The sequence below is a fragment of the Arachis ipaensis genome, chromosome B10 (genome assembly GCF_059453495.1).
Source record: "Arachis ipaensis isolate K30076 ecotype BB chromosome B10, ASM5945349v1, whole genome shotgun sequence".
In the NCBI taxonomy this organism is placed as follows: domain Eukaryota; kingdom Viridiplantae; phylum Streptophyta; class Magnoliopsida; order Fabales; family Fabaceae; genus Arachis; species Arachis ipaensis.
In genome coordinates, this window is record NC_142435.1 from 108789427 (window position 1) to 108861515 (window position 72089).

The following is a 72089-nucleotide window of genomic DNA, read 5'->3' on the forward strand; positions in this document are numbered from 1 at the left end:
CTTGGGAGGATGAACCCCCATTGCTCATCAAAGAACTGGATGACTTGACTAGGCAAAGATTACCTCTAAAGAGACAAGATCATGGAAAGTTCTCAATACCTTGTACCATAGGCACCATGACCTTTGAAAAGGCTCTGTGTGACCTAGGATCAATCATAAACCTCATGCCTCTCTCTGTAATGGAGAAACTAGGAATTTTTGAGGTTCAAGCTGCAAGAATCTCATTAGAGATGGCAGACAATTCAAGGAAACAAGCTTATGGACTTGTAGAGGATGTCTTGGTAAAGGTTGAAGACCATTAAATCCCTGCTGATTTCATAATCCTAGAGACTGGGAAGTGTATGGATGAATCCATCATTCTTGGCAGACCCTTCCTAGCCACAACAAAAGCTGTGATTGATGTTGACAGAGGAGAATTGGTCCTTCAAGTGAATGAGGACTCCCTTGTGTTTATAGCTCAAGGATCTCCCTTTGTAATCATGGAAAAGAAGCATGAAAAGTTTCTCTCAATGTAGAGTCAAACAGAGCCCCCACATTCAAACTCTAAGTTTGGTGTTGGGAGGCCATGCTCTGAGTATCTGTGAGGCTCCATGAGAGCCCACTGTCAAGCTATTGACATTAAAGAAACGCTTGTTGGGAGGCAACCCAATTTTTACTTATCTATGTTAAATTTCTATTTTCTATTGTTCTTTTATGTTTTCTGTAGGTTGATGATCATGTGAAGTCACAAAAACAACTGAAAAAGCAAAAACAGAATGAAAAATAGTATTAAAAACAGAACACCCTGGAGGAGAAACTTACTGGCGTTTAAACGCTAGTAAGGGTAGCAGAATGGGCGTTAAACGCCCAGTCTGGCACCATTCTGGGCGTTTAACGCCAGAAAGGGGCACAGAGCTGGCGTTTAACGCCAGAAAAGGGCAAGAAGCTGGCGTTAAACACCAGAAATGGGCAGCAACCTGGCGTTTAACGCCAGGATTGGCAGAGAAGGGCGTTCTGTATGCCACTTGGTGCAGGGATGAAAAATCCTTGACACCTCAGGATCTATGGACCCCACAGGATCCCCACCAACCTCAACTCACTCTCTCTCTTCTTCACACCTTTTCATAATACCTCTTCCCCAAAAACCCCTCACCTATCAAATCCTACCCTCTTCTCCATAAACCCTTTACCAATCCACATCCATCCATCAAAAACCCTACCTACCTCACCTTTCAAATTCAAACCACTATCCCTCCCAAACCCACCCTATATGGCCGAACCCTAACCCTCTCTCCACCCCTATATAAACCCATCTTCACTCCTTCATTTTCACACAACATAAACACTAATTCTCCCCCTTGGCCGAAACACCAACCCACCTCCATCTCCTCTATTTCTTCATCTTCTACTCTCTTCTTTCTTCTTTTGCTCGAGGACGAGCAACTCTTCTAAGTTTGGTGTGGTCAAAAAGCGTTGCTTTTTGTTTTTCCATAACCATTTATGGCACCTAAGGCCGGAGAAACCTCTAGAAAGAGGAAAGGAAAGGCAAAAGCTTCCACCTCCGAGTCATGGGAGATGGAGAGATTCATCTCAAAGGTGCATCAAGACCACTTCTATGAAGTCGTGGCCAAGAAGAAAGTGATCCCCGAGGTCCCTTTCAAGCTCAAAAAGGGTGAATATCCAGAGATCCGACATGAGATTCGAAGAAGAGGTTGGGAAGTTCTCACCAACCCCATTCAACAAGTCGGAATATTAAAGGTTCAAGAGTTCTATGCCAATGCATGGATCACCAAGAACCATGATCAAAATGTGAACCCGGATCCAAAGAATTGGCTTACAATGGTTTGGGGAAAATACTTAGATTTCAGTCCGGAAAATGTAAGGTTGGCATTCAACTTGCCAATGATGCAAGGAGATGCACACCCCTACATGGTATGCGAAATTGTGATCCCTGGTTGTAAAATTTGTTGTTCGTTCTCTCCCTGGAAATGACGCCAACAAACTGGTGCACAATACCATGGTCCAAACATAACTTCACAACTTCGCACAACTAACCAGCAAGTGCACTGGGTCGTCCAAGTAATAAAACCTTACGTGAGTAAGGGTCGATCCCACGGAGATTGTTGGTATGAAGCAAGCTATGGTGATCCTGTAAATCTCAGTCAGGCGGATATCAAATGGTTATGGAGTTTTTGAATATAATAATAAATAAACAGAAAATAAAGATAAAGATACTTATGTATATCATTGGTGAGAATTTCAGATAAGCGTATAGAGATGCTTTTGTTCCTCTGATCTCTGCTTTCCTGCTGTCTTCATCCAATCAGTCTTACTCCTTTCCATGGCAAGCTTTCTGTAAGGGCATCACCGTTGTCAATGGCTACATCCCATCCTCTCTGTAAAAAAGGTCTAAATGCTCTGTCACGGCATGGCTAATCATATGGAGGTTCTCAATCATACTGGAATAGGATTCACCCTCCTTTTGCGTCTGTCACTACGCCCAACACTCACGAGTTTGAAGTTCGTCACAGCCATCCCTTCCCAGATCCTACTCAGAATACCACAGACAAGGTTTAGACTTTCCGGATCTCAGGAATGGCCATCCATGGGTTCTAACTTATACCACGAGGATTCTAATATCTCGGACTCGGTCCCCTGTATTAGATATCCAAGAGATATTCATTCTAGCTTGTTTGAATGTAAAACGGAAATGTTTGTCAGGCACGCGTTCATAAGTGAGAATGATGATGAGCATCACATAATTATCACATTCATCATGTTCTTGGGAATGAATGGATATCTTAGAAGCGGAATAAGTTGAATTGAATAGAAAAACAGTAGTACTTTGCATTAAATCATGAGGAACAGCAGAGCTCCACACCTTAATCTATGGTGTGTAGAAACTCTACCGTTGAAAATACATAAGTGATGAAGGTTCAGGCATGGCCGAATGGCAAGCCCCCAAACGTGATCAATATGATCCAAAGTTGAACTAAAAATCATAAGATGTCTAATACAATAGTAAAAAGTCCTATTTATACTAAACTTGCTACTAGGATTTACAAAAGTAAGTAATTGATGGATAAATCCACTTCCGGGGCCCACTTGGTGTGTGCTTGGGCTGAGCTTGAAGTTACACGTGCAGAGGCTTCTTTTGGAGTTGAACGCCAAGTTGTAACGTATTTTTGGCGTTCAACTCTGGTTCGTGACGTGTTTCTGGCGTTTAACTCCAGACTGCAGCATAGAACTGGTGTTCAATGCCCTTTTGCATCGTCTAAACTCGGCCAAAGTATAGACTATTATATATTTCTGGAAAGCCCAGGATGTCTACTTTCCAATGCAATTGGAAGCGCACCATTTTGAGTTCTGTAGCTCCAGAAAATCTACTTTGAGTGCAGGGAGGTCAGAATCCAACAGCATCAGCAGTCCTTCTTCAACCTCTGAATCTGATTTTTGCTCAAGTCCCTCAATTTCAGCCAGAAAATACCTGAAATCACAGAAAAATACACAAACTCATAGTAAAGTCCAGAAATGTGAATTTAACATAAAAACTAATAAAAACATCTCTAAAAGTAACTAGATCCTACTAAAAACATACTAAAAACAATGTCAAAAAGCGTATAAATTATCCGCTCATCACAACACCAAACATAAATTGTTGCTTGTCCCCAAGCAATTGAAAATCAAATAGGATAAAAAGAAGAGAATATACTATAAATTCCAAACTATCAATGAAACATAGCTCCAATCAGATGAGCAGGACTTGTAGCTTTTTGCCTCTTGAATAGTTTTGGCATCTCACTTTATCCATTGAAGTTCAGAATGATTGGCATCTATAGGAACTCAGAGTTCAGATAGTGTTAGTGATTTTCCTAGTTCAGTATGTTGATTCTTGAACACAGCTACTTTATGAGTCTTGGTCGTGGCCCTAAGCACTTTGTTTTCCAGTATTACCACCGGATACATAAATGCCACAGACACATAATTAAGTGAACCTTTTCAGATTGTGACTCAGCTTTGCTAAAGTCCCCAATTAGAGGTGTCCAGGGTTCTTAAGCACACTCTTTTTTTTTTTGCTTCGGACCTTGACTTTAACCGCTCAGTCTCAAGTTTTCACTTGACACCTTCACGCCACAAGCACATGGTTAGGGACAGCTTGGTTTAGCCGCTTAGGCCAGGATTTTATTCCTTTAGGCCCTCCTATCCACTGATGCTCAAAGCCTTGGGATCCTTTTTATTTACCATTGCCTTTTGGTTTTAAGGGTTATTGGCTTTTTGCTCTTGCCTTTTGGTTTTAAGAGCTTTTGGCTTTTTCTACTTGCTTTTTTCTTTTTCTTTCTATATTTTTTTTTTTGCCATTTTTCTTCTCTTTTTTTTTCAGCAAGCTTTTTGTATTCACTGCTTTTTCTTGCTTCAAGAATCATTTTTATGATTTTTTAGATTATCAAATAACATGTCTCCTTGTCATCATTCTTTCAAGAGCCAACATATTTAACATTCTAAAACACCAACTTCAAAAAGACATATGCACTGTTCAAGCATTCATTCAGAAAACAAAAAGTATTGTCACCACAACAATATAATTAAACTAAGTTCAAGGATAAATTCGAAACTCATGTACTTCTTGTTTTTTTGAATTAAAAACATTTTTCATTTAAGAGAGGTGATGGATTCATAGGACATTCATAACTTTAAGACAAAGTTACTAAATACTAATGATCATGTAATAAGACACTAACATAGATAAGCACTTAACATAAAGAAAACGAAAAACAGAAAATTTGAGAACAAGGAATGAGTCCACCTTAGTGATGGTGGTGTTTCCTTCTTGAGGAACCAATGATGTCCTTGAGCTCTTCTATGTCTCTTCCTTGTCTTTGTTGCTCCTCCCTCATTGCTCTTTGATCTTCTCTAATTTCATGAAGGATGATGGAGTGCTCTTGATGTTCCACCCTTAGTTGTCCTATGTTGGAACTCAGTTCTCCTAGGGAGGTATTGATTTGCTCCCAAAAGTTCTGTGGAGGAAAGTGCATCCCTTGAGGCATCTCAGGGATTTCTTGGTGATGAGCTTCTTCATGCATCTCTTGAGATCCATGAATAGGCTCTCTTGTTTGCTCTATCCTTTTCTTAGTGATGGGCTTGTCCTCATCAATGAGGATATCTCCTTCTATGTCAATCCCAGCCGAGTTGCATAGATGGTAAATGAGGTGAGGAAAAGCTAACCTTGCCATAGTGAAGGACTTGTCAGCCACCTTGTAGAGTTCTTGAGGTATAATCTCATGAACCTCTACCTCTTCTCCAATCATGATGCTATGGATCATGATGGCCCGGTCTTAGTAACTTCAGACCGGTTGCTAGTGGGAATGATTGAGCGTTGAATGAACTCCAACCATCTTCTAGCTACAGGCTTAAGGTCCCATCTTCTCAGTTGAACCGGTTTGCCTTTTGAGTCAATCTTCCATTGAGCTCCTTCCACACATATGTCCATGAGGACTTGGTCCAACCTTTGATCAAAGTTGACTCTCCTTGTGTAGGGGCGTGCGTTCTCTTCCATTATTGGCAAGTTGAACGCCAACCTCACATTTTCAGGACTAAAATCTAAGTAATTCCCCCGAACCATGGTGAGATAATTCTTTGGGTTCGGGTTCTTACTTTGATCATGGTTCCTAGTGATCCATGCATTAGCATAGAACTCTTGAACCATTAGAATTCCGACTTGTTGGATGGGGTTTGTTAGAACTTCCCAACCTCTTCTATGGATCTCATGTCGGATCTCCGGATACTCATTTCTCTTGAGTTTGAAAGGGACCTCGGGGATCACCTTCTTCTTGGCCACAACATCATAGAAGTGGTCTTGATGGGCTTTGGAGATGAATCTTTCCATCTCCCATGTCTCGGAAGTGGAAGCTTTTGTCTTCCCTTTCCATTTTCTAGAGGATTCTCCGGTCTTAGGTGCCATCAATGGTAATGGAAAAATAAAAAGCTTTATGCTTTTACCACACCAAACTTAGAATATTGCTCACCCTCGAGCAAGAGAAGAAAGAAAACAAGAAGAAGAAGAAGAAATGGAGGAGAGGGAGAGAGGTTTCTGTTTCGGCCAAGAAGAGGAAGAGAGGGTTGTGTTGTGTGAAAATGAAGAAGAATGTAGGGGTTTATATAGTGGAGGGAGAGGGCTTAGGTTCGGCCATTTAGGATGGGTTTGGGTGGGAAAGTGATTTTGAATTTTGAAGGTAGGTGGGGTGTATGAAGTAGGTTTATGGGGAAGAGTAGATGGATGTAAGTGGTGAAGGGGTAGTAGGGAAGAGAGCTTGATGTGATTGGTGAAGGATTTTGGGGAAGGGTGTTTATTAGGAAGAGAGGATGAACATTGAGAAGAGGGAAGAGTATGAGTGGAGGTAGGTGGGGATCCTGTGGGGTCCACAGATGCTGAGATGATCCTGTGGGATCCACAGATCCTGAAGTGTCAAGGATTTACATCCCTGCACCATTGAGGCATGTAAAATGCCTTTGCATGCAATTCTGGCGTTTAAACGCCGAATTGATGCTTGTTCTGGGCGTTCAGCGCCCAGATGCAGCATGTTTCTGGCGTTGAACGCCAGTTTTATGCTTGTTTCTGGCGTTCAGCGCCAGCTTTTCTCAGTGTGCATTCCTGGCGTCTGAACGCCAGGATGCTGCTTGTTTTGGGCGTTCAACGCCAGATCCATGCTCTGTTCTGGCGTTGAACGCCAGCCAGATGCTCCTTACTGGCGTTTAAACGCCAGTAAGCCCTTTCTCCAGGGTGTGATTTTTCTTCTACTGTTTTTTATTTTTCTATTTATTTTGTGACTCTACATGATCATGAACCTAATAAAACATGAAATAACAATAAAATAAAAATAAAATTAGATAAATAAAAATTGGGTTGCCTCCCAACAAGCGCTTCTTTAATGTCAATAGCTTGACAGTGGGCTCTCATGGAGCCACACAGGTGATCAGGTCAATTTTATAGACTCCCAACACCAAACTTAGAGTTTGGGTATGGGAGTTTAACACCAAACTTAGAGTTTGGCTTAGGCCTCTCAACACCAAACTTAGAGTTTGATTCTGGGGGCTTTAGTTGACTCTGTTTTGAGAGAAGCTTACTGTGCCTCTTTTCCATGTTTACAGAAGGATGTCCTTGAGTTTTAAACACAAAGGAGTCCTCATTCAATTGAAGGACTAGTTCACCTCTGTCAACATCAATCACAGCTCTTGCTGTGGCTGGGAAGGGTCTTCCAAGAATGATGGATTCATCCTCATCCTTTCCAGTATCCAGGATTATGAAATCAGCAGGGATGTAAAGGCCTTCAACCTTTACTAATATGTCCTCTACTTGTCCATAAGCCTATTTTCTGGAATTGTCTGCCATCTCTAATGAGTTTCTAGCAGCTTGCACCTCAAAGATTCCCAGTTTCTCCATTACAGAGAGTGGCATGAGGTTTATTCCTGACCCAAGGTCACATATAGCCTTCTCAAAGATCATGGTGCCTATGGTACAAGGTATTAGGAACTTTCCAGGATTCTGTTTCTTCTGAGGCAATCTCAGTTGATCCAATGCATTTAGTTCATTGGTGAACAGGGGAGGTTCATCTCCCCAAGTCTCTTTACCAAATAAATTGGCATTCAGCTTCATGATTGCACCAAGGAACTTGGCAACTTGCTCTTCAGTAACATCCTCATTCTCTTCAGAAGAGGAATACTCATCAGAGCTCATGAATGGCATAAGGAGGTTCAATGGAATCTCTATGGTCTCTAGATGAGTCTCAGATTCCTTTGGGTCCTCAGAGGGAAACTCCTTATTGATCACTGGATGTCCCAAGAGGTCTTCCTCCTTGGGATTCACGTCCTCCCCTTCCTCCTTGGATTCGGCCATGATGGTTATATCAATGGCCTTGCACTATCCTTTTGGATTTTCTTTTGTATTGCTTGGGAGAGCACTAGGAGGGGTTTCAGTGATTTTCTTACTTAGCTGGCCCACTTGTGCCTCCAAATTTCTAATAGAGGACCTTGTTTCATTCATGAAACTCACAGTGGCCTTTGATAGATCAGAGACTAAGTTTGCTAAATTAGAGGTATTTTGTTCAGAGTTCTCTGTCTGTTGCTGAGTGGATGATGGAAAAGGCTTGCTATTGCTAAACCTGTTTCTTCCACCATTATTAAAGCCTTGTTGAGACTTTTGTTGATCCTTCCATGAGAAATTTGGGTGATTTTTCCATGAGGGATTATAGGTGTTTCCATATGGTTCACCCATGTAATTCACCTCTGCTATTGTAGGGTTCTCAGGATCATAAGCTTCTTCTTAAGAAGATGCCTCTTGAGTACTGTTGGATGCAGCTTGCATTCCATTCAGACTCTGAGAAATCATATTGACTTGCTGAGTCAATATTTTATTCTGAGCCAATATGGCATTCAGAGTATCAATTTCAAGAACTCCCTTCTTCTGAGGCGTCCCATTACTCACAGGATTCCTCTCAGAAGTGTACATAAACTGGTTATTATCAACCATGTCAATGAGTTCTTGAGCTTCTGTAGGCATTTTCTTTAGGTGAATGGATCCACCTGCAGAAGTATCCGATGACATCTTAGCTAATTCAGACAGACCATCATAGAATATATCCAGGATGCTCCATTCTGAAAGCATGTCAGAAGGACACTTTTTGGTCAGTTCTTTGTATCTCTCCCAAGCTTCATAGAGGGATTCACCTTCTTTTTGTTTGAAGGTTTGAACATCCACTCTAAGCTTACTCAGCTTTTGAGGAGGAAAGAACTTGGCTAAGAAAGCCTTGACCAGCTTATCCCAAGAGTTCAGGCTATCCTTAGGTTGAGAGTCCAACCATATTCTAGCTCTGTCTCTTACAACAAACGGGAAAAGCATTAGCCTGTAGACTTCAGGGTCTACTCCATTAGTCTTTATAGTATCACAGATCTGCAAGAATTCAGTTAAGAACTGAAAAGGATCTTCAGATGGAAGTCTATGAAACTTGCAGTTCTGTTGCATCAGAGAAACTAGTTGAGGTTTAAGCTCAAAATTGTTTGCTCCAATGGCAGGGATTGAGATGCTTCTTCCATGTAAATTGGAATTAGGTGCAGTAAAGTCACCAAGCATCCTCCTTGCATTATTATTATTTTCGGCTGCCATCTCCTCTTCCTGTTCAAAAATTCCTGTAAGGTTATCTCTGGATTGTTGTATTTTAGCTTCTCGTAGTTTCCTTTTCAGAGTCTTTTCAGGTTCAGGATCTGCTTCAACAAGAATGTTCTTGTCCTTGCTCCTGCTCATATGACAAGGAAGGGAATAACAACGAAAATATGGAATCCTCTATGTCACAGTATAGAGATTCCTTTGTGTGAGTAGAAGAAGAAAAGAATGTAATGTAAAGAAAGAGAAGGGAGGAGAATCCAAACACAAGGGTGAGGGGAGCAGAGATATGAGATGAGGAGAAGTGTTAGTAAATAAATAAATAAATAAAAGAAGATGAGGGAGAGGGAATTTCAAAAATTAATTTTGAAAAAGTGTTAATGATTTTCGAAAATTAAGATAAAATTAAAATTAAAATTAAAAATTGAAACAATTAATTAATTAAAAAGAATTTTTGAAAAAGAGGGAGGTATTTTCGAAAATTAGAGAGGGATAGTTAGTTAGGTAGTTTTGAAAGAGATAAGAAACAAACAAAAAGTTAATTAGTTAGTTGAAACAAATTTTGAAAATCAATTTTTAAAAGATAAGAAGATAAGAAGTTAGAAAAGATATTTGAAAAAGATAAGATAAAAAGATATTTTTGAAAAGATATGATTGAAATTAGTTTTGAAAAAGATTTGATTTTTAAAATCACAATTAATGACTTGATTCACAAGAAATCACAAGATATGATTCTAGAACTTAAAGTTTGAATCTTCCTTAACAAGTAAGTAACAAACTTGAAATTTTTGAACCAAAACATTAATTGTTGATGATATTTTCGAAAATTATGAAATAAAATTAAGAAAAAGATTTTTGAAAAATATTTTTTAAAATTTTCAAAAATAAATAAGAGAAATGAAAAATATTTGATTTTTGAAAAAGATTTTGAAAAAGATAAGATTTTTAAATTGAAAATTTGATTTGACTCATAAAAACAACTAGATTTTAAAAATTTTTGAAAAAGTCAATCCAAATTTTCGAAATTTATGAGTGAAAAAGGGAAAGATATTTTTTTGAATTTAGAATTTTTAATGATGAAAGCGAAAAACATGAAAATGATGCAATGCATGAAAATTTTGGATCTAAACATGTGATGCATGCAAGAACACCATGAATGTCAAGATGAACACCAAGAACACTTTGAATGTCAAGATGAACATCAAGAACTTATTTTTGAAAAAATTTTCAAGAAAAGAAAACATGCAAGACACCAAACTTAGAAATTTTTCATGTATAGACACTATGAATGCAAGAATGCATATGAAAAACAAGAAAAGACACAAAACAAGAAAATATGAAGATCAAACAAGAAGACTGGCCAAGAACAACTTGAAGATCATGAAGAACACTATGAATGCATGAATTTTCGAAAAAAAAAATGCGTAAAGAATTTTTAGAAAAAATGCAATTGACACCAAACTTAAAAATTGACTCAAGACTCAAACAAGAAACACAAAATATTTTTTATTTTTATGATTTTATAAAATTTTTTTTATTTTTTTTCGAAAATTAATGTGAAAAAGAAAAATAAAGATTCCAAAATTTTTAATATGAATTCCAGGAATCTTGCACTCTTAGTCTAAAGCTCCAATCTGAGGGTTAGGCATGGCTTAATAGCCAGCCAAGCTTTAGAAGATACAAATCAGGCATATAACAGCTGATACTTCATCCAACTTCATATACATGTCTTTTATGTTGACAAGTGGAAGCCTCAATCCAAAAGAATTTGGATATGGCTTTACAGCCAGCCAGGCTTCTACATGCTTCATGAAACACTAGAATTCATTCTTAAAAATTCTGAAGAAAAATATATTTTTTGAAAATATTTTTTTTGAAAATATTTTTTTTTTTGAAAATTAATTGGGAAAAACGAAAAAGAAGAAAATATTTTTGAAAAATTTTTGAAAATAAAATAAGAAGAAAATTACCTAATCTGAGCAACACGATGAACCGTCAGTTGTCCAAACTCGAACAATCCCCGGCAACGGCGCCAAAAACTTGGTATGCGAAATTGTGATCCCTGGTTGTAAAATTTGTTGTTCGTTCTCTCCCTGGCAATGGCGCCAACAAACTGGTGCACAATACCATGGTCCAAACATAACTTCACAACTTCACACAACTAACCAGCAAGTGCACTGGATCGTCCAAGTAATAAAACCTTACGTGAGTAAGGGTCGATCCCACGGAGATTGTTGGTATGAAGCAAGCTATGGTCATCCTGTAAATCTCAGTTAGGCGGATATCAAATGGTTATGGAGTTTTCGAATATAATAATAAATAAACAGAAAATAAAGATAAAGATACTTATGTATATCATTGGTGAGAATTTCAGATAAGCATATAGAGATGCTTTCGTTCCTCTGATCTCTGCTTTCCTGCTGTCTTCATCCAATCAGTCTTACTCCTTTCCATGGCAAGCTTTCTGTAAGGGCATCACCGTTGTCAATGGCTACATTCCATCCTCTCTGTGAAAAAGGTCTAAATGCTCTGTCATGGCATGGCTAATCATCTGGAGGTTCTCGATCATACTGGAATAGGATTCACCATCCTTTTGCGTCTGTCACTACACCCAGCACTCACGAGTTTGAAGTTCGTCACAGCCATCCCTTCCCAGATCCTACTCGGAATACCACAGACAAGGTTTAGACTTTCCGGATCTCAGGAATGGTCATCCATGGGTTCTAACTTATACCACGAGGATTCTAATATCTCGGACTCGGTCCCCTGTATTAGATATCCTAGAGATATTCATTCTAGCTTGTTTGCATGTAGAACGGAAGTGTTTGTCAGGCACGCGTTCATAAGTGAGAATGATGATGAGTGTCACATAATCATCACATTCATCATGTTCTTGGGAACGAATGGATATCTTAGAAGCGGAATAAGTTGAATTAAATAGAAAAATAGTAGTACTTTGCATTAAATCATGAGGAATAGTAGAGCTCCACACCTTAATCTATGGTGTGTAGAAACTCTACCGTTGAAAATACATAAGTGATGAAGGTTTAGGCATGGCCAAATGGCCAGCCCCCAAACGTGATCAATATGATCCAAAGTTGAACTAAAAATCATAAGATGTCTAATACAATAGTAAAAAGTCCTATTTATACTAAACTAGCTACTAGGGTTTACAGAAGTAAGTAATTGATGTATAAATCCACTTCCGGGGCCCACTTGGTGTGTGCTTGGGCTGAGCTTGAAGTTTACACGTGCAGAGGCTTCTTTTGGAGTTGAACGCCAAGTTGTAACGTGTTTTTGGCGTTCAACTCTGGTTCGTGACGTGTTTCTGGCGTTTAACTCCAGACTGCAACGTAAAACTGGCATTCAACGCCCTTTTGCATCATTTAAACTCGACCAAAGTATGGACTATTATATATTGCTGGAAAGTCCTGGATGTATACTTTCCAATGTAATTGGAAGCGCGCCATTTTGAGTTTTGTAGCTCCAGAAAATCCACTTTGAGTGCAGGGAGGTCAGAATCCAACAACATCAGCAGTCCTTCTTCAACCTCTGAATCTGATTTTTGCTCAAGTCCCTCAATTTCAGCCAGAAAATACCTGAAATCACAGAAAAACACACAAACTCATAGTAAAGTCCAGAAATGTGAATTTAACATAAAAACTAATAAAAACATCCCTAAAAGTAACTAGATCCTACTAAAAATATACTAAAAACAATGTCAAAAAGCGTATAAATTATCCGCTCATCACTACACTAGAAGGGTCAACTTTGATCAAAGGTTGGACCAAGTCCTCATAGACATTTGTGAAGAGGGTGCTCAATGGAAGAGAGATTCAAGAGGAAAGCCGGTTCAACTAAGAAGGCATGACCTCAAGCCCGTGGCTAGGGGATGGTTGGAATTCATCCAACGCTCAATTATTCCCACTAGCAACTGGTCTGAAGTTACTATAGACCGGGCTATCATGATCCATAGCATCATGATTGGAGAGGAAGTAGAAGTTCATGATGTTATATCCCATGAACTCTACAAGGTGGCGGACAAGTCCTCCACTTTGGCAAGGTTAGCCTTCCCTCATCTCATTTGTCACCTTTGCAATTCGGCTGGAATTGACATAGAGGAAGACACCCTCATTAATAAGGACAAGCCCATCACTAAGAAAATGATAGAGCAAACAAGAGATCCCACTCATGGACAAGAGCATGAGTAAATTCCTCATCATGAAATTCCTGAGATACCTCAAGGGATGCATTTTCCTCCACAAAACTATTGGGAGCAAATCAACACCTCCCTAGGAGAATTAAGTTCCAACATGGGACAACTAAGGGTGGAGTGCCAAGAGCATTCCATCTTGCTTCATGAAGTTAAAGAAGATCAAAGAGTCATGAGAGAGGAGCAACAAAGGCAAGGAAGAGACATTGAGGAGCTCAAGGACTCCATAAGATCTTCAAGAGGAAGAACAAGCCGCCATCACTAAGGTGGACCCGTTCTTTAATTTCCTTGTTCTTTATTTTCTGTTTTTCAAATTTGTATGCTTTATGTTTGTCTATGTTTGTGTCTTTATTACATGATCACTAGTGTCTAAGTTTCTATGCCTTAAAGCTATGAAAATGAATCCATCACCTTTCTTAAATGAAAAATGTTTTTAATTGAAAAAGAAAAAGAAGTGCATGAATTTCGAATTTTAAAACAGTTTAGTTATTTTGATGTGGTGGCAATACTTTTGTCTTTCTGAATGAATGCTTGAACAGTGCATATTTTTTTGAATTTAATTGTTCATGAATGTTAAAATTGTTGGCTCTTGAAAGAATGATGGAAAAGGAGAAATGTTATTTGATAATCTAAAAAATCATAAAAATTGATTCTTGAAGCAAGAAAAAGCAGTGAAAAGCTTGGAGAAAAAAAATGTGAAAACAAAAAAAAAAGAGAAAAGAAAAAGAAAAAGCAAGTAGAAAAAGCCAATAGCCCTTTAAACCAAAAGGCAAGGGTAAAATAAAAAAGGATCCAAGGCTTTGAGCATCAGTGGATAGGAGGGCCCACATGAATAAAATCCTAGCCTAAGCGGCTAAACCAAGCTGTCCCTAACCATGTGCTTGTGGCGTGAAGGTGTCAAGTGAAAACTTGAGACTGAGCAGTTAAAGTTGTGGTCCAAAGCAAAAAGAGTGTGCTTAAGAGCTCTGGACACCTCTAATTGGGGACTCTAGCAAAGTTGAGTCATAATCTGAAAAGGTTCACCCAGTTATGTGTCTGTGGCATTTATGTATCCGGTGGTAATACTGGAAAACAAAATGCTTAGGGTCACGGCCAAGACTCATAAAGTAGCTGTGTTCAAGAATCAACATACTTAACTAGGAGAATCAATAACACTATCTGAATTCTGAGTTCCTATAGATGCCAATCATTCTGAAATTCAAAGGATAAAATGAGATGCCAAAACTGTTCAGAAGCAAAAAGCTAAAAGCCCCGCTCATCTAATTAATACTGATCTTCATAGATGTTTTTGGAATTCATTGTATATTCTCTTCTTTTTATCCTATTTGACTTTTAGTTGCTTGGGGACAAGCAACAATTTAAGTTTGGTGTTGTGATGAGCGGATAATTTATACGCTTTTTGGCATTGTTTTTAGTATGTTTTTAGTATATTTTAGTTAGTTTTATTATATTTTTATTATTTTTTATTTAAAATTCACTTTTCTGGAATTTACTATGAGTTTATGTGTTTTTCTGTGATTTCAGGTATTTTCTGGCTGAAATTGAGGGACCTGAGCAAAAATCTGATTCAGAGGCTGAAAAAGGACTGCAGATGCTGTTGGATTCTGACCTCCCTGCACTCGAAGTGGATTTTCTGGAGCTACAGAATCCCAATTAGCGCGCTCTCAATTGCGTTGGAAAGTAGACATCCTAGGCTTTCCAAAAATATATAATAGTCCATATTTTGCCCAAGATTTGATGGCCCAAACTGGCATTCAAAGTCAGCATAGAAATTCTAGTGTCAAAACGCCAGAACTGGCATAAAAGCTAGAGTTAAACGCCCAAACTGGCACAAAAGCTGGCGTTTAACTCCAAGAAAAGTCTCTACACGTGAAAGCTTCAATGCTCAGCCCAAGCACACACCAAGTGGGCCCAGAAGAAGATTTCTGCATTAATTACTTATTTCTGTAAACCCTAGGCTACTGGTTCTCTATAAATAGGACCTTTTGCTATTGTATTTTTATCTTGGTTCTTCTGGTTCCCCCTCTGGGGCCGAAGCCAATGAACACCATTATCACTTTTGTATTTTCGATGGTGAAGTTTCTACACACCATAGATTAAGGTGTGGAGCTCTGCTGTTCTTCATGAATTAATGTAAAGTACTACTATTTTTCTATTCAATTCACGCCTACTTCTTCTCTATGATATTCATTCGTTCTTCAACTTGATGAATGTGATGATCCGTGACACTCATCATCATTCTCACCTATGAACATGTGCCTGACAACCACCTCTGTTCTACTAGCAATGGCTTGAATGCGTATCTCTTGGGTTTCTAATCTAAGATTGGAACCTTCGTGGTATAGGCTAGAATTATTGGCGGTCATTCTTGAGATCCGGAAAGTCTAAACCTTGTCTGTGGTATTCCGTGTAGGATCTGGGAAGGGATGACTGTGATGAGCTTCAAACTCGCGATTGTTGGGCGTGTGACAGATGCAAAAGGATCAATGGATCCTATTCCAACATGATCGAGAACCGACAGATGATTAGCCGTGCGGTGACAGTGCATTTGGAATATTTTCACTGAGAGGACGGGAAGTAGCCATTGACAATGGTGATGCCCCACATAAAGCTTGCCATGGAAGGGATTATGAATGATTAGATGGAGGTAATAGGAAAGCAGAGGTTCAAGAGGAACAAAGCATCTTCATACGCTTATCTGAAATTCCTACCAATGAATTACATAAGTATCTCTATCTTTATTCTATTTTATATTTTATCCATCTTTTAATTATCAATTCTCCATAACCATTTGAATCTGCCTGACTGAGATTTACAAGATGACCATAGCTTGCTTCAAGCCGACAATCTCCGTGGGATCGACCCTAACTCACGTAAGGTATTACTTGGACGACCCAGTGCACTTGCTGGTTAGTTGTGCAGAATTGTGACAAAGTGTGATTCACGTTTGAGAGTTCCAAGTCTTTGGCGCCATTGTTGATGATCACAATTTCGTGCACCAGAAGTGTACATGAACTGGTTATTTGCAACCATTTCAATAAGTTCCTGGACTTCTGCAAGCGTCTTCTTCAGATGAAGAGATCCTCCAGCAGAGTGGTCCAATGACATCTTAGACAATTCAGACAGACCATCATAGAATATACATATGATGCTCCATTCTGAAAACATGTCAGAAGGACAGCTTTTGATCAATTGCTTGTATCTTTCCCAAGCTTCATAGAGGGATTCACCTTCCTTCTGTCTGAAGGTTTGGACTTCCACTCTAAGCTTGCTCAACTTTTGAGGTGGAAAGAATTTGGCCAAGAAAGCATTGACCAACTTTTCCCAAGAGTTCAGGCTATCTTTAGGTTGTGAGTCTAACCATGTCCTAGCTCTGTCTCTTACAGCAAAGGGAAAAAGCATAAGTCTATAGACCTTAGGATTAACCCCATTAGTCTTAACAGTGTCACAGATTTGTAAGAATTTAGCTAAGAACTGATGAGGATCTTCTAGTGGAAGTCCATGAAACTTGCAATTTTGCTGCATCAGAGAAACTAATTGAGGCTTAAGCTCAAAATTGTTTGCTCTAATTGCAGGAATTGAGACGCTCCTTCCACAGAAGTCAGAAGAGGGTGCAATAAAGTCACCAAGCATCTTCCTTGCATCTCCTCCATTGTTGTTGGGTTCGGCTATCTCTTCTTCTTTTTCGAAAAATTCTGTCAGGTCCTCTCCAGAGTGTTGTGCCTTAGCTTCTCTTAGCTTCCTCTTTAGAGTCCTTTCAGGTTTCGGATCAGCTTCAATAAGAATGTTCTTATCCTTGCTCCTGCTCATATGAAAAAGAAGAGAACAAAAAAGAACAGGAATCCTCTATGTCACAGTATAGAGATTCCTTTATGTGTGTAGAAGAATAGAAGAGTAGAATGAAGAAGAGAGAAGATGAAGAATTCAAACATAGAGAGGGAGAGAGGGTTCGAATTATGAGAAGAAGAGAAGTGTTAGTAAATAAATAAATAGAAAGAGATGAGAGAGGGAGAGAGAGAATTCGAATTTAATTAAATAGAAAAGAAAAATATTTTTGTTTTTATTTTAATTATTAGTTATAATTCGAAAATTTAAGAAGGAAAATAAAATAAAATTGAAATTTAAAGCAATTAGTTAATTAAAAAGAATTTTGAAAAAGTGGTTAGTGATTTTCGAAAATTGGAGAGAGAAAAGTAGTTAGGTGGTTTTGAAAAAGATATGATTGAAATAGAAAACTTTTAAAATCAAACAAAAAGTCAAGTAGTTAATTGAAAAAGATTTGAAAATAAATTTGAAAAGATAAGAAGTTAGAAAGGATTTTGAAATTGATTTTGAAAAAGATATGATTGAAAATCATTTTGAAAAAGATTTGAAAAGGAAATTAAAAAGATTTGATTTTTGAAATTAAAGTTAATTACTTGACTAACAAGAAATTAAAAGATATGATTTTAGAATTTAAAGATTGAACCTTTCTTAATAGGCAAGTAACAACTTGAAAATTTTTGAACTTAAATATTAATTTTGAAAATCAAATTTTAAGAATTCAAAAATATGAAGAAAGAATGAAAAAGATTTGATTTTTGAAAAGGATTTGAAAAAGATAGAATTTTTAAATTAAAATTTTGACTTGATTAATAAGAAACAATTAAATTTTAAAACTTTATTACTAAATCAATTCAAATTTTCGAAATTTATGAGTGAAATAAGGGAAAGATATTTTTTTGATTTTTGAATTTTTAATGAGGGGAGAGAAAAACAACTAAATGATGCAAAACATAAAAATTTAAGATCAAAACTAATAATGCATGCAAGAACAATTTGAATGTCAAGATGAACACCAAGAACACTTTGAAGATCATGATGAACACCAAGAACATATTTTTGAAAATTTTTAAGAAAAAAAAAACATGAAAGACACCAAACTTAAAAATTTCTAAACTTTAGACACTAATAATTCAAGAATGCATATAAAAAAAACAAGAAAAGACACCAAAACAAGAAAGTGCAAAGATCAAATAAGGAAAATTATCAAGAACAATTTGAAGAACAAGATAGAACACCATGCATGAATTTTCGAAAATTTAAAGAAAAATTAAAACATGCAATTGACACCAATTTTAAAATTTGACACTAGACTCAAACAAGAAACACAAAATATTTTCGGTTTTTTGATTTTATTAAATTTTTTTTTGTAATTTTTTTTCGAAAATTAATTTGGAAAATGAAAATAAAGAAATTCAAAATTTTTAATAAGAATTACAGGAATCATGCAATGTTAGTCTAAAGCTTCGGTCCAAAAATTTAGACATGGCCAATGGCCAGCCAAGCTTCAGCAGAACATTACATACAACAGCTAAATTGATGAGAAAGACAAAGAAGCTTTTCTAAGGATAAGTGAAACCTGGGTCCAAAATTTTAGACATGGCTTAACAGCCAGCCAGGATTCAACATATCTCATGAAACTCTAGAATTCATTCTTAAAAATTTTGAAGAAATTTTTTTTTGAAAACTAAACATATTTTAATTTTTGTTTTGAATTTTTCGAAAATAAAAAGCTTAAAAATAAAATAAAATTACCTAATCTGAGCAACAAGATGAACCGTCAGTTGTCCAAACTCGAACAATTCCCGGCAACGGTGCCAAAAACTTGGTGCACAAAATTGTGATCTCAATGGCGCCAACAGCTTGGTACGCACAATTGTAATCTCAACTCTTTTTCACAACTCCGCACAACTAACCAGCAAGTGCACTGGGTCGTCCAAGTAATACCTTACGTGAGTAAGGGTCGATCCCACAGAGATTGTCGGCTTGAAGCAAGCTATGGTCATCCTTGTAAATCTCAGTCAGGCGGATTCAAATGGTTATGAGGTTTTGATAATTAAAATATAAATAAAATATAAAATAAGATAGAGATACTTATGTAATTCATTGGTGGAAATTTCAGATAAGCGTATGGAGATGCTTTGTTGCTTCTGAACTTCTGCTTTCCTACTGCCTTCTTCCAACCATGCGTTACCTCCTTCCATGGAAAGCTGTATGTTCCTCTCGGATGAAAACAAATCCATATGCACTGTCACCGCACGACTAATCATCTGTCAGTTCCCGCTAGCGTCGGAATAGGACCATTGTCCTTTTGCACACTGTCACTTGTGACCCATATTCACAAGTTTGAAGCTCGTCACAGTCATCCCTTCCCAGATCCTACTCGGAATACCACAGACAAGGTTTAGACTTTCCGGATCCCGGATCCTACTCGGAATACCACAGACAAGGTTTAGACTTTCCGGATCCCAGGAATGGCTGCCAATAATTCTAGCCTATACCACAAAGGTTCTAATCTTAGATTAGAAACCCAAGAGAATATACTCCAGCTGTCATCCAATGACTACGTTGAACATCATGTAGATCGCTTTGTGGTTGTCAGGTACGCGACCTTGGCTGAGCGAGTAACGAAGATTGGGTTATTGTCACGGGTCACCTCTTCATTCTGACTTAATTGAATTAAGTACGAGAGTATATCTTGGAGAAGAAGTAGGCATGAATTGAATAGAAAAACAATAGTACTTGTATTAATTCATGAAGAACAGCAGAGCTCCACACCTTAATCTATGGGGTGTAGAAACTCCACCGTAGAAAATATATAAGTGAAAAAGGTCTAGGCATTGCCATAAGGCCAGCCTCCAAATGTGTACAATGTTCCAAAGATGGTAAAGTTGGTCAAAAAGACTCTAAAATAAATCTCTAAAAGTAGTTTATATACTAGACTAGTAACCTATGGTTACAGAAAATGAGTAACTAAGTGCAAATAGTGCAGAAATCCACTTTCGGGGCCCACTTGGTGTGTGCTTGGGCTGAGCATTGAAGATTTTTTGTGCATAGGCTGTTTTTGGAGTTAAACGCCAGCTTTAGTGCCAGTTTGGGCGTTTAACTCTAATTCTGGTGCCAGATTGGGCGTTTTACGCTAGAATTTTTAGGCTGACTTTGAACGCCAGTTTGGGCCATCAAATCTCGAAAAAAATATAGACTATTATATATTTCTGGAAAGCCCAGGATGTCTACTTTCCAACGCAATTAAGAGCGCCCTAATTGGGCTTCTGTAGCTCCAGAAAATCCACTTCGAGTATAAGATTTTTGCTCAGGTCCCTCAATTTTAGCCACAAAATACCTAAAATCACAGAAAAACACAAAAACTCATAGTAAAGTCCAGAAAATGTGATTTTTGAATAAAAACTAATAAAAATATTATAAAAAGTAACTAAAACATACTAAAAACTATGTAAAAAAACAATGCCAAAAAGGGTATAAATTATCCGCTCATCACGTGACCAGCGCATCAGGCAAGTGACGCGTATGCGTGGATGACGCGTACGCGTGACCAGGGATTTTTTGAGCGATGCGTATGCATGGGCGATGCGTACGCGTGACAGAGCGACACGTGCTGTAATTTACAGAAAATGCTTGGGGCGATTTCTGGGCTGCTTTGGACCCAGTTTCAGGCCCGAAAATACGTCTTAGAGGCTGCAGAATGGAGCTGGAAGGGGGAATCAATCATTCATACATTCATTCATACAACTTTAGGTTTTAGATGTAGTTTTCTAAAGAGAGAGGCTCTAGGTTTTAGGGTTTTTAGGTTTAGCTCTTCTCAATTTCAGACTTCTACTTTGCTTTAATTTGGTTTTCTGCTACTTTCATTTGTTCTAGTACCTTAGTTATCTTCTTTTGTTGATTCCCCTTTTCCACCATTTTTATGTTTATAAGCTTTTGTTACATTTGATTCTATTAATACGATTTATGTTTTCCATGTTTATTGTTACTCTCTTTTATTGTTAGTTATTGATGCTTGCAATTGGTTGTTTAGATTTAATATTCCTTGTTAATTTTATCATGTTTTTATGTTATGCCTTCCAAGTATTTGATAAAATGCTTGGTTGGATTTTAAATTAGATTTTTATGTTCTTAACTTGGATTGATCAATTAGAGACTATTGAGTTATCAGAATTCTTTTGTTGACTGGTGATTGAGACTTGCTAGTTGACCTAGGTTTCACTAAATCTAGTCTTTGATTAGGACTTGTGAACTTAAGTTGATTTTTGCTCACTTGACTTTCCTTCATTGTTAGAGGTTAGCTAAGTGAAAGCAAAAGGCAATTACCATCACAATTGATGATGATAATGAGGATAGGAATTCTAATTCTCAATCCTTGTTAGGACTTTTCTTAGTTGTTATTTTATTTCCTTGTTATTTATATTACTTGTCTCTTATTACGAAACCCAAAAATATTCTTTTCCATAACCAATAGTAAAAACACTTTCCTGCAATTCCTTGAGAGACAACCCGAGGTTTAAATACTTTAGTTTATTTTTATTGGGTTTGCTTTAGTGACAAACAAATTAAATGTTGATTGAGGTTTAATTTTTGGTTTAGAACTATACTTGCAATGCGATAATTTTTGTGAAAATCTTTACCGACATTTTTGTGAAGCGTACATGAATTAAGTGTGGGGAACTTGAATTGGGGAATGCATGTTGAGGAAATTGGGTATTGTATATTCTTATGTGAAAATGTGAATATAGTTGGGCACTTATTCATGCATCTAACATTTTAATCATATACATCCTTTATGCATATAAAAAAAAAAGAGCAATAAAAAGGGGACAAAATGTCCCAAGTGAAATAATTAAATTAATGCATATGATTGGTATTCAAAAGACATTAAGATGCATGAATTTGTGATAAATAAAAATATTCAATGGGTAACAGGTTTTTGCATTGTAATGACTTGGAATATCTTAGGTTAGGTGAGAAGTTTAAGTTAATTAAGGATTCAGATTTTAGTCCACTTAACCAAATACATTCCAACCTTGACCCTAGCCCCATTACAACCCTTGAAAAGACCTCTTGATATGTGTATTTGTGCATTAAATTATGTTGATTGGTAGAAGAAAGGCAAGCCTTAGAAAGCAAGATTAGTAGAAAACCGAGAGAATCAACCCTTAAACACTTGAGTGATTAGAGTGTATACACTTCCAGTGAGGGTTCGATGCTCGATTCTGTGTTCCCGGATTTCATAAGCTTTCTTCTTACAAGTTTACCTGTACCTTATTGTGTGATTTGAATTAGTAGGATCCGGTTTATGTTTGTCTTGGAGAATTTGTTTACTTTTAACCAAGTAGGTAGAAACATTTAGCATGTAGTTGCATCCCTATAGATAAATTGCATTGCATAAGTCTCACTTTTTCCCCTTCATCCTTTTGGTCTCCTTGAGCTTAGCATGAGGACATGCTAATGTTTAAGTTTGGGGAGATTTGATGCACCACTATTTTATGATATATTTTGAACTGAATTGAGTGATTTTGTGTCAACTAATCTCACATTCACTCATGTAAATTGCATGTTTTTCATTTCCTTCCTAATTTTGTGTTATGATTGAAAACTTGCTCCTAGGCCTTCAAATTGTTAAATTTTAATTCTCCTTTATTACCATTCGATGCCGTGATGTGTTTGTCAAGTATTTTCAGGTTTACAGGGCATGAATATATGGCTTAAAGGATGAAAAGGAAGCATGTTAAAGTGGAAGGAAAACAAGAAACTAAGGAACTGAGCAGCGAGGATCAACGCGCACGCATGGTTGATGTGTGCGCGTGAATTGGCACATCTTACAGTGACGCGTGTGCGTGAATTGACGCGTACACGTGACGAGCACAGAAGTCCAGCGACGCGTACGCGTGATAGAACGTCATGTGCTGCACTTGGCAGGACTCGCTGGGGGCGATTTCTGGGTTGTTTTGGACCTAGTCTCAGGCCTAAAAATGCAGACTAGAGGCAGGGGTATAGCAGAGACTGAGGACACACTTCACTTTTACTTTCACTTTAGTTTTTGTTCAGTTTTTGAATTCTAGGGAGAGAAAACACTATTTCTCCTAGGGTTCTTAGATTTCTTAGTTTTGCTTTGGATTGGATATTGAGAGAGATGCTACTACTTTCGATTGAAGTCGTCATCTCTATAGTTTGCTCTTCTAATAACTCAATTACTCTTTTCTATTCAGTTGCCCTGTGTTCATATTTGGATATTGTTATTTTTGAACTCTATTAATGCAATGAATTATTTTTATATTTAATTCTATTACTTGTTTAATTTCTTTAATTAATTATCAATGCCAAATTTGATTTTATTAATTTATTTTAATTACCATGTCTCCTATCTACTCCTTTGATATGTCTGTGAAAATGGCATTCATGTTAATGGAGTAGAGCTCCCAACTTGGCTTAGGAGTTGATTAATTGGAAACCCTTGAGTTGTAATACTCAAGTGTAATATGTAATTGAGAATTGCTACTAACTCAATTTTCACTGACTCTAGTCCTTCCCTGGGAAGTGGCTAGGACTTGTAAACCAGAGTTAGTACTACCCACTTGACCTTCCTTTGAAACTGCAAGGGAATAACTGAGTGGAAGCAATAACCCTTTACTATTGCACTTGGAGAAAGACAACAAGGATAGAAATTCCAATTATCTCTCCTAACCAAGATTTCTCATCAAATATATAACATCTCTTGCTATTGTTTGCTGCTTTAATTTCTCGCTATTCATTTTTTTCCGTTCTTTACCTCAAAAAAATTACTCAGAAAATTCCTAACCAATAAATTGCATCTTGTGTCAACTCTTTGGGAAACGACCTGGGAATTCTACTCCCAGTTATTTAATTTTAATTGTGACACAAATTAAATTGATAGTGGGAATTTTGTCGGTTAAGACTGTACTGACAACGCTGTTTTTATTAGAAATTCTTAACTGACATTTTTCCGCCCATCAACTGGCTTTTTCAATCTGCCCTCCTTTTCCTGCATTTTTGGGCAGTAATGGATTTTTCTGCTTTTTTTTCTTTTCTTTCGCCATTTTTCTTTCTTTTTCGCATGCATATTTGATTTTTTTTTTGCAACATGCTTTTTCCTTTTCTTTTTGCTGTTTTTTCTTACTTCAAGAATCAATTTTCAAATTTTTCAAATTATCAATAATATTTTTCCTTTTTTCTTATTCTTTCAAGAGCCAACATTCTAAAATTTCAACTTCAAATATGCACTATTTATTTCATACATTCAGAAAACAAAAGCAAATGACACCATATCAACATAATTAAACTAATCATATTTTAAACTTGAAATTCATGTATCTCTCAATTCTTTTCAATAAATTTTTTTTATTTAAGCAACGTGAGGGATATATGGGACATTTTACAACTTTAAGACATCAACGCAAATGATCATGCAACTAGAACTAGAGAACAGATAAATAAATAGATAGAAAACAGAAAAATAACAAGAAAGAGGTAAAAGAGAACGAATCCACCTGAATGATGGTGGCCAGTGCTCCTTGGTGCACAAAATTTGAAATCACAGTTCTTCACAAATTCGCACAACTAACCAGCAAGTGCACTGGGTCGTCCAAGTAATACCTTACGTGAGTAAGGGTCGATCCCACAGAGATTGTTGGCTTGAAGCAATCTATGATTATCTTGTAACTCTTAGTCAGAAAAACAATAAAATAGTTCACTTATCAAATTTGATTGCAAGGAATAAAAGGGCAGAAAACAAATTATACTTGTATGCAATGATGGAGAATATGTTGGAGTTTTGGAGATGCTTTATCTTCTGAAATTCTGCTTTCCTCTGTTTCTGATTCACGCATGCATGTCCTCCTATGGCAAGCTATGTGTTGGTGGATCACCGTTTTCAATGGCTACCATCCATCCTTCCAGTGAAAAGGGTCCAGGTGCACTGTCACCGCACGGCTAATCATCTGCAGGTTCTCAATCGTACCGGAATAGGATTTACTATCCTTTTGCGTCTGTCACTACGCCCAGCACTCGCGAGTTTGAAGCTCGTCACAGTCATTCAATCCCTGAATCCTACTCAGAATACCACAGACAAGGTTTAGACTTTCCAAATTCTCTTGAATGCTGCCATCAATCTAGCTTATACCACGAAGATTCTGATTAAGAGATCTAAGAGATATTCATTCATTCTACAGTGGAACGTAAGTGGTTGTCAGGCACGCGTTCGTGGAGGAATGATGATGATTGTCACGTTCATCACATTCATATTGAAGTGCGAATGGATATCTTAGATAGGAACACGCAAGTTTGAATGAAAAACAGAAATACTTACATTAGTTCATCGAGACATAGCAGAGCTCCTCACACCCAACAATGGAGTTTAGAGACTCATGCCGTCAAAAGGTACAAAGTTTAGATCTAAAATGTCATGAGATACAAAATAAATCTCTAAAAGTTGTTTAAATACTAAACTAGTAACCTAGGTTTACAGAAAATGAGTAAACTATGATAGATGGTGCAGAAATCCATTTCTGGGGCCCACTTGGTGTGTGCTGGGGCTGAGACTTAAGCTTCTCACGTGCATGGGCTGTTTTGGGCGTTCAACGCCAGGTTGTAACCTGTTTCTAGCGTTGAACTCCAACTTGTAACTTGTTTCTGGCGCTGGACGCCAGACTGCAACATGGAACTGGCGTTGAACGCCAGTTTACGTCGTCTATCCTTGAGCAAAGTATGGACTATTATATATTTCTGGAAAGCCCTGGATGTCTACTTTCTAACGCAATTGGAAGCGCGCCATTTGGACTGCTGTAGCTCCAGAAATTATATTCCGAGTGCAGAGAAGTCAGAATCCAACAGCATCAGCAGTCCTTTTTCAGCCTGAATCAGATTTTTGCTCAGCTCCCTCAATTTCAGCCAGAAAATACCTGAAATTACAGAAAAATACACAAACTCATAGTAAAGTCCAGAAATATGAATTTTGCCTAGAAACTAATGAAAATAAACTAAAAACTAACTAAAACATACTAAAAACTATATGAAATTAACCCCAAAAAGCGTATAAAATATCCGCTCATCACAACTCCAAACGTAAACTGTTGCTTGTCCCCAAGCAACTAGATAAATAAAATAGACTACTAATAAGTCAAGAAACAATAATATCTCAGAGTTTTTGAGTGAAGCTCAGATTCTAATTAGATGAGCGGGACTAGTAGCTTTTTGCTTCCGAATAGTTTTGGCATCTCACTTTATCCATTGAAGCTCAGAGTGATTGGCATCTATAGGAACTTAGAAAGCAGATAGTGTTATTGATTCTCCTATTTCAGTATGATGATTCTTGAACACAGCTACTTTATGAGTCTTGGCCGTGGCCCTAAGCACTTTGTTTTCCAGTATTACCACCGGATACATAAATGCCACAGACACATAATTGGGTGAACCTTTTCCGATTGTGACTCAGCTTTGCTAAAGTCCCCAATTAGAGGTGTCCAGGGTTCTTAAGCACACTCTTCTTTTTGCATTGGACCTTGACTTTAACCGCTCAGTCTCAATTTTTCACTTGACACCTTCACGCCACAAGCACATGGTTAGGGACAGCTTGGTTTAGCCGCTTAGGCCAGGATTTTATTCCTTTAGGCCCTCCTATCCACTGATGCTCAAAGCCTTGGGATCCTTTTGATTTACCCTTGCCTTTTGGTTTTAAGGGTTATTGGCTTTTTGCTCTTGCCTCTTGGTTTTAAGAGGTTTGGCTTTTTCTGCTTGCTTTTTCTTTTTCTTTCTCTCTCTATATATATATATTTTTCTGTAAGCTTTTGTATTCACTGCTTTTTCTTGCTTCAAGAATTATTTTTATGATTTTTCAGAATATCAATAACATGTCTCATGTTCATCATTCTTTCAAGAGCCAACATATTTAACAGTCTTAAACATCAAATTCAAAAGACATATGCATTGTTCAAGCATTCATTCAGAAGACAGAAAGCATTGCCACCACATGCAAATAATTAGAATTTTTCTTATTAAAAACTCGAAAAATATTGCCTCTTATTCTAAAGAAATTCTTCTATTTTATTCATGTTTAATGATGATGATAAAATTAAATTATAGCTTAATTGGAGATAAAATCAAAAATATAGATACTAATTATTACTATATGACTCCTAAGGTAAAACTAAAATAAAAACAGTTATCACAGAGTTAAGGCTAAGATTGGAATTTAACAACCTTTGTTCTGGGAAGTGGATGTTCCTCTAATCTGCGGGGTGCTTAGTCCTTCAAGAGATAATTTCTGGCGCTTCAATTCCCTTAAATCACGCCCTTGCTCCTCCTGTTCTTTAAGCAAATAGCAAAGAATGCTACTTTGTTCCTTCTGTTCTTTCTTTATTTGTTCCATAGCTTCTTGAATCTTGGTAATAGATGTTTCAAGATACTCCCAGTATTCAGATTGAGGGATTTCTGGGAGAATTTCCCGTGTTCTCTTCTTGATGGGGTCATCATGTGCTTGTTGTTTTTCCATTGATGCTTTGGTGATTGGCCGCTCAACTGAGATATACTCAGTTATTCCCATCCTTACTCCAGCGTCCTTACAGAGCATAAAAATCAAGCTTGGATAAACCAACCTGGCATCTTTGGAATTTTTGTTTGCAATTTTGTAAAATTCAGTTGAAATCAGTTGATGAACTTCCACTTCTTTTCCCATCATGACGCAATGGATCATCACTGCTCTTCTAATAGTGACTTCAGAACGGTTGCTAGTGGGCAGCAGAGAATGCCCAATGAAGTCCAGCCATCCTCTGGCGACTGGTTTGAGATCTTCTCTTTTGAGTTGATTTGGGACACCCTTCGTGCTGGTGGTCCACCTGGCTCCAGGGATACATATATCCTCTAGAATCTTATCCAGGCCCTTGTCTATTCTCATCATTCTCCTATTGAAGGAGTCTAGATCATCTTTCAGCTGAGGTAGCTTTAAGATCTCCCTGATCTTGTCAGGGTGGGTATGAATAATCTTTCCTCTGACCAAGGTCCGATAGTCATAGAGAGCAGATCCAGATAGTCTTTGCTTGTCTGTTTGCCACATATTAGCATAGAACTCCTGGACCATATTCCTTCCCACTTTCGTTTCAGGATTAGCTAGGATCTCCCAGTTCCTGATTCGAATTTGCTCCTGGATCTCCGAATATTCGTCTTCTTTCAGATCGAATCTAACTTCCGGGATCACTGATCTTAGACCCATTATTTTGTAATAATGGTCTGAATGTTCTTTAGTTAAGAACTTCCCTTGATTCTAAAGTGGTTTTGGAACACTCTCTTTCTTGCCTCTTGGAGTGGGTTGTTTTCCTTTAGGAGCCATGATCTTAGTGGGTATGGTTTAGTGATCACGGATAAACACACCAAACTTAGAGGTTTGCTTGTCCTCAAGCAAAAGAAAAGAAAGGAGAGGGATAGAAGGAGAGCTAGTGTAGGATGGTGGATGAGAGGAAAGAGGCCGAATGGGTTTTTAAAAGGGAGGGGGGTTTTCGAAAATAGGGAGAAAGATAAGATAGAAGATATGATTTTAAAAAAAATAAGTATGATAAGAAAAGATATAATTTAAAATTGAAAAGATATGAAAGATATTTGATAAAGATAAAATTGGATTTTTGAAAAAGATAATATGGAGATTTGAAAAAGATATTGATTAGTTGACAAGATTTTTGAATGAAAAGAGATAGATTTGTTTTGAAAATTTTGAAAAAGAGTTGAATTGGATTGAAAAAAAGGATTTGTGCTTATGGATTAAGATACATTTAATATTTTTAAAGAAGGGTTTTTAGAAATTAGGGATTTTAGAAATCAGGGTTTGTAACATGTTTATGCAAGAAATCATGAATTGAAACATGAGAATTAAGATTAAAATGAAAAATATGAAGAAAAAACGAATTTACCTCCTCCCCACTATCCTGGCGTTTGAACGCCTAAACGCAGCATGTTTTGGGCGTTCAACGCCCAACTGCTGCTTCTCCTGGGCGTTCAACGCCCAGCTGTTGCTTCTTTCTAGCGTTGAACGCCAGGAACTCCTTTGTCACTGGGCGTTTTTCTAAACGCCCAGGACGCTGTAAATCTGGCGTTAAACGCCCAGAAGGAGCTTCTTTCTGGCATTCAACGCCCAGAAGATGCTTCTTTCTAGCGTTTAACGCCCATATGGCTATCCTTACTGGCGTTCAATGCCCAGTGGATGCTTCTTTTGGGCGTTGAACGCCTAAAACAGACTTTTACTGGCGTTTTCTTGCCAGTGAGCTCTTTTTCTCTGTTTTGTGTGCAGAATCCTTCTGTAACCCTGTAAACTTATACAATTGACTCTTTACCTTAGTATCAATGAACTTTATATAAACAAATAAAATCAAGAATAGGGCAAAATGCTTAGAGGAAGTGATGCCCCATGGCTGGGTTGCCTCCCAGCAAGCGCTTCTTTATTGTCTTTAGCTGGACCTTGCTGAGCTTTTAATTTAGCTTCAGTCTTGAGCACTCTTGCTCAATATTGCCTTCAAGATAGTGCTTGATTCTCTGTCCATTAACAATGAAATTCTTATCAGAATCAATATCTTGAAGTTCCACATAACCATATGGTGATACACTTGTAATCACATATGGTCCCTTCCACCGGGATTTCAGTTTCCCGGGGAATAGCCTGAGTCTAGAGTTAAACAACAGAACCTTCTGTCCTGGTTCAAAGATTCTAGATGACATCTTTCTGTCATGCCACTTTTTTTATTTCTCTTTATAAAGCTTGGCATTTTTGAAAGCAGTGAATCTGAATTCCTCTAGCTCATTTAGCTGAAGCAATCTTTTTTCTCCAGCTAATTTTGCATCAAAGTTCAGGAATCTGGTTGCCCAGTAGGCTTTATGTTCTAGTTCCACGGGCAGGTGACATGCCTTACCATATACAAGTTGGTATGGAGAGGTGCCTATAGGAGTCTTGAATGCTGTTCTGTATGCCCACAGAGCATCATCCAAGCTTCTTGCCCAATCCTTTCTACTGGTATTTACAGTTCGTTCTAGAATTCTTTTTAGCTCTCTGTTAGAGACTTCAGCTTGCCCATTAGTTTGTGGATGATATGGAGTTGCCACCTTGTGGCGAATCCCATACCGGAACATGGCAGAGTAAAGCTGTTTGTTGCAGAAGTGAGTGCCCCCATCACTGATTAGTACTCTAGGGACCCCAAACCTGCTGAAGATATATTTCTGGAGGAACTTCAGTACTGTTTTAGTATCATTGGTGCGTGTGGCAACGGCCTCTACCCATTTTGATACGTAGTCAACTGCCACCAGAATATAAGTGTTTGAGTATGATGGTAGGAAAGGTCCCATGAAGTCAATTCCCCATACGTCAAATAACTCAATCTCCAAGATTCCTTGTTGAGGCATGGCGTAACCATGAGGCAGATTACCATCTCTTTGGCAACTGTCACAGTTACGTACAAACTCTCGGGAATCTCTATAGAGTGTGGGCCAATAGAAGCCACATTGGAGGACCTTGGTGGCTGTTCGCTCACCTCCGAAATGGCCTCCATATTGTGATCCATGGCAATGCCATAGGATCCTTTGTGCTTCTTCTCTAGGCACACACCTACGGATTATTCCGTCTGCACATCTCTTGAAGAGATAGGGTTCGTCCCACAAGTAGTACTTTGCATCAGTGATTAATTTTTTCTTTTGTTGCCTGTTGTACTCTTTGGGTATGAACCTTGTAGCTTTATAGTTTGCAATGTCTGCAAACCATGGTGTTTCCTGAATGGCAAATAATTACTCATCCGAAAAAGTCTCAGAGATCTCAAGAGAGGGTTGGGATGTCCCTTCTACTGGCTCTATCCAGGACAGATGATCAGCCACTTGGTTCTCTATCCCTTTTCTGTCTCTTATTTCTATATCAAACTCTTGCAGAAGCAACACCCATCTGATGAGCCTAGGTTTTGAATCCTGTTTTGTGAGTAGATATTTAAGAGCAGCATGGTCAGTATACACAATCACTTTTGATCCTACTAAGTATGATCTGAACTTGTCAATGGCATAAACCACTGCAAGCAATTCTTTTTCTGTGGTTGTGTAATTTTTCTGGGCGTCATTTAAAACGCGGCTAGCATAATAAATGACATGCAGAAGCTTGTCATGCCTCTGTCCCAATACTGTACCAATGGCGTGATCACTAGCATCACACATTAGCTCAAATGGTAATGTCCAGTCTGGTGCAGAAATAACTGGTGTTGTGACCAGCTTGGCTTTCAGCATTTCAAACGCCTGCAGACACTCTGTGTCAAACACGAATGGCGTGTCAGCAGCTAGCAGATTGCTCAGAGGTTTTGTGATTTTTGAAAAATCCTTTATAAACCTCCTATAGAATCCTGCATGCCCCAGAAAGCTTCTGATTGCCTTAACATTGGCAGGTGGTGGTAATTTTTCAATTACCTCTATTTTTGCTTGATCCACCTCTATTCCCTTGTTTGAAATTTTATGCCCAAGGAGAATCCCTTTAGTAACCATAAAGTGACATTTTTCCCAGTTTAAAACTAGGTTGGTCTCTTGGCATCTTTTCAGAACTAGTTTCAGGTGATCAAGACAGGAGCTGAATGAGTCTCCATATACTGAGAAGTCATCCATGAAGACTTCCAGAAATTTTTCCACCATATCAGAGAAAATAGAGAGCATGCATCTCTGGAAGGTTGCAGGCGCATTACACAGCCCAAACGGCATCCTTCTATAAGCAAACACTCCAGATGGATATGTGAATGCTGTTTTCTCTTGATCCTGGGGATATACTGCAATCTGGTTATAGCCTGAGTAGCCATCCAAAAAGCAGTAATAATCATGACCTGCCAGTCTTTCTAGCATCTGGTCTATGAATGGTAAAGGAAAATGATCCTTTCTGGTGGCTGTATTGAGCCTTCTGTAGTCAATACACATGCGCCACCCTGTAACTGTTCTTGTAGGAACCAGTTCATTCTTTTCATTATGAACCACTGTCATGCCTCCCTTTTTGGGGACAACTTGAACAGGGCTCACCCAAGGGCTATCAGAAATAGGATAAATAATCCCATCCTCCAGTAATTTGGTGACCTCTTTCTGCACCACTTCCTTCATGGCTGGATTTAGCCGCCTCTGTGGTTGAACCACTGGTTTAGCATTATCCTCTAATAAGATTTTGTGCATGCATCTAGCTGGGCTTATGCCCTTAAGGTCACCTATGGACCACCCAAGAGCTGTCTTGTGTGTCCTTAGCACTTGAATCAATGCTTCCTCTTCCTGTGGATTTAAAGCAGAGCTTATGATCACTGGAAAAGTGTCACCTTCTCCCAGAAATGCATATTTCAGGGATGGTGGTAATGGTTTGAGCTCGGGTTTAGGAGGTTTTTTCTCTTCCAGAGGAAATTTTAGAGGCTCTTTCATTTCCTCTGAATCCTCCAAATCAGTCTGAACATCTTTAAAGATGTCTTCCAACTCTGATTCGAGACTCTCAGCCATGTTGATCTCTTCTACCAAAGAGTCAATAAGATCAATTTTCATGCAGTCTTTTGATGTGTCTGGATGCTGCATGGCTTTGACAGCATTCAACTTAAACTCATCCTCATTGACTCTCAGGGTTATTTCCCCCTGTTGGACATCAATGAGAGTTCGTCCAGTTGCTAGGAAGGGTCTTCCTAGAATGAGAGTAGCACTCTTGTGCTCCTCCATTTTCAGCACTACAAAGTCAGTGGGAAAGGCGAATGGCCCAACTCTGACAATCATGTCTTCAATCATGCCTGATGGGTATTTAATGGAGCCATCAGCAAGTTGGAGACATATCCGGGTTGGTTTAACTTCTTCAGTTAAACCAAGCTTTCTGATAGTGGATGCAGGTATTAGGTTGATGCTTGCCCCAAGATCACATAAAGCTGTCTTGGTGCAATTACCTTCTAATGTGCATGGTATCAAAAAACTCCCAGGGTCTTTAAGCTTTTCAGGAAAGCTTTTCAGAATGACTGCACTGCATTCTTCAGTGAGGAGAACTCTTTCAGTTTCTCTCCAATCCTTCTTATGACTCAAGATCTCTTTCATGAACTTGGCATAAGAAGGTATTTGCTCAAGTGCCTCTGCAAATGGAATCTTTATTTCAAGAGCCCTGAGATAATCTGCAAAGCGAGCAAATTGCTTATCCTGCTCCTCTTGGCGGAGTTTTTGAGGATAAGGTATCTTGGCTTTATATTCCTCAACCTTAGTTGCTGTAGGTTTATTTCCTACAGAAGTGGTTGAAGAAGCCTTTTTAGATGGGTTGTCATCAGCACTTGTGTGTCTGATCCCTCACTGGCAATTGAGTGCCAGAGTTAGAAGCTGGAGTGACGTTAAATGCCAGCTCCTCATCTGTTCCTGGCGTCTGAACGCCAGAACTGTGCTTCTTTTGGGTATTCAACGCCAGATCCTTGCTTGTTTCTGGCGTTGAACGCTAGTCCTGAGCATGGTCTGGGCGTTCAGCGCCAGCCTTCCACCCAATTTTTGGCGTTTTAGTGCCAGAATTATTTTTCCCTGGGCTCTTACTGTCCTTAGGTGGATTTTGGGTAGTTTTCTCATTTCTTGGCTTCTTGCTGCCTTGAGGTGGGGTATTTACTGTCTTCCCACTTCTTAATTGAACTGTTTGGCATTCTTCTGTTATTTGTTTTGACAGCTGCTGCTTTGTTTGCTTCAATTGTTCTTCTATATTTATATTAGCCATCCTTGTCTCTTGTAGTCTATCCTTGAATTCGGCTAACTGCTTTGTTAGAAAGTCCAATTGTTGATTGAATTCAGCAGCTTGTTTTACAAGACTGAGTTCAGCAGTTACTGTTTTAACCTCTTCTTTTATGGAAGGGTCACTGCTTAGGTACAGATGCTGATTTCTGGCAACTGTATCAATGAGCTCTTGAGCTTCTTCAATTGTCTTTCTCATGTGGATAGATCCACCAGCTGAGTAATCTAGAGACATCTGAGCTCTTTCTGCAAGCCCATAGTAGAAGATGTCTAACTGAACCCACTCTGAAAATATTTCAGAGGGGCATTTTCGTAGCATCTCTCTGTATCTCTCCCAGGCATCATAAAGAGATTCATTATCTCCTTGTTTAAAGCCTTGGATGTCCAGCCTTAGCTGTGTCATCCGTTTTGGAGGAAAGTATTGATTCAGGAATTTTTCTGTCAGCTGTTTCCATGTCCTTATGCTGGCCTTAGGTTGGTTATTTAACCACCTCTTAGCTTGGTCTTTTACAGCAAATGGAAACAGTAATAATCTGTAGACATCCTGATCTACTTCCTTATCATGTACTGTGTCAGCAATCTGTAAAAATTGTGCCAGAAACTCTGTAGGTTCTTCCTGTGGAAGACCGGAATACTGGCAACTTTGCTGCACCATGATAATGAGCTGAGGATTCAACTCAAAGCTACTGACTCCAATGGAGGGTATGCAGATACTGCTCCCATATGAAGCAGTAGAGGGGTTAGCATATGACCCCAGAGTCCTCCTGGACTGTTCATTTCCGCTTAGGTCCATGATGGAGAAAGGGAGATGATGTAAAATAGAAGAAAAATATTTTTATTTATTTATTTCGAAAACAAAATAAATTAAAATAAATAAAAATGGGTGAAGATTTTCAAAAAAAATGAGGAGAGAGAGAGTGGTTAGGAAATTTTGAAAAGGATATGATGATTTTTGAAAAAGGTTTTAAATTTTGAAATAAAAATCTGAATTTTAAAGGTAAATTTCGAAAATTTGCTTTAAAATAGAGAGAGAAGATACTTTTTGAATTTAAAGAGGAGAGAGAAAAACAATAAGATAGCACAAGATTTAAAATTTTTTTAGATCTAATGCTCCTTGTTTTCAAAAATTTTGGAGGGAAAACACCAAGGAACACCAAACTTAAAAATTTTAAGATCAAGACACAAGGAAAACTCAAGAACACTTTGAAGACTCACAAGAGCACAAGAATGAAGAAAGAACATCAAACTTAAAATTTTTAGAAAACCAAACTAAAATTTTCAAAAAACAAAGAAAAATCAACAAGAAAACACCAAACTTAAAGTTTGGCACAAGATTTATTCAAAGAAAAATTATTTTTGAAAAAGATTTTGAAAATAGGATAGCCAATTACTAAGAACATAAGCACCACGCTCTAGCTAATTGAGCTATAAATTTAAAGTGTTTTAACAAGGTATAAATAATAAAAGACTCTAAACCAAAAAGAAAAGTTTTTCCTAATCTAAGCAACAAAATAAACCGTCAGTTGTCCAAACTCAAACAATCCCCGGCAACGGCGCCAAAAACTTGGTGCACGAAATTGGAAATCACAGTTCTTCACAAATTCACACAACTAACCAGCAAGTGCACTGGGTCGTCCAAGTAATACCTTACGTGAGTAAGGGTCGATCCCACGGAGATTGTTGGCTTGAAGCAATCTATGGTTATCTTGTAACTCTTAGTCAGGAAAACAATAAAATAATTCACTTATCAAATTTGATTGCAAGGAATAAAAGGGCAGAACACAAATTATACTTGTATGCAATGATGGAGGATATGTTGGAGTTTTGGAGATGCTTTGTCTTCTGAAATTCTGCTTTCCTCTGTTTCTGATTCACGCACGCATGTCCTCCTATGGCAAGCTATGTGTTGGTGGATCACCGTTGTCAATGGCTACCATCCATCCTTCCAGTGAAAAGGGTCCAGGTGCGTTGTCACCGCACAACTAATCATCTGCAGGTTCTCAATCGTACCGAAATAGGATTTACTATCCTTTTGCGTCTGTCACTACGCCCAGCACTCGCGAGTTTGAAGCTCGTCACAGTCATTCAATCCCTGAATCCTACTCGGAATACCACAGACAAGGTTTAGACTTTCCGGATTCTCTTGAATGCTGCCATCAATCTAACTTATACCACGAAGATTCCGATTAAGAGATCTAAGAGATATTCATTCATTCTACAGTGGAACGTAAGTGGTTGTCAGGCACGCGTTCGTGGAGGAATGATGATGATTGTCACGTTCATTACATTCATATTGAAGTGCGAATGGATATCTTAGATAGGAACACGCATGTTTGAATGGAAAACAGAAATACTTGCATTAGTTCATCGAGACACAGCAGAGCTCCTCACCCCCAACAATGGAGTTTAGAGACTCATGCCGTCAAAAGGTACAAAGTTTAGATCTAAAATGTCATGAGATACAAAATAAATCTCTAAAAATTGTTTAAATACTAAACTAGTAACCTAGGTTTACAGAAAATGAGTAAACTATGATAGATGGTGCAGAAATCCACTTCTGGGGCCCACTTGATGTGTGCTGGGGCTGAGACTTAAGCTTCTCACGTGCATGGGCTGTTTTGGGCGTTCAACGCCAGGTTGTAACCTGTTTTTGGCGTTGAACTCCAACTTGTAACTTGTTTCTGGCGCTGGACGCCAGACTGCAACATGAAACTGGCGTTGAACGCCAGTTTACGTCATCTATCCTTGAGTAAAGTATGGACTATTATATATTTCTGGAAAGCCCTGGATGTCTAATTTCCAACGCAATTGGAAACACGCCATTTGGACTCCTGTAGCTCCAGAAATTCCATTTCGAGTGCAGAGAGGTCAGAATCCAACAACATCAGCAGTCCTTTTTCAGCCTGAATCAGATTTTTGCTCAGCTCCCTCAATTTCAGCTAGAAAATACCTGAAATTACAGAAAAACACACAAACTCATAGTAAAGTCCAGAAATATGAATTTTTCCTAGAAACTAATGAAAATAAACTAAAAACTAACTAAAACATTCTAAAAACTATATGAAATTAACCCCAAAAAGTGTATAAAATATCCGCTCATCACTCCTCCTTGAGGATCCTATGTAGTGCTTGATCTCTTCTATGTCATTCCTTTGTCTTTGTTGAGGCGGCTGCACAGGCTCATGTGCCTGCTCTCTAGTTTGCTCCATCCTCTTCTTCTATACTTAAGAGTGGTAGAAGTCATGAACCAGAGCTTTTGAAAAACCAAACTTAAGAGTTTTGCTCGCCCTCGAGCAAATATGATCAATGGGAAGGAAGAAAGTGGGGTAGGTGGAGCTTCTGTAGGACCTCTTGGTCCTGAGAGGCTAGGGAATTCCAGATTCTCTGCTTCTCTGCACTGGTGTTTGAATGACTAGGGGCTGCTCCGTGGCTGGCGTGCAACGCCAGTAATGCTCCCCTCTTGGGGCGTTGAACGCCCAGTGAGGGCTTCCTCACTGGCGTTTCAACTTTGACACTCTTTTCGGAGTGTTCTGTTTTCACTGTTGTGAAATTTTGTCTCTTGACTGATACACATGATCATGACTTTGACAACTAAAAGGAAAAACAAAATGAAAGAAATTAAATATAGTTGAGTAAGGTTGGGTTGCCTCCCAACAAGTTCTTCTTTAGTGTCCTTAGCTGGACTTCACTGTACTTAATTTAGTAACAGTTTTGAGCCTCCTGGCTCTATATCTCCTTGAAGTTCTATGTGTCCATAAGGTGATACTCTTGTGATCACATACGGTCCCTTCCAGTGGGATTTGAGTTTCCCAGGGAATAATCTTAGCCTTGAGTTGAAGAGCAAAACTTTCTGCCCTGGTTCAAAGACTCTAGAAGCTATCTTCCTGTCATGCCACCTCTTTGCCTTTTCCTTATAGATCTTTGCATTCTCAAATTCATCTTATTGGAATTCAACCAACTTATTTAGCTGGAGCAGCCATTTTTCTCCTGCTGCTTTAGCATCGAGGTTGAGGAATCTAGTGGCCCAATAGGCCTTGTGTTCTAGTTCCACTGGCAAATGAAAAGACTTCTCATATACTAACTGATATGGTGCAGTCCTAATGGGGGGTTTTGAAAGCTGTTCTGTATGCCCACAAAGCATCATCAAGCTTTCTAACCCAATCCTTTCTAGAGGCACTTACTGTCCTCTCTAGGATTCACTTTAGTTCTCTATTTGAGACTTAAGCTTGTCCATTGGTTTGGGGATGATACGGTGTTGCTACTTTATGACAAACTCCGTAACGGCTTAAGACAGAATCCAGCTGTCTGTTGCAGAAATGAGTTTCTCCATCACTGATTAGTGTCCTAGGGACACCAAATATGCTAAAGATGTTCTTTTGGAGGAACTTCATTACTACTTTGGTGTCATTGGTGGGTGTTGCTATTGCTTCAACCCATTTAGACACATAATCTACTGCCACAAGGACGTAAGTGTTTGAGTATGAAGGCGGGAATGGTCCCATGGAAATCTATGCCCCATACGTCAAATAACTCAATATCTAGGATTCCTTGTTGAGGCATGCTGTGACCATGAGGAAGATTTCCAGCCCTCTAGCAACTATCACAGTTACGGACAAACTCTCTAGAATCTTTGAAGAGAGTAGGCCAATAAAAGCCACTTTGGAGTACCTTAGTGGCTGTCCACTCACCTCCAAAGTGTCCTCCATAGTTAGAGCCATGGCAATGCCATAGAATTCTCTGTGCCTATTCTTCAGACATACAGCATCGGATTATTCCATCCGAGCATCTCTATTTTTCATCATGCATGAGTTTCTAGGCTTGCTGCCTGGTAAACTCCTTGGGAATGAACCGTATAGCCTTATAGTTTGCAATGTCTGCAAACCAAGGTGCTGTCCGGATGGCATAGAGTTGCTCATTTGGAAAGGATTCGGATATGTCAGTGGAGGAAGAAGAAGTCCCTGCTACTGGCTCAATCCGGGACAAGTGATCAACCAGCTGATTTTCTGTCCCTTTTCTGTCTCTAATTTCTATATCAAACTCTTGCAGGAGTAATACACTAATACCCATCTTATAAGTCTAGGTTTAGACTCCTGCTTAGTGAGTATATACTTTAGAGCAGCATGGTTGATGACAAGTCATCTTATGCTAGCTTTTCAAGCATTTTTCACTTGTTTCATTAGGTTTTATGTACTTTCTTGTACTATAAGTAAGTGATTTGGAATAGATTTACATGGTTATGTTAAATCAATCAACCATCATTTAATTGACACAAAATCATAAGATTCATCCTGGAATTAGTTGATCTTATGATTGATGCAGAGATCTTGTGAATTTGGTGATGCTTTGTTTAGTTGGTTTGATTACTTGTAGGTGAAGAAATGATAAAGAAAAGAAAGAACCAGGAAAGCGTGCTCAACCAAAGTGTGTCCGTGGCAATAAAAGCATGGCACTCAAAGGAACCAAGCATAGCGCTCACTAATTGAGCGGAGCGTTCACAAATTGAATGCTAGTGATAAGGGTTCGAAGAGCAAAGCGCTCAAGCATAGCGCTCAACGTTCCAACGGAGCGCTCAACAAAACAAGGGTAGCGCTCAATTGGAGAGAGCACTACGTTAACTCTTTCAACGTTTTCGGGCTTCACAAAAGAAAAAAACAAGGCGCAACATTCAAAAGGAAACGGCCAGGGCTCGAAAGAGGGAACCATGCGCATAAGAAGGGCGCTACGTTGGAACTCCCAACTGAGCGCTATGTGCAAAAGGAAATTGGCTCAAATGGGACAGCCATGGTTCAAAGATGGAAACCCATATACAAGCAAAGTAGCGCTACGTTGCTTAACCTCACTGAGCGCTATGTATGAGGCTTGGCACAAGGAAAATAGAAGGCATGGTAGCGCTACGTTTCCTTACAAAACTAAGCACTTCACTGGAGGTGGCCCTTGGTCCAACTTCAATAAAAAGCCATCTTGGATCCACTTCTTTACTAATTTGAAAAGCCCACTGCAAGTCCTAAAAAATCAAAAATAGAAAAGTGTATAAATATATAGGAGTTAATTTGATTTGTAAAGGATCTTTTTGCTCATTTTAGTTTTACTTTAGCTCATTTTTCAGTTTTCACTTTTAATTTTCAAATGTTTTGAATTTGGGATTTGGGAATTGAGATCTGTGTTTTTCTTTCGGCATTTCTATTTCTTCTGCAACTTCATCTATCTGTTCTTGGAATTTGAATTGAGATTGAAGAGCTTCATTGATTCTAAGTTTTAGGATCATCTTTTACCTCTCTTCTCAATTGTTCTAAGAATTGGATCTGAATTTAGCTTTCTATTTTCATTCTCTGCAACTTCTACTTTTCTGTCTTGGGTTTTTGGATTGAGATTGGGGAATTCTATTGAATTTAGATCGAAGTCTCTTTACTGGTTTTCAATTTCATTTCTTCTACATTTTCTTTTCTGTTTGATCAAGGGAGTAATTGAGATCTAGATCTGCTTCTTGATCTCATTGCTCCTCTCAGATCTTAAATTTCTTTCTAGATTTCACAATTAAGCTAAGTTTTCGTTCTGTTTTGCTTCTTCAAGCAATTTTCCATTTCTGTTTAGATCTTCTGCAACTCATTTCATCTTCTACTTATCTGAATGATTACATTTTGCATTTTCTTGTTAAATCCTGAATCCCAGCTTCCAAATTCCTTTAATCTTCAAGCAATTTAAGTTTCTCAGCAATTTAGATTCAGTAATTTAGTTTCTTGCACTTTAAGCTTCAGCTATTTACATTTCTTGAAATCTAAGTTTTAGTCATTTACATTACTTGCACTTTAAGTTTCAGTTCTTTTACTTTCTTGCACTTTAAGTTTCATGCAATTTACTCTCCTGCACTTTATTCTTCTGCTAAATTTACTTTCTACACCTGTATTTACTTGAAATTTAGCTCCTGTCAATCAAAAATCATTCAAATCATCAACTGTTTGCTTAACTAAATTCATCACCTAACTAAAATTGCTCAATCCATCAGTCCCTGTGGGATCGACCTCACTCTTGTGAGTAATTACTACTTGATGCGACTCGGTTCACTTGCCAGTGAGTTTTTGTGTTGGAATCCGATTTCCACCCATCAATAGTCAGTTGATAAACCCCATTTGGAGGGTTTATCTTATATTGAATTTAGAGAGGTTTTGTCAACTTTTCTCCCGTTTATTCACTAAAATAGCATGGTTTTATAACTTCTCCTTTAATTGTGCTTAAGAGTGAAAACATGCTTTTGAGGTCTTGAAATAGCTAAATTTAATTCACCTTGATTCCATTATATGCCTTGATAGGTTTTTTAAGTGATTTCAGGTTTAGGAGGAAAAGATTGGATCAAGGGAATGAAGGAAAAGCATGTAGAAATGGAGAACTCATGAAAAAATGAAGGAATCGCAAAAGCTATCAATCCGACCTATTCGCACTTAATCAACAATAACTTGAGCTACAGTGGTCCAAATGATGCGGTTCTAGTTGCGTTGGAAAGCTAACATCTGGGGCTTCGAAATGATATAAGATTTGCCATAGTTGCATCGCACATAGGGGTGCGCACGTGCACAGTACGTGTACGCGCCGATGGTTGCACATGATTCACTTAATGCAACTCGTGGCCAGCAAATTCTAAGGCATTTTGGGCCCAATCTAACTTATTTCTGATGCTATTTAACCCAAGGATTAAAGAGAGATAAAGAATCTAGTTATTTAGTGAGTTTTATTTTTGTTTTATAATGCTTTAGTTAGTTTCTAGAGAGAGAAGCTCTCTCTTCTCTCTAGAATTAGGAGTAGGTTAGATCTAGATTAGAATTTCTTAGATATAGGTTAATTTCATGCTTAGATTTACTTTTCCTTTATCAATTCTTGTTCCTCTTCTTCTTCTCTCTCTAGTTTTGTATTTCAATTCTTGTGAATCTCTACTTTTATGTTGATGCATTTTTGTTTCTTCTATTTTTATTTTAATGCAATTTATGATTCATGTTCCTTTATTGTTCAGTTGATTTGTTGTTGTTTAATTCCTTGCAATTGAGTAGTGTAGATTTACTTTCCTTGCAATTTTACTATGCTTTCCTTTTATTGGCTTCCAAGTACTTGATAAAATGCTTGGTTGAATTTTAGAGTAGAATTTTATGCTCTTGGCTTGGGAAGGTAACTTAGAAACTCTTGAGTTACTAATGTCCAAGTGATTGACGATTGGGAGCCATTAACTCTAGATCTCACTAATTGAATTGGTGGAGAACTAGGACTTATGGACTTGGATTGACATAGCTCATTTGACTTTCCTTTACTACTAGTTAGAGGATGACTTAATGGGGTTGATCCTTGCCAATTCTCATGTTGTGGTTAGTGATTAGGATAGAGATCCTTGACCACCAAACCTTGCCAAGACCTTTTTAGCTATTAGTTTATTTCATTGCCATTTACATTTCATGTTTCTTATCCCAAAAACCCCAAAACATACCTCATAACCAATAATAAGACACTTTATCGCAATTCCTAGGGAGAACGACCCGAGGTTTAAATACTTCGGTTTATAGATTTTAGGGGTTTGTACTTGTGACAAATAATCTTTTGTATGAAAGGATTATTGTTTGGTTTAGAAACTATACTTGCAACGAGACTTCATTTATGAATTTCTAAACCGTCAAGAATTCCGTTCATCATCAGTATAAATAATTACCTTAGATCCTACTAGGTAGGATATGAACTTGTCAATGGCATAAACCACTGTAAGTAGCTTCTTTTCTTTAGTAGTGTAGTTTTCTGCGCATTATTTAATACGCAACTAGCGTAATAAATGACATCCAGAAGCTTGTCATGACTCTGCTCTAGTACTGCGCCAATTGCATGATCACTTGCATCACACATTAGCTCAAATGGCAAGTCCCAATTGGGTGCAGAGATGATAGGAGCAGTGACAAGCTTAGGTTTCAGAGTTTTAAATGCATGCAGGCACTCTTGGTCAAAGACGAATGGAACATCAGTGGCCAAGAGATTACACAGGGGTTTGGTGATTTTAGAAAATCCTTTATGAACCGCTTGTAAAATCCTGCATGTCCTACGAAACTTCTTATTGGCTTGACATTAGTAGGTGGGGGAAAGCGTTCTATCACTTCCACTTTATCTTGATCCACTTCTATCCCCTTATTTAAGATCTGATGCCCAAGACAATGCCATTAATTACCATGAAATGACATTTCTCCCAGTTTAGAACTAGGTTTGTTTCTTGGCATCTTTTTAGGACCAGGGTTAGATGATCAAGACAGGAGTCAAATGAGTCTCTATAAACAGAGAAGTTATCCATGAATACTTCAAGGAATTTCTCTACCATATTAGAGAAGATGGATAACGTGCATCTCTGAAAGGTGGCAGGCGCATTGCACAGGTTAAATGGCATTCGTCTATAGGCAAACACGCCAGATGCACATGTGAATGCTGTCTTCTCTTGATCCTGTGGATCCACTGCTATTTGATTGTACCCGGAATATCCATCCAGGAAACAATAAAAAGCATGAACTGATAGTCTTTCTAGCATTTGGTCAATGAAGGGTAAAGGAAAGTGATCTTTCCTGGTGGCGTCATTGAGCCTTCTGTAGTCAATGCACATGCACCACCCTATAACTGTCCTTTTTGGGATCAGCTCATTCTTTTCATTATGAACCACTGTCATCCCTCTCTTCTTAGGGACAACGTAGATAGGGCTCAGCCAGGGGCTGTCAGAAATGGGATAAATAATCCCAGCTTCATAGAGCTTAGTGACTTCCTTCTGCACTACTTCCTTCATAGCTGGATTTAAACGCCTCTGTGGTTGTACCCCTGGTTTGGCATTATCCTCCAAAAGGATTTTATGCATGCATCGGGTAGGACTAGTGCCCTTAAGGTCACTTATAGTCCACCCAAGGCAGTCCTATATGCTTTGAGCACTTTAATGAGTGCTTATTCTTCCTGTGACTCTAAAGTAGAGCTTATGATCACAGGATAGGTATCACCTTTTCCCAAAAATGCTCAGGGAGGAGGGTAATGGCTTAAGCTCAAGCTTAGGAGGCTTTTCCTTTTCCTTAGAGGTTTCCAGAGGTTTCTCTGAATCAGGCTGAGTATCATCAAAGATGTTATCTAGCCCTTCCTTGAGGCTTTCGACCTTGTTGACCTCTTCCACCAGGGAATCAATGAGGTCAATGCCCATACATTCCTCAGGAATGTATGGGTGCTGCATAGCTTTGACAGTATTTAGGACAAACTTTTCCTCATTGACTCTTAGGGTTACTTCTCCTTTTTCAACATCAATGAGGGTCCGTCCTATAACTAGGAACGGTCTTCCTAGGATAAGGGATGCACTCTTGTACCCCTCCATGTCCATTACCATAAAGTCAGTGGGAAAGGCAAAAGGTCCAACCCTGACAATCATGTCTTCAACTACTCCCGATGGGATTTTAATAGAACCATCAGCAAGTTGAAGGCACATGCTGGTTAGTTTGACTTCATCAATTAAACTAAGCTTCTTTATTAGTGAAGCAGGTATTAGGTTGATGCTTACTCCAAGGTCACATAGAGCTGTCCTTGTACAAGCATCACCTAGAGTGCATGGTATCATAAAGCTTCCAGGATCTTTAAGCTTCTCTGGTAAGCTGTTCTAAATGATTTATTGCACTGCATTCCTCAGTGAGGAGGACTGTTTGTGTCTCTCTCCAATCCTTCTTATGACTTAGAATGTCCTTCATGAACTTTGCATAAGAAGGTATCTATTCAAGAGCCTCTGCAAAAGGGATCTTTATCTCTAATGTTCTGAGATATTCCGCAAAGTGGGTAAACTATTTACCCCTGTCCTCTTGACAGAGTTTCTGAGGAAATGGCATCTTAGCCTTATAATCATCAACCTTGGTTGATGAAGGCTGAATGCCTTTTATGCTGGAATGGGGGTTACTAGCTTGCTTAGGAGGGTTGTTATCAGTGAATGGCTGACCTTCCTTGCTTGGGCATTCAACACCCATACTGCTGGCCCCCTGGGCATTTGAACGCCTAGCCTCTGCCCTTTCCTGGCGTTCAATGCCAAGAGGGATACCTTTTTGGGCGTTTGAACGCCTAGTCTCTACCCTTTCTTGGCGTTCAACACTAAGAGGGATACCTCTCTGGGCATTTAAATGCTCAGAGTTATCTTGTGCAGAGACCTGGTTATCCTCTATGGGCTTTTCGTTTTTATAATACTGAGGTTGGGTGCTTAAGGTTTTCCCACTCCTCAGTTGGATAGCCTGGCATTCATCCGTTATCTGCTTAGATAACTGCTGCCTTGTTTGACTTAACTGTGCTTTTATATTTCTGTTAGAAGCCTAAGTTTCTTACAGAGCCTCTTGTAGTTCCAGCATTTGCTAGGCAAGGGCTTGCAGTTGCTGAGTCAATGGACCATCCTACTCTGGAGGGTTAGGTTCAGCAACTACCTCCTTAACCTCTCCTTTTATAGAGGTCTCAGGAGATGAGTACAGATGCTGATTAGTGGCAACGATCTCAATAAGCTCTCGAGCCTCTCCAATGGTCTTTCTCATGTGTATGGAACCACCAGCAGAGTGGTCCAAGGGCATTCTAGCCATGTCTAAAAGCCCATAGTAAAAGATGCCTAACTGTACCCAATCTGAAAACATTTCAGTGGGACATTTTTTTAGCATCCTCTTATACCTCTCGCAGGCATCATAAAGGGATTCACTATCTCCTTGTTTGAAACCTTAGATGTCTAGTCTCATCTGGTTCATCTTTCTTGGGGAAAAGTATTGGTTTAAAAACTTGTCCACTAACTGTTTCTAAGTTTTTAAACTAGCTTTAGGCTGGTTATCCAACCACCTTTTTGCTTGGTCCTTTACTACAAAAGGAAAAAGCAGTAACCTGTAGACATCTTGGTCTACTCCCTCACTGCGTACTATGTCAGCAATCTTTAAGAAGTCTACTGGGAATTCTATAGGTTCTTTCTAAGGAAGCCCAGAATACTGGCAGTTCTGCTGTACTAGAGTAATAAGATGAGTGTTCACTTCAAAGCTACTAGCTCTTATGTGATGTATGCTGATACTTCTTTCATAGAAGTCAGCAGTGGGATTAGTAAAAGATTCTAGAGTTCTCTTGAACTCTTCATTCCCACTTGAGTTCATGATTAAGAGAAGTAGAAGATGAAGAAAGAAGAAGATAGAAGGAGTAGAGGAAGAGATAGAGGTAGAGAAGATAAATAATAATATTTTTTTATTTTTATTTTATTTAATTAAACCTAAATTAAAATTAATTAATTAAAAAGAATTTAATTCGAAAAAAGGAAGAGAGAGAAGAAGAAAGAAATTTTCAAAAACTAGAGAGAGAAGAATTAGTTAGGTAGTTTTGAAAAAGAGGAGAGAGAAGATATGAAATTAATTTAAAAGAGATTTGAATTTAAAATTTGAAATTTGAAAAAATTAAAATTTGAAATTTGAAATTTGAAATTTGAATTTTAAATTTTGAAAAAGATTTAAAATTTGGAAAGATTTAATTTTGAAAATTGAATTTTGAAATTTTAATTTTAAATTTTTGAATTTTGAAAGTTAAAATTTTAAATTTGAAATAAGATAAGATAAGAATTTTGAAAAAGATAAGATTTTTAATTCTGAAAAGATTTTATTTTTGAAAACTTGACAACTAAAATATGATAAGATAAAAATTTAAAAACAAAAATCTGAATTTTAAAGAAAATTTTGAAAATTAAGTTAAAAGTTGGTTAGAAAAGATATTTTTTTATTTTTGAAATTAATGAGGAAAGAGAAAAACAAGTAAAAGATACCAAACTTAAAATTTTTAGATCTAGTGTACCCAAATTTTAGAAAATTTGGAGGAAAAACACAATGGGACACCAAACTTAAAAATTTTAAGATCAAAACACATATAAAACACAAGAAAACTTTGAAAACTAATAAGAACACGAAGAACAAGACTCAAAGAAATTTAAATAACACAAGAACACATAAAGAACACCAAACTTAAAATCTTTAGAAAACTAACAAGAAATTTTCGAAAATTAAAGAAAAACAACAAGAAAACACCAAACTTAAAAATTGAAACAAGGTTTAAACAAAGGAAAATTATTTTTGAAAAGTTTTTAGAAAGAAGGACTCAAAGGAACATAAATTTCCAAGAACATAAGCCAACGCTCTAACCAATTGAACTACAAATTAAATAAAGAAAATAAAAATATTTTTGAAAAAGGTTTTAATTTTTTTGAAAATTTGAAGAAGAAGAGAAAATAAAAACAAATGACTTTAATCAAAGTTATATTCTTGCAAAAATCAGAGACTCAACAAGAACATAAATTAACAAAGAAAAGAAAAATATTTTTGAAAAAGTTTTTAATGATTTTTGAAAATTAGAGAAGAAGAAAATCAAAATCAAAGACTTAACAAAAATAAAAATTACCTGATCTAGGGAGCAAGACAATCCATCAGTTTGTCCAAACTCAACAATCCCCGGTAACGACACCAAAAACTTGTTACACGAATCCCCACACCTTCGTACAGTTGTACCAGCAAGTGCACTAGGTTGTCCAAGTAATACATGAGCGAGTCAGGGTCGATCCCACGAGGATTGTGGCTTGAAGCAAGCTATGCTTGTCTTGCAGGTCTTAGTCAGGCAGAATCAGAAGGTTGATAAATAAATATTTATGGGATTATTTGAAATAAGGATAGGAATTATATGTTGGGAATGGTAAATAATGGGAATAGAGTTGAGAGTTAGAGTTGCTTTGTCTTTCTGAATTAACTCTGGTACTACTGCTTCCTTTGCTTGTGAGTAATTTCTTCAATGGCAGGTTGTATGTGATTGACACTGGTTTGAGTAGCTACCAATACTCCTCCAGATCTGAACCCCAGATTTAGTGCGGATCCATTCTGATTGAGGGTGAAGCTTATGCAGTTCATTCTTCTTGATGATCCTACTCAAAATGCCACAGACAAGGTCGAATCTTCTGAATCGGAGGAATGCTGCTCCTTTGGTTCTAGCCTTTACCACAGAGACCCTAATCTCCCCAACAAAGTCGTGTCTGAGAGACGTATATTCAAGCTGGCGGTTCATCATTGTCCGATAAAAGACGCACTCTGAACCCATGTAGAATGTGATAACCTTATGCCAGTTCAACACATTCATAGTGATGAAGAATGAATATACATCTTAGAATTAATCAAACACAGATCGAAGAGAAACAATAGTACTTTTATTAATTCATAGGACTCAGCAGGGCTCCTCCCCACAACCTAGGAGGTTTAGAAACTCATACTGAAAGTAAAATACAATGGTGAAAACGAAAATAGGGCTGAATAGTGTATGATGTCACCAAAAATCATGTAAAATACACTTTAAATACTAAACAGATGACTAATAAGGGTAAAACAGTCTATTTAGTTCTAAAATCCACTTCTGAGGCCCACTTGGTGAGTGTTTGGGCTGAGCCTTGATGAGATCCACGTGCTATGAGGTTCCTTGGGTGTGGAACGCCATCTAGGGGGTCCTCTCTGAGCCTTTGGACGTTGGCCTCTGCTCTTTGGGCGTTGGACGCCTGGAAGGGGGCAGGAAACTGGCGTTGGACGCTAGTTTTGGGCCTTCTAATCCGAAGCACAGTATAGACTATTATATATTGCTGGAAAGCTCTAAAAGTCATATTTCCATAGTCATTGAGAGCGCTCCATTCGGACTTCTGTAGCTCCAGAAAAGCTCTTCCAAATGCAGGCAGGTCAGATTTGGACAGCATCTGCAGTGCTTTCTCTGTCTCTGAATTAGACTTCTACCCCAGCTTCTCAGTTTCAGCTAGAAAATACTTGAAATTGCCCAAAACCACAAAAACTCATAGTAGAATCCAACAATGTGAATTTAACACTAAAACCTATAAAAACTACTAAAAACTATATGAAAGTGATGCCAAAAAGCATATAAAATATCCGGTCATCAACCATCCAACACAACATTCAAGTGGATAAAACTCTTATCTCTAATATTTACTTTCCCACTTGAATATGGTTTGATTGAAATGGATGGTCAACTTAGAGCTCTTGGTGGATTTAAGAGCAAGAGAGAATTGGTTAGTGGGTGGAAATGCCAATCAAGGTTCTTTATGGTTGGAAACTCAAAGTCTAAGTGCAATGGTTAGTATAGTTCTCAATTAAAGGGGTCTAGGAAGATGCTTTAGTGTTTATTCAAGAATTCAGATCACTTGCCACCCAAATAGAATTGTCTTGATCAACTTGAAGATAGGTGTAGAAACAAGATTTGGGATCCGGGTATATATGAGGATCAATTTTGGGAGCCCTTAGCTTGTGTAGAACTTCATCAAAGCTTGATGCCATTGATTTTCAAATTTGGAGCTTACTTGAAGTCCAAGCATTGGTGGAAGTTTCAAGATGATTTCAAGCATAAGCCACCTTGACAAGGAGCCTCTCAATTGTCCAACTTAAGGACATAAACTAAAAGTGGTAGGTGGGAGACACCCCACCATGGTAAACTCTTTCCATTATCTTGTACATATAATCAATGGATGAATTGAGTTGCCATTATAGGTAGTTTTTCTTATTTGCTATACCCTTGTACATATTGCCTTGATTGATAGGTTTCATGTTAAATTCAGGTTTTGCTTGAAGTGCAAGTTTTGGTTGTTTTGTCTTTGAAAATTTTTCAAAAACTAAAAAGATTTTTGTTAAATTTTAATTTTGGTTACTTTAGAATGTTTATAAGCTAGAAGAGTGCCTTGTTTTTGTTTTATGCTTTAAAATATAATAAAATAAAAAGTGCGCGCCACGAGTAAGCATGGCCGACGCGCATGCGTCGTATGCGATGATGGGACTTCTGGTACAAAAACCAGAGAGTTGCGCTGGAGTGGTGCTGCCTTTGTGGGAATAGCACAATTTTAGCCCCACGCGTATGCGTGGGTGACGCGTACACGTCACCAGTCTTTTCTGCGATCCACGCGTACGCGTGGTCGACACTTACGCGTCGCATCCCCCTTCTGCTTTTCGCGCGCACGCATTGCCTATGCACGCGCGTCGCCTCCGCACACTATCTCTCCCCTGTTTTTGTCCCTTTCTTCTTCTTTCTTTCTTTTTCTTCTCTCTTCCCTTCTTCCATTTCTTTTCTTCCCTTTCTTCTCTTCTCTTCTATTCTCACCTTTCTCATCATTTTTTTCTTTCTTCTTTTTATTTCTTCTTCTCCCTCTTTTTACATTTTCACTTCTCATTTTTCTTATATTTCATTTTCTTTTGTTTATTGCATTTGCATACTTCCATTCATTGCATTTTAATTTTGTTTGTATAACTTATTCTTATTTTCTTTTCTAATTTTCTTATTTTTATATTGGTGTTGAATCTTTCTACCCAATTGTTGAGACTTTCTTGGTTAGTTTTGGTGCTTCTTGACTTGTTTGATATTGATGGGTGATGAAACTTTTATGTCAATGCTTAACCTTTGATGATTCTTGCATCCTTTTTGCATTGATATGAACTTGCATGTCTTTCATGACACACTCTTTCTTGTTTGAACTTGATGCTCAACATGCTCTTCATACCATTTACTTATGCTTTGACGTTACTCTTGCATCAAGAATTAGTTGATATGCCTTAGTTTATATTGCTCTCTCATTTACATGTGTAGCTACCATGTAGTTGAAAACCCTACTCTTATTTGGAATTAGCCCCCGCCTATGTTCTATTTGCTTTGATATCTCTATCGTAGGCTTAATTTTCTTTCTTTTCTCTCCTTTTAGGTTGGCCACCAAGATGGGAATGGAAAAGATTTCAAATGGGGCAACAAGCAAGTTCATCCACACAATCTTTTGAAGGAGCTCAACAGTTGTAGCAACCCACCTACCTTGCTCTTCTTTGCATGCACTGAGGATGGTGCAAATTTCTAAGTGTGGGGAGGTTGTCTGGTGCACGAATTTGTATATGTCAATGTCAATATTACTATTTCTTACAAATTCGCACAACTAACCAGCAAGTGCACTGGGTTGTCCAAGTAATACCTTACGTGAGTAAGGGTCGAATCCCACAGAGATTGTTGGCTTGAAGCAATCTATGGTTATCTTGTAACTCTTAGTCAGGATATCAATTATATTTATCAGTTTGAATTGCGAAAAATAAGAGAGCATGAAATAGATACTTGTTATGCAGTAATGGAGAACATGTTGGAGTTTTGGAGATGCTTTCTCTTCTGAATCTCTGCTTTTCCCCTGTCTTCTTCTTCACGCACGCAAGGTTCCTCCTATGGCAAGCTGTGTGTTGGTGGATCACCATTGTCAATGGCTACCATCCGTCCTCTCAGTGAAAATGGTCCAGGTGCGCTGTCACCGCACGGCTAATTATCTGTCGGTTCTCACTCATGCTGGAATAGGATCCATTGATCCTTTTGCGTCTGTCACTACGCCCAACCCTTGTGAGTTTGAAGCTCATCACAGTCATTCAATCCCTGAATCCTACTCGGAATACCACAGACAAGGTTTAGACTTTCCGGATTCTCAAGAATGCTGCCAATGGATTCTAGCTTATACCACGAAGATTCTGATTAAGGAATCCAAGAGATACTCATTCAATTGAATGTAGAACGGATGTGGTTGTCAGGCACGCGTTCATAGGTTGAGGATGGTGATGAGTGTCATGGATCATCACATCCATCATATTGAAGTGCGAATGAACATCTTAGATAGAAACAAGCGTGTTTGAATGGAAAACAGAAGTAATTGCATTAATTCATTGAGACATAGTTGAGCTCCTCACCCCCAACAATGGAGTTTAGAGACTCGTGCCGTCAAAGAGTACAAAGTTCAGATCTAAAACGTCATGAGTTACAAAATAAGTCTCTAAAAGTTGTTTAAATACTAAACTAGTAACCTAGGTTTACAGAAAATGAGTAAACTAAGATGGGTAGTGCAAAAATCCACTTCTGGGGCCCACTTGGTGTATGCTGGGGCTGAGACTTAAGCTTCTCACGTGCCTGGGCTGTTTCTGGAGTTGAACGCCAGGTTGTAACCTGTTTCTGGCGTTGAACTCCAACTTGTAACTTGTTTCTGGCGCTGAACACCAGACTGCAACATGGAACTGGCGTTGAATGCCAGTTTACATCGTCTATCCTTGAGAAAAGTATAGACTATTATATATTGCTGGAAAGCCCTGGATGTCTACTTTCTAACCCAATTCGAAGCGCGCCAATTGGACTCCTGTAGCTCCAGAAAATTTATTCTGAGTGCAGAGAGGTCAGAATCCAACAGCATCAGCAGTCCTTTTTCAGCCTGAATCAGATTTTTGCTCAGCTCCGTCAATTTCAGCCAGAAAATACCTGAAATTATAGAAAAACACAAAAAATCATAGTAAAGTCCAGAAATATGATTTTTATTTAAAAACTAATAAAAATATAATAAAAAGTGACTAAAACATATTAAAAACTACCTAAAAACAATGCCAAAAAGCGTATAAATTATCCGCTCATCACAACACCAAACTTAAATTGTTGCTTGTCCCCAAGCAACTAAAAACACAGTAGGATAAAAAAAAAGAGAATATACAATGAATTCCAAAAACATCTATGAAGATCAGTCTTAGTTAGATGAGCGGGGCTATTAGCTTTTTGCTTCTGAACAGTTTTGGCATCTCACTTTATCCTTTGAAGTTCAGAATGATTGGTATCTATAGGAACTCAGAATTCAGATAGTGTTATTGATTCTCCTAGTTCAGTATGTTGATTCTTGAACACAGCTACTTTATGAGTCTTGGCCGTAGCCCTAAGCACTTTGTTTTCCAGTATTACCACCGAATACATACATGCCACAGACACATAACTGGGTGAACCTTTTCAGATTGTGACTCAGCTTTGCTAAAGTCCCCAATTAGAGGTGTCCAGGGTTCTTAAGCACACTCTGTTTTTGCTTTGGACTTCGACTTTAACCACTCAGTCTCAAGTTTTCACTTGACACCTTCACGCCACAAGCACATGGTTAGGGACAGCTTGGTTTAGCCGCTTAGGCCAGGATTTTATTCCTTTAGGCCCTCCTATCCACTGATGCTCAAAGCCTTGAATCCTTTTTATTACCCTTGCCTTTTGGTTTTAAGGGCTATTGGCTTTTTGCTCTTGCCTTTTGGTTTAAAGAGCTTTTGGCTTTTTTTGCTTGCTTTCTCTTTTTCTTGCTCCTTTTTTTTTCGCATTTTTTTTCTGCTAGCTTTTTTCTTCACTGTTTTTTCTTGCTTCAAGAATCATTTTTATGATTTTTCAGATTATCAAATAACATTTCTCCTTTTTCATCATTCTTTCAAGAGCCAACAATTTTAACATTCATAAACAACAAATTCAAAATACATATGCACTGTTCAAGCATTCATTCAAAAAACAAAAAGTATTGCCACCACATCAAAATAATTAAACTATTTTAAAATTCGAAATTCATGTACTTCTTTTTCTTTTTTAGAAAACAATTTTCATTTAAGAAAGGTGATGGATTCATAGGACATTCATATCTTTAAGACATAGACACTTAGATACTAGTGATCATATAGTAAAGACACAAACATAATTAAACATGAAGCATAGTAAACGAAAAACAAGAAAATAAGAACAAGGAGATTAAGGAATGGGTCCACCTTAATGAGGGTGGCATCTTCCTCTTCTTGAAGAACCAATGGTGCTCTTGATCTCCTCTATGTTTCTTCCTTGTCTTTGTTGCTCCTCCCTCATAGCTCTTTGATCTGCAGTCAAATGCTCTATCACTGAACTATGGACCCTTGAGATGAACCTCTCCATCTCTCATGACTCAGAGGTGGAAGCAACTGCCTTCCTTTTCCTCTTTCTAGAGGACTCTCCGGCCTAGGTGCCATAAATAGTTATGGAAAAACAAAAAGCAACACTTTTTTCCACACCAAACTTAAAAGGGTTGCTCGTCCTCGAGCACAAGAATGTAGAAGGGAGTAGAAGGAGAAGTGTGAATGGGTGGGTATGGAAGGGAAATGGTTTGAATTGGAATGGTGAGGTAGGTGGGGATTCTGTGGGATCCACAAATCCTGATGGGATCCTGTGGGGTCCACAGATCAAGTGGGGTCAAGGACTTAACATCCCTGCTCCAATTAGGCGTGTAAAACGTCCTTGCTGTGCAATCCTGGCGTTTAACGCCAGACTGCTGCATGTTTCTGGCGTTAAACGCCCAACTGTAGCTTGTTTCTGGCATTTAACGCTAGGCAGATGCTTGTTTCTGGCGTTAAACGCCAGACAGATGCTTGTTTCTGGCGTTTAAATGCCAGACTGCTCTCCTCCAGGGTGTGCTATTTTCAATGCTATTTTTCATTCTGTTTTTGATTCTTCAGTAGTTTTTGTGATTTCACATGATCATCAACCTAATAAATCATGAAATAAAAAAAAGAAAATAAAATAGATATGATTAAATAACATTGGGTTGCCTCCCAACAAGCGCTTCTTTAATGTCAATAGCTTGACAGTGAGCTCTCATGGAGCCTCACAGATAATTAGAGCAAGGTTAGAACCTCCCAACACCAAACTTAGAGTTTGAATGTGGGGGTTTTGTTTGACTTTGTATTGAGAGAAGCTTTTCATACTTCCTCTCCATGGTTACAGAAGGAGAACCTTGTGTCTTATAGTTTGCAATGTCTGCAAACCATAGAGCTTCCTGAATAGCAAACAATTGCTCATCCGAAAAGGTTTCAGAAATCTCAGTAAGAGGGAGGGATGCTCCTGCTACTAGTTCTATCCGGGACAGGTGATCAGCTACTTGATTCTCTGTCCCTTTTCTGTCTCTTATTTCTATATCAAACTCTTGCAGAAACAACATCCATCTTATAAGCCTGGGCTTTGAATCCTGCTTTGTGAGTAGATATTTAAGAGCAGCATGGTCAGTGTACACAATCACTTTTGATCCTACTAAGTATGATCTAAACTTGTCAATGGCATAAACCACTGCAAGCAGCTCTTTTTCTGTGGTTGTGTAATTTTTCTGGGCATCATTTAAAATGCGGCTAGCATAATGAATGACATGCAGAAGCTTGTTATGCCTCTGTCCCAGTACTACACTAATGACATGGTCACTAGCATCACACATTAGTTCAAATGGTAATGTCCAGTCTGGTGCAGAAATAACTGGTGCTGTGACCAGCTTATCTTTCAGAGTTTCAAACGCCTGCAGACACTCTGTGTCTAACATAAATGGCATGTCAGCAGCTAGCAGATTTCTCAGAGGTTTTGCAATTTTTGAAAAATCTTTTATAAACCTCCTATAGAATCCTGCATGCCCCAGAAAGCTTCTGATTGCCTTAACATTGGTGGGTGGTGGTAATTTTTTAATTACCTCTACCTTAGCTTGATCCACCTCTATTCCCTTGTTCGAAATTTTATGCCCAAGGACAATTCCTTTAGTCACCATAAAGTGACATTTTTCCCAATTTAGAACCAGGTTAGTCTCTTGGCATCTTTTCAGAACAAGTGCTAGATGGTTAAGACAGGAGCTAAATGAGTCTCCAAATACTGAAAAGTCATCCATGAAGACTTCCAGAAATTTCTCTACCATATCAGAGAAGATAGAGAGCATGCACCTCTGAAAGGTTTCAGGTGCATTGCACAGACCAAAAGGCATTCTTCTGTATGCAAATACTCCAGATGGACATGTAAATGCTGTTTTCTCTTGGTCTTGAGGATCTACTGCAATTTGGTTGTAACCTGAATAGCCATCCAAAAAGCAGTAGTATTCATGACCTGCTAGTCTTTCTAGCATCTTGTCTATGAATGGTAAAGGGAAGTGATCCTTCCTGGTGGCTGTATTGAGCCTTCTGTAGTCAATACACATACGCCACCCTGTAACTGTCCTTGTAGGAACCAGTTCATTTTTTTCATTATGAACCACAGTCATACCTCCCTTCTTAGGGACAACATGGACAGGACTCACCCAGGGGCTATCAGAAATAGGATAAATAATCCCAGCCTCTAGTAACTTAGTGACCTCTTTCTGCACCACTTCCTTCATGGCTGGATTTAGCCGCCTATGTGGCTGAACCACTGGCTTAGCATCATCCTCCAATAGGATCTTGTGCATGCATCTTACTGGGCTGATGCCCTTAAGGTCACTTATGGACCACCCAAGAGCTGTCTTGTGTGTCCTTAGCACTTGAAGTAGCGCTTCCTCTTCCAGGGGATTTAAAGCAGAGCTTATGATCACCGAAAAAATGTCACCTTCTCCCAAAAATGCATATTTCAGGGATGGTTGTAATGGTTTGAGCTCGAGTTTAGGAGGTTTTTCCTCTTCCTGAGGAAGCTTCAGAGGCTCTTTCAATTCCTCTGAATCCTCCAGATCAGGCTGAACATCTTTAAAAATGTCCTCTAGCTTTGATTCGAGACTCTCAGTCATATTGACCTCTTCCACTAGGGAGTCAATAATATCAATGCTCAGACAGTCGTTTGATGTGTCTGGATATTGCATAGCTTTGACAACATTCAACTTAAACTCATCCTCATTGACTCTTAGGGTTATCTCCCCTTTTTGGACGTCAATGAGGGTTCGTCCAGTTGCTAGGAATGGTCTTCCTAGAATGAGAGTTGCACTCTTGTGCTCCTCCATTTCTAGCACTACAAAGTCAGTAGGGAAGGCAAATGGCCCAACCTTGACAATCATGTCCTCAATTATGCCTGATGGGTATTTAATGGAGCCATCAGCAAGTTGAAGACAGATACGGGTTGGTTTGACCTCTTCAGTCAAGCCAAGCTTTCTGATGGTGGATGTAGGGATTAGGTTGATGCTTGCCCCAAGATCACATAAAGCTGTCTTGGTGCAATTACCCTCTAATATGCATGGTATCATAAAGCTCCCGGGATCTTTAAGCATTTCTGGGAAGCTTTTCAGAATGACTGCACTACATTCTTCAGTGAGGAGAACTCTTTCAGTTTCTCTCCAATCATTCTTATGACTCAAGATATCTTTCATGAACTTGGCATAATAGGGTATTTGCTCAAGTGCCTCTGCAAATAGAATCTTTATTTCAAGAGTCCTGAGATAGTCTGCAAAGCGAGCAAATTACTTATCCTGCTCCTTGATGAGCGGATAATTTATACGCTTTTTGGCATTGTTTTTAGTATGTTTTTAGTAGGATCTAGTTACTTTTAGGGATGTTTTCATTAGTTTTTATGTTAAATTTACATTTCTGGACTTTACTATGAGTTTGTGTGTTTTTCTGTGATTTCAGGTATTTTCTGGCTGAAATTGAGGGACTTGAGCAAAAATAAGATTCAGAGGTTGAAGAAGGACTGCTGATGCTGTTGGATTCTGACCTCCCTACACTCAAAGTGGATTTTCTGGAGCTACAGAACTCAAAATGGCGCGCTTTCAATTGCGTTGGAAAGTAGACATCCAGGGCTTTCCAGCAATATATAATAGTCCATACTTTGGCCGAGTTTAGAGGACGCAAAAGGGCGTTGAACGCCAGTTCTACGCTGCAGTCTGGAGTTAAACGCCAGAAACACGTTACAAGCCAGAGTTGAACGCCAGAAATACGTTACAAACTGGCGTTCAACTCCAAGAATGACCTCTTCACGTGTAACATTAAGGCTCAGCCCAAGCACACACCAAGTGGGCCCCGGAAGTGGATTTATGCATCAATTACTTATTTCTGTAAACCCTAGTAACTAGTTTATTATAAATAGGACTTTTTACTATTGTATTAGACATCTTTGGATGCCTAGTTCTTAGATCATGGGGGCTGGCCTCTCGGCCATGCCTGGACCTTCATCACTTATGTATTTTTTACGGTAGAGTTTCTACACTCCATAGATTAAGGTGTGGAGCTCTGCTGTTCCTCATGATTTAATGCAAAGTACTACTGTTTCTCTATTCAATTCAACTTATTTCGCTTCTAAGATATTCATTCGCACTTCAACATGAATGTGATGAACGTGACAATCATCATCATTCCCTATGAACGCATGCCTGACAACCACTTCCGTTCTACCTTCGATTGAATGATTATTTCTTGGATCTCTTAATCAGAATCTTCGTGGTATAAGCTAGATTGATGGCAGGCATTCATGAGAATCTGGAAAGTCTAAACCTTGTCTGTGGTATTTCGAGTAGGATTCTGGGATTAAATGACTGTGATGAACTTCAAACTTGCGAGTGCTGGGCGTAGTGACAGACGCAAAAGGAGGGTGAATCCTATTCCAGTATGATCGAGAACCTCAGATGATTAGCCGTGTTGTGACAGAGCATTTGGACAATTTTCACAAGAGGATAGGATGCAGCCATTGACCATGGTGATGCCTCCAGATGATTAGCCATGCAGTGACAGCGCATCGGACCATTTTCCAGAGAGGATGAAAAGTAGCCATTGACAATGGTGATGTCCTTACATAAAGCCAGCCATGGAAAGGAGTAAGACTGATTGGATGAAGACAGCAGGAAAGCAGAAGTTCAGAGGGACGCAAGCATCTCTATACCTTTATCTGAAATTTGATGCCAAGGCATCTTAGGCTAGTTTCACTAGCATTTTTCTGTTAGTTTTAGTTGTTTTATGCATTTTCTTGAGCTTAAAGTAACCAAGAATGGTTAAATGAATAACAAAGCAATGAACCATCCAAACAGTATGATTTTGATGCAAATTCCATGAGTTTTTAGTTATATTACTTGAATGCTATGAATGGAAGATTTCTCATGAAATGTTGCAAGACTTTGATGCAGTTGTTTGGATGATTTCAGGGAAGAAGAGGCTAGGCAAGGAAGCAACAAAATCAATAAAGGAAGCTTGAATATCACATGTGGAGTTTAAGTTCCAGTTTAAGCTTAAACTGGAACTCAAACTACCAAGCCATATAATGCTGGGAACTATCAGTGGCGTTTAAGCTCCAGTTTAAGCTTAAACTGGAGCTTAAACGCCAAAATCATGAAAGCTGAGGAAAAGCTGAAAGTGGCGTTTAACCTCCAGTTTAACCTTAAACTGGAAGTTGAACGCCAGAAATGAGAAATGCACCAGGGAGCCATTTCCACGTTTAAGCTCCAGTTTAAGCTTAAACTGGAGCTTAAACGTGTTCGACCATTCTCCTCCAGGGTTGCTTTCTTCTTTTCCACGTTTAAGCTTCAGTTTAACCTTAAACTGAAGCTTAAACGTGTTCGACAATCCACACTCCAGACTTGCCTTCTTCCATTTCCACGTTTAAGCTTCAGTTTAACCTTAAACTGAAGCTTAAACGTGTTCGACAACTCCACACTCCAGACTTGCCTTCTTCCATTTCCACGTTTAAGCTTCAGTTTAACCTTAAACTGAAGCTTAAACGTGCTTGAATTATACCACCTCCAGGAGTGTCCAACGTTTAAGTTGCAGTTTAAGCTTAAACTGCAACTTAAACGCCACTAATTGAAAAGGTTTCTGGGCCAAAGATATTGCAGTTTAAGTTAGCATTTGAGCACAAACATTAACTTAAACGTACTCTGGTATGAAACCCAATTGAATATCATGGTTTATGGGATTGGGCCTGAAGAATTGATGAGTCTGGAATTTCAATTTGTTGAGTCATGTGTCATTACTTGATTATCACTAAGTTGGCTCAATGAATGTTACAGAATTGGATCAGCAGCCTCATCAGGATTATGGATCATAAACCCAAAGCAAAAGGAAATCAGGGAAAGGCCTCAAAGCCCAAGAAACACAACAGAAGCTCAATTTAGAAAGTGTATAAATAGGATAGAATTTAAGTTGGTTGGCACTCGGGGAATTTGGGGGATCACTTTTTCTAGTTTTCATACTTTTTGTAATTGAATTCAGAGCTATGACTCACTAAACCCCCTTTCATTGGGTTAGGGAGCTCTATTGTAATTCAATGAATCAATAATAGTTTTTATCTTATTCTTCAATCTTTTCTCTTGAATTTTGTTAGAAAGCTTCTCGATCTAATTCCATTGGTTAGTTGTCTTGGGAAAGAAACTATCCATAATTGGAATCCTTCGGAACCTTGGGAAAGGAATGGAGGATTCATGCTAGAGAAGCTTTCTCACAGTGAATTGGATTGGGGTTTGGATGGATATTGTGACATGTAATCCTACCAAATTGTGGTTCATGAAACTGTGTGGTATAATCAGTGATCGAGCATCATCTCTTCTTATGAACATTTAAACCAAGGGATTGGGAATTTGTTTGTTTTTAGAGAGAATTGGTGAGCCAAGGGATTGGGATCCAATCATATAAGATTGCCAAGCAAAATTCAATGAATGCATTGGTTGAGGAAGGGATAAAAAAAATGTTTGATTCGGAGATCTCAATATCTCCTGAAACCCAATGAATTCCCCATTTCTGATCTATCACTTCTCTTTACATTCTGCAATTAAATTCATGCAATCACCCCGATCCCTTTTTAATTTCAGCAATTTAGCTTCTCGCTCTTTAATTCATGCAATTTTACATTCCGCAATTCTCATCTAAATCTTGATTCTGCTCAACTAGAACACACTTCTAATCCGAATTGCTCACTCAACCAATCCTTGTGGGATTCGACCTCACTCTATTGTGAGTTTTTACTTGACGATAACCGGTGCACTTGCCGGAGGGTATTTTTGCCGATCGTGCAATTTCTTAAAATCGTAGCATCAAGTTTATGGCGCCGTTGCCGGGGATTGGTTTTCGATTGACAATTCTCAAATTGGAAGTTAACTAGATTGAGCATTTTTCTTGCTTTGTTAATTCAGTTCAAGTTACTTGTTGAATTTTAATTTCTGCACTCTGTTACATGTTTTCTTTCTTTATGCCTTTAAATTCAAGCAACTAACTCACTGACTCACTAACTATTTGAATTAATTCCTCAACTGCTCTAACCATACTCTTCCATTAACCAAGAGTATTTCACTTGTTTGTTGCCTGTGCTGTGTTCTTGTATGACAGGTAGGAGAGGAGAGACATCAACTCCTCATTATACCGAACCAGAGCGGACCCTTCATAAACTTAGAAGGGAAGCAAGAGGGAAGAGAGTACTGGGAGAAGAAGAATCTGAAGGAGAATCTGAGGACAATTTTGAGGAAGCTCTAGATCTCAACATGGATAGAGAAGTTCACAACCATGAGAGAGCTGATGGAAACAATGCCATTCCCGAGAGGAGGGTTCTTGGTTCATACATAAACCCAACCTCTGGGAATTGTGGTAGCAGCATTCAGAAACCACCCATTCAGGCCAACAATTTTGAACTCAAACCACAGCTAATATCACTTGTGGAGGATCATTGTTCATTTGGTGGGAATGCTAATGAAGATCCAAACCAACATCTCACAAAATTCTTGAGAATTTGCGACACTGTAAAGTCCAATGGAGTCCAGGAAGATACCTATAAACTGCTCTTGTTCCCATTTTCACTTAGGGACAAGGCAGCTAAGTGGCTGGAATCATTCCCAAGGGGGAGCCTAACAACCTGGGATGAGGTGGAAAGCAAGTTTCTGGCACGTTTCTACCCCCCACAAAAGGTCAATAGGCTTCGATCTGAGGTTCAGACTTTTAGACAACAAGATGGTGAAACTCTCTACGAGGCATGGGAGAGGTTCAAGGATTTGACAAGGAAATGCCCACCAGACATGTTCCATGACTGGGTGCAATTGCATATTTTCTATGATGGACTTTCTTATGAATCAAGGAAGGCTGTAGACCATTCATCAGGAGGTTCATTGAACAGGAAAAAGACTGTGGAAGAAGCCATTGAAGTGATTGAGACAGTGGCTGAGAATGAGTACTACTATGCTTCAGAGAGACACAACACTAAGGGAGTTATGGAGCTGAACCATGTTGATACAATCTTAGCCCAAAACAAGGTGTTTGCCAAGCAACTAGCAGAGCTCACCAGGAAATTAGAAACAAAGCAAGTGGCTGCAATACACACACAAGATCAAGAGGAAGTAAGCACTGAAGGAGGTGATTGGGAAGAGGCCAATTATGTAGGAAATCAACAAAGGCAACCATATGATCCACATTCCAACACTTACAACCCAGGCTGGAAAAACCACCCAAACTTTGGGTGGGGAAACCAGCAAAACCAACATAACAAGTCCACATACCAAAACTCCAACCAAAGATCATACCAAGCCACACAAAACACTTACTCCCAACCATCATATCATGGCCAAAATAATCAACCTACCCAACCTAATCCGAACCAACAATTTCAAGATCAATTAAACAGGATAGAAGGAATGCTGGCAAACATGGGTCAGGACATAAGTGAGTTGAAAAGCTTTAGGGATGATGTGAGATCTACCTTAAGGAACCATGGTGAAAAACTCAAGAGGATGGAGTCTCAAGTAGGAGAGCTATCTCAACAGGCCCCCAAGTCAACTGCAGTGTTCCCTAGTGACACAGAAAAGAATCCTAAAGGGGAACAAAAGGGAGTGAGATGGGAAGAATGCAAGGCCATCACCATATTGAAGGAAGTCTCAGAAGAAGAAGGAATCAGACCCTCAGAACAGGAGCCAGAAATCTTGAAGGAAGGTGTGGAAGAAGCTAAGCAGGAAAGTGAAACTGAGCAAGCCAAGGAACTGCAAAAAGGCATGCTGGAAACATACCAACCAAAAGCACCATTTCCTCAGAGGTTAGGAGGAGGTGAAAAAGGGAAAACCTATTCAAGGTTTTTAGAGACATTTAAGTCTCTCCATATCAATATTCCCTTTCTTGAGATTCTCCAGCAGATGCCTACACATATCAAGTATTTAAAGGAATTGCTGAGCAAGAAAAGAGTTTTGAAGGGAGGACAAACTGTAATAATGAACAAAGAATGCAGTGCCCTCATCAAGAAGGACATAGTCTCTAAGAAAACAGACCCAGGAAGTTTTCATATCCCCTGCATCATAGGGGAAACAAAAATTGACAGAGGATTCTGTGATCTAGGAGCTAGCATAAATGTGATGCCTCTGACTCTTATGAAGAGGCTACAACTGAATGAGGTGAGATCCACTGATGTAATCATACAACTGGCTGACAAAACTCAGAAGCAAGCTGAAGGGGTAGTTGAGAATGTGCTGGTGAAAGTGGGAAATTATTTCTTCCCCACAGACTTTGTCATTTTGGACATGGAGGAAAGCTACCTACACCCTATCATTCTGGGAAGGCCATTTCTAGCCACTGCTAGAGCGCTCATAGATGTAGAACAAGGAGAGCTAATTTTGAGAATACATGATGAACAGCTCATTTTCAATGTTTTCAAACCTGCATCTGAGCCTGAACCAGAACCTGAAAAGCCTAAGGATGATATTAGCCATCTGTGTTTGGAGGAAAGCAATCCAGCAGCTGAAACTATGAAACAGTCCTTGGAAGGCAAACAAGAATTGCAAGAGTTAAAGCCACAAGAATCAATAGAAACAGATCAGAAGGATCCTCCTGGCATAAGGGTCAATGAAGAAATCCTCAAGAGAAAGGGAAGAATTGTAAAGAAATTGCCAAGAGGGTGGAGAAACAAGAAAATTCCCACTGAAGGTTTCTCTCCGGGAGATAAAGTGATATCAAGTCATTATCTGCCAATCCCACCTGGCCTCAAAACCATTCCTTCCCATCTCCCTCAAGTGTTCACAATCAGGAAAGTTCTTTCTATGGAACATTTGGAAATCATGAAGGAATCAAATGGGGACGTTTTCATAGTGAGAGGAGAGGACATCAAGCACTACAATCCACCCTAACAAGGGGCAACCGTCAAGCTAGTGACGTTAAAGAAGCGCTTCATGGGAGGCAACCCATGTTTTAGTATCCTTACTCTTTATTGTTTTGCTTTGCATCTAATAAAGCATGGTTTCTTATGCATGAACTTGAATCCTCAGGACAACTGTTGAAAGAGTGCACTAAACATTGCATGTAAAATACAATTGGTCTCTAAGTTTGGTGTGCCTGAAGGCACCCCAAATTTTATTCAAATTGTATTCAATCTTTCATTTGCACAACCAAACATTAAGTTTGGTGTTCCTCTTTGAACACAGTTAATGAAAAGCAAGAAGTTCCTCTGGATTTAGAAATTCATGACAAGTATACCATTTGCATGTTTTAATACTTTGATTTCAATTACTTTAGGTAGTAAAATTGTTTAGGATCAAAGAGCCAAAGTGACTATGATATATTAGAATTATGCACATTCATTAAGGACAACCAACATGGATTTCATGTCATCAGGAGACATTACCAAACACTAAGTTTGGTGTCCAGTAATAAGTGTGCATAAATACAAGAGTCACGGCTATAAGCTCAGGAAGTCAATCATTGATTTACAATTCAAAAAAAAAAAAAAAAAGGAAGGAAAAAACATGTACAAGTACTATTCATTATTCACATGGACCGAAAAAAATGATATCAAAGTTGTTTGTTTGTGCAGGTACAAAAGGAAGGATAAGAATGGATGAAAAAGACAAAGGGGGAGGTACGGGTTTGGTCAAAAAGGGAGTTCACAAGTCTTTGAAACTAACACATGGGAAAAGGAAATTCTGCATGAAAAGATAGCTACACAAGATGGACCCAGCATTCCCAACTTTTGATGAGTATTTCAAGGGGAGGAAAGAAGGAGAAAAGAAAAAGGCAGTGATCCTTGAAGAAAGAGTGGAAGAAACAATGAAAAAAGCTGGATTCTGGACAAAGCTCATAAGAAAAGACAAAGGAAGTACAAGTGGTCAAAGAGAGACAAGAAGCAAGAAGAAACAGGACCCCAAGAGTCAAGAAGAACCAAGCAACAAATGAGAGGTGGTCTTGTTCCTTAATAATCAAATAATAGTTTGTGAAGTGTCTTTATGAGCTTTCTTTCATTTTAAGTCATTTAAGTTTTATGTGAAATTTCTAGTATGTTTGTCTGTTTACTGCCTTGAATAAAGTGAATGCCTAGATGTTTGGATAAAACTTCACCTTCTTAAACAAATGCTTGCCATGCTTGTTCTGTTTCCAAAAATAAAAGAAAAGTTTGAACAAAAGTAGCTTGGCTCAATTAGTGACAAATCAAGTAGAATTAAGTGGTGGTATGCATGCTTGATTGTTTAGTCAGATCACTGGAAATTGAGTGTAGAATTATCATTTTTTTGTAGAAGTTTGAATACTGTCTATGGATCTTGATGAATCAATGTCTTTGGCCATGAAAAAGAAAGAAAAAGAAGAAGAAAAAGCCACTGAAAAAGGGCAACCAAAAAGCAAAAAAAAAAAAAAAAAAAGAAAAAATTTTGAGAAAATAAGCTAGGCACCAATGGTTTGAACTTCTGAGACAAATGCCTGTGGTGTTTATGTATTAAGGATATGCTTGGATGAATAGGTTCTGAGGAGTGTTTCAACACTTGGTAACTTGGGTTAACTAACCCGGGATTATCAACCAAAAGTCCATTATCAAGAGCAACCTAAATACAAAACATTTAGTCACACAAAGAGGTGCTGGGCACCAATGTCTCAAGAAGAAATGTGAACTAAAATGCCTGTAGTGGATATGTGTAGTGCACTGATAAGAAAAAGAAAATGCCAAAGGCTTGTGCAACACATGACACTAAGCAAACAAGGAGCAAAGGAGCTCTAAGAAAAAGAAAAGAAAAACAAAGAAGAGAAAAGTGCCAAGGACATAAGAATAACAAGAGGCCATAGCAGTGTTTGATGGATGCAATGAAAAAGTGATAATCTTACCTAATAAGAATGAAAAAGTGATGCTGAAACTTTCTGCATAAAACCCTTTTGATGAACTTCAAATGCTTGCTAATATAGCCAATGTAATTGCTTTCTGTTTCATACTTTCCTCTCAAATAACTCAGGACTTGCTTAGGGACAAGCAAGCATTAAGTTTGGTGTTGTGATGCCAAGGCATCTTAGGCTAGTTTCACTAGCATTTTTCTGTTAGTTTTAGTTGTTTTATGCATTTTCTTGAGCTTAAAGTAACCAAGAATGGTTAAATGAATAACAAAGAAATGAACCATCCAAACAGTATGATTTTGATGCAAATTCCATGAGTTTTTAGTTATATTACTTGAATGCTATGAATGGAAGATTTCTCATGAAATGTTGCAAGACTTTGATGCAGTTGTTTGGATGATTTCAGGGAAGAAGAGGCTAGGCAAGGAAGCAACAAAATCAATAAAGGAAGCTTGAATATCACATGTGGAGTTTAAGTTCCAGTTTAAGCTTAAACTGGAACTCAAACTACCAAGCCATATAATGCTGGGAACTATCAGTGGCGTTTAAGCTCCAGTTTAAGCTTAAACTGGAGCTTAAACGCCAAAATCATGAAAGCTGAGGAAAAGCTGAAAGTGGCGTTTAACCTCCAGTTTAACCTTAAACTGGAAGTTAAACGCCAGAAATGAGAAATGCACCAGGGAGCCATTTCCACGTTTAAGCTCCAGTTTAAGCTTAAACTGGAGCTTAAACGTGTTCGACCATTCTCCTCCAGGGTTGCTTTCTTCTTTTCCACGTTTAAGCTTCAGTTTAACCTTAAACTGAAGCTTAAACGTGTTCGACAATCCACACTCCAGACTTGCCTTCTTCCATTTCCACGTTTAAGCTTCAGTTTAACCTTAAACTGAAGCTTAAACGTGTTCGACAACTCCACACTCCAGACTTGCCTTCTTCCATTTCCACGTTTAAGCTTCAGTTTAACCTTAAACTGAAGCTTAAACGTGCTTGAATTATACCACCTCCAGGAGTGTCCAACGTTTAAGTTGCAGTTTAAGCTTAAACTGCAACTTAAACGCCACTAATTGAAAAGGTTTCTGGGCCAAAGATATTGCAGTTTAAGTTAGCATTTGAGCACAAACATTAACTTAAACGTACTCTGGTATGAAACCCAATTGAATATCATGGTTTATGGGATTGGGCCTGAAGAATTGATGAGTCTGGAATTTCAATTTGTTGAGTCATGTGTCATTACTTGATTATCACTAAGTTGGCTCAATGAATGTTACAGAATTGGATCAGCAGCCTCATCAGGATTATGGATCATAAACCCAAAGCAAAAGGAAATCAGGGAAAGGCCTCAAAGCCCAAGAAACACAACAGAAGCTCAATTTAGAAAGTGTATAAATAGGATAGAATTTAAGTTGGTTGGCACTCGGGGAATTTGGGGGATCACTTTTTCTAGTTTTCATACTTTTTGTAATTGAATTCAGAGCTATGACTCACTAAACCCCCTTTCATTGGGTTAGGGAGCTCTATTGTAATTCAATGAATCAATAATAGTTTTTATCTTATTCTTCAATCTTTTCTCTTGAATTTTGTTAGAAAGCTTCTCGATCTAATTCCATTGGTTAGTTGTCTTGGGAAAGAAACTATCCATAATTGGAATCCTTCGGAACCTTGGGAAAGGAATGGAGGATTCATGCTAGAGAAGCTTTCTCACAGTGAATTGGATTAGGGTTTGGATGGATATTGTGACATGTAATCCTACCAAATTGTGGTTCATGAAACTGTGTGGTATAATCAGTGATCGAGCATCATCTCTTCTTATGAACATTTAAACCAAGGGATTGGGAATTTGTTTGTTTTTAGAGAGAATTGGTGAGCCAAGGGATTGGGATCCAATCATATAAGATTGCCAAGCAAAATTCAATGAATGCATTGGTTGAGGAAGGGATAAAAAAAAATGTTTGATTCGGAGATCTCAATATCTCCTGAAACCCAATGAATTCCCCATTTCTGATCTATCACTTCTCTTTACATTCTGCAATTAAATTCATGCAATCACCCCGATCCCTTTTTAATTTCAGCAATTTAGCTTCTCGCTCTTTAATTCATGCAATTTTACATTCCGCAATTCTCATCTAAATCTTGATTCCGCTTAACTAGAACACACTTCTAATCCGAATTGCTCACTCAACCAATCCTTGTGGGATTCGACCTCACTCTATTGTGAGTTTTTACTTGACGATAACCGGTGCACTTGCCGGAAGGAATTTTTGCCGATCGTGCAATTTCTTAAAATCGTAGCATCAAAATTCTCACCAATGATATACATAAGTATTTCTATCTTTATTTTCTGTTTATTTATTATTATTTTCGAAAACTCCATAATCAATTATTATCCGCCTGACTGAGATTTACAAGATGACCATAGCTTGCTTCATACCAACAATCTCCGTGGGATCGACCCTTACTCACGTAAGGTTTATTACTTGGACGACCCAGTGCACTTGCTGGTTAGTTGTATCGAAGTTGTGAATGAAAAACGATTTATTAAGACGTGCGTACAGAGTTTTTGGCGCTGTTGCCTGAGATCACAATTTCGTGCACCAAGTTTTTGGCGCCGTTGCCGGGGATTGTTCGAGTTTGTACAACTGACGGTTCATCTTGTTGCTTAGATTGGGTAATTTTCTTCTTACTTTCAAAAAAAAAATTTTCAAAAATCTTTCAAAAATTTCTCATCTGTTTCCAAAAAAAAAAAAATTTCTTTTCAAAAATTTTTTGTTATGTTCTTCAGAATTTTTAAGAATGAATTCTAGTGTTTCATGATGATTTGTTGAATCCTGGCTGGCTGTAAGCCATGTCTAATCTTTTGGACTGGGGTTCCAACTTATCATCACAAGAATTTGTTGATTTTCACACACTTAGTTGCTCTATACATGGAAAGTATAAATATCTTCTAAAGCTTGGCTGGCTACTAAGCCATGCCTAACCCTCAGATTGGAGCTTTAGACTAAGAGTACAAGATTCCTGGAATTCATATTAAAAATTTTGGAGTCCTTATTTTTCTTTTTCAAATAATTTTCAAAAAATCCAAAAAAAATTAATAAAATCATAAAAATAAAAAATATTTCATGTTTCTTGTTTGAGTCTTGAGTCAATTTTTAAGTTTGGTGTCAATTGCATGTTTTAAGATTTGCATAAAATTTTCGAAAAAAATCATGCATTCATGGTGTTCTTCATGATCTTCAAGTTGTTCTTGGTAAATCTTCTTGTTTGATCTTGATGTTTTCTTGTTTTGCATCTTTTCTTGTTTTTCATGTGCATTTTTGCATTCATAGTGTCTGAACATGAAAGATTTCTAAGTTTGGTGTCTTGCATGTTTTCTTTGCATAAAAAATTTTTAAAAAATATGTTCTTGATGTTCATCATGATCTTCAAAGTGTTCTTGGTGTTCATCTTGACATTCATAGCATTCTTGCATGCATTCATTGTTTTGATCCATAACTTTCATGCATTGCATCATTTTTCATGTTTTTCTCTCTCATCATTAAAAATTTCAAAAATCAAAAAAATATCTTTCCTTTTTTCTCTCATAAATTTCGAAAATTTGGATTGACTTTTTCAAAAATTTTTAAAAATTCAATTGTTTCTTATGAGTCAAATCAAATTTTCAATTTAAAAATCTTATCTTTTTCAAAATCTTTTTCAAAAATCAAATCTTTTTCATTTTTCTTATTTATTTTCGAAAATTTTAAAATATTTTTCAAAAAAATCTTTTTCTTATCTTTATCTCCTAATTTTCGAAAATGACATCATCAATTAATGTTTTGATTCAAAAATTTCAAGTTTGTTACTTGCTTGTTAAGAAAGATTCAAACTTTAAATTCTAGAATCATATCTTGTGATTTCTTGTGAATCAAGTCATTAATTGTGATTTTAAAAATCAAATCTTTTTCAAAATTAATTTCAATCATATCTTTTCAAAAATATCTTTTTATCTTATCTTTTTAAAAAATTTGATTTTAAAATATCTTTTCTAACTTCCTATCTTCTTATCTTTTCAAAATTGATTTTCAAATTTGTTTCAACTAACTAACTAACTTTTTGTTTGTTTCTTATCTTTTTCAAAACTACCTAACTAACTCTCTCTCTCTCTAATTTTCGAAAATATCTCCCTCTTCTTCAAAAAAATTCTTTTTAATTAACTAATTGTTTCAAAATTCAATTTTAATTTACTTCTTCTTTTAATTTTCGAAAATTACTAACCATTTTTTTCAAAAATAATTTTCGAAAATTATCTCTCTCTCTCATCTCCTTCTATTTATTTATTTACTAACATCTCTTCCTCACTCACCAAAAATCCGAACCCTCTCTCTCTCTCTGAGTTCAGATTTTTTCTTCTTCTTTTCTTTTACTCTTCCTTTCTTCCACTCACCTAAAGGGAACCTCTATACCTGGGCAAAAAGGATCCCTATTATTATTATTTTTCTGTTCCTTCTTTCTCATATGAGCAGGAGCAAGGACAAGAATATTCTTGTTGAAGCAGATCCAGAACCTGAAAGGACTCTGAAGAGGAAACTAAGAGAAGCTAAATTACAACAATTCAGCAAGCACCTTTCAGAAATTTTCGAACAGGAAGAGGAGATGGCAGCCGAAAATAATAATAATGCAAGGAGGATGCTTGGTGACTTTATTGCACCTAATTCCAATTTACATGGAAGAAGCATCTCCATCCCTACCATTGGAGCAAACAATTTTGAGCTGAAACCTCAATTAGTTTCTCTGATGCAGCAGAACTGCAAGTTTCATGGACTTCCATCTGAAGATCCTTTTCAGTTCTTAACTGAATTCTTGCAGATCTGTGATACTGTTAAGACTAATGGAGTAGATCCTGAAGTCTATAGGCTTATGCTTTTCCCGTTTGCTGTAAGAGACAGAGCTAGAGTGTGGTTGGACTCTCAACCCAAAGATAGCCTGAACTCTTGGGATAAGCTGGTCACGGCTTTCTTCGCCAAGTTCTTTCCTCCTCAAAAGCTGAGCAAGCTTAGAGTGGATGTTCAAACCTTCAGACAGAAAGAAGGTGAATCCCTCTATGAAGCTTGGGAGAGATACAAGCAACTGACCAAAAAGTGTCCTTCTGACATGCTTTCAGAATGGACCATCCTGGATATATTCTATGATGGTCTGTTTGAATTAGCTAAGATGTCATTGGATACTTCTGCAGGTGGATCTATTCACCTAAAGAAAATGCCTGCAGAAGCTCAAGAACTCATTGACATGGTTGCTAACAACCAGTTCATGTACACTTCTAAGAGGAATCCTGTGAGTAATGGGACACCTCAGAAGAAGGGAGTTCTTGAAATTGATACTCGAATGCCATATTAGCTCAGAATAAAATATTGACTCAGCAAGTCAATATGATTTCTCAGAATCTGAATGGAATGCAAGCTGCATCCAACAGTACTCAAGAGCCATCTTCTGAAGAAGAAGCTTATGATCCTGAAGACCCTGCAATAGCAGAGGTGAATTACATGGGTGAACCCTATGGAAACACCTATAACCCCTCATGGAGAAATCACCCAAATCTCTCATGGAAGGATCAACAAAAGCCTCAACAAGGCTTTAATAATGGTGGAAAAAACAGGTTTACCAATAGTAAACCTTTTCCATCATCCACTCAGCAACAGACAGAGAACTCTGAACAAAATACATCTAATTTAGCAAACTTAGTCTTTGATCTATCTAAGGCCACTGTAAGTTTCATGAATGAAACAAGGTCCTCAATTAGAAATTTGGAGGCACAAGTGGGCCAGCTGAGTAAAAGGATCACTGAAATCCCTCCTAGTACTCTCCCAAGCAATACAGAAGAAAATCCAAAAGGAGAGTGCAAAGCCATTGATATAACCATCATGGCCGAATCCAAAGAGGAAGGGGAGGATGTGAATCCCAAGGAGGAAGACCTCCTGGGACGTCCAGTGATCAATAAGGAGTTTCCCTTTGAGGAACCAAAGGAATCTGAGGCTCATCTAGAGACCATAGAGATTTCATTAAACCTCCTTATGCCATTCATGAGCTCTGATGAGTATTCCTCTTCTGAAGAGAATGGGGATGTTACTAAGGAGCAAGTTACCAAGTACCTTGGTGCAATCATGAAGCTGAATGCCAAATTATTTGGTATTGAGACTTGGGAAGATGAACCTCCCTTGTTCACCAATGAACTAAGTGATCTGGATCAATTGACATTGCCTCAAAAGAAACAGGATCCTGGAAAGTTCTTAATACCTTGTACCATAGGCACCATGATCTTTGAAAAGGCTCTGTGTGACCTTGGTTCAGGGATAAACCTCATGCCCCTCTCTGTAATAGAGAAATTGGGAATCTTTGGGGTGCAAGCTGCTAAAATCTCATTAGAGATGGCAGACAATTCAAGAAAACAGGCTTATGGACAAGTAGAGGACGTGTTAGTAAAGGTTGAAGGCCTTTACATCCCTGTTGATTTCATAGTCTTAGATACTAGGATGGATGAGGATGCATCCATCATCCTTGGAAGACCCTTTCTAGCCACAGCAAGAGCTGTGAT

General features: G+C 38.2%; 4 non-coding genes across 4 annotated transcripts; 2 read left to right on the plus strand and 2 right to left on the minus strand.

The window, feature by feature from the left end:
- Positions 1–8632: 8632 nt before the first annotated feature.
- Positions 8633–8740, plus strand: LOC148581259 (small nucleolar RNA R71). The gene has a single exon (XR_015899635.1). It is a non-coding gene; the product is annotated as a small nucleolar RNA R71 (small nucleolar RNA).
- Positions 8741–16512: 7772 nt separating this feature from the next.
- On the plus strand, positions 16513–16616 carry LOC148581260 (small nucleolar RNA R71). The gene has a single exon (XR_015896240.1). It is a non-coding gene; the product is annotated as a small nucleolar RNA R71 (small nucleolar RNA).
- A 44758-nt stretch (positions 16617–61374) lies between these two features.
- On the minus strand, positions 61375–61478 carry LOC148581261 (small nucleolar RNA R71). Its single transcript, XR_015896211.1, has one exon. It is a non-coding gene; the product is annotated as a small nucleolar RNA R71 (small nucleolar RNA).
- A 9071-nt stretch (positions 61479–70549) lies between these two features.
- On the minus strand, positions 70550–70657 carry LOC148581262 (small nucleolar RNA R71). The gene has a single exon (XR_015895738.1). It is a non-coding gene; the product is annotated as a small nucleolar RNA R71 (small nucleolar RNA).
- Between the last annotated feature and the right edge of the window lie 1432 nt (positions 70658–72089).